The 72,089-nt window shown below is 37.1% G+C and overlaps 3 protein-coding genes and 1 long non-coding RNA gene across 4 annotated transcripts; 2 read left to right on the top strand and 2 right to left on the bottom strand.

The window, feature by feature from the left end:
- The first annotated feature begins 6,313 nt into the window (after window positions 1-6,313).
- LOC121243611 (UDP-glycosyltransferase 89B2-like) lies at window positions 6,314-7,848 on the top strand. The gene has a single exon (XM_041141736.1). The coding sequence runs from the start codon at window positions 6,318-6,320 to the stop codon at window positions 7,794-7,796; it is 1,479 nt and encodes a 492-aa protein (XP_040997670.1). The 5' UTR covers window positions 6,314-6,317; the 3' UTR covers window positions 7,797-7,848.
- Window positions 7,849-24,676: 16,828 nt separating this feature from the next.
- On the top strand, window positions 24,677-26,002 carry LOC121242275 (protein FAR-RED ELONGATED HYPOCOTYL 3-like). Its single transcript, XM_041140164.1, has 4 exons — window positions 24,677-25,376; window positions 25,470-25,657; window positions 25,774-25,860; window positions 25,970-26,002. The coding sequence occupies exons 1-4, from the start codon at window positions 24,677-24,679 to the stop codon at window positions 26,000-26,002; spliced, it is 1,008 nt and encodes a 335-aa protein (XP_040996098.1).
- An 11,136-nt stretch (window positions 26,003-37,138) lies between these two features.
- LOC121243610 (UDP-glycosyltransferase 89B2) lies at window positions 37,139-38,966 on the bottom strand. The gene has a single exon (XM_041141735.1). It carries the CDS (start codon window positions 38,636-38,638, stop codon window positions 37,139-37,141), a length of 1,500 nt encoding a protein of 499 aa, XP_040997669.1. The 5' UTR covers window positions 38,639-38,966.
- Window positions 38,967-68,258: 29,292 nt separating this feature from the next.
- Window positions 68,259-69,252, bottom strand: LOC121243609. The gene is made up of 2 exons (XR_005936195.1): window positions 68,552-69,252; window positions 68,259-68,471 (listed from the first exon to the last, which is right to left on the bottom strand). It is a non-coding gene; the product is annotated as an uncharacterized LOC121243609 (long non-coding RNA).
- Window positions 69,253-72,089: the final 2,837 nt, after the last annotated feature.

Below are 72,089 nucleotides of genomic sequence, written 5' to 3'. Positions count from 1 at the left end.
AAGGCTTGTTTGTGTTTTTCAGCGGTACTCAACATCAAATATATGGAGTTCTATCTAGTAGGAACATCCAAGCAAATCATCCTCCCACTAATATTTTCCTTTACTGCACAAGCCTTAAACTTGGCAAACATCGACGGTGAAAACTTCACATATCTGACAGCATCTCTAATCCTTGTTACAAACTCATAAACATCTCTCAAGCCATCCATAATAATCAAATTCAATATATGGGCAGTACACCGCATGTGAAGAAACTCACCACCCAATATGGTACAATCACTATCCTTTATTCTCCTGCTCATGTAATCAACAGCAACATCATTAGAGGAGGCATTATCAACTGTGATAGTCAAGATCTTATTAATCTCTCAATCATGAAACCCACGTCTAACACCCTCCTAATAGTTTCACCCCTATGGTTAGGAATTTGGCAAAACTTTATTATTTTTTTGTGCAATTTCTAGTTGCAATCAATAAAATGTGCAGTAATACATATGTAGTTCATATTTTGCACCGATGTCCAGGTATCGGTGGTTAGAGAGATTCTTTGACCATCCAACAATTTTTTTAGCTGTATCTTCTCTTTGTTAGACAACTTAATACAATCTCTTTTTAAAGTGATTCGAGATGATGAAGTAAATTGAGACTCTAAATCAGCCACATACTCAATAAACCCTTCGTTCTCCACAAGCCTAAAAGGCAATTCACACCTAATAAAAAACTTAGCGGTTGACACCCTAAGTTTTTCTACATCATACTTTACTAGACTTTATGGGTTACACATTCTTCCCTCTACATCCCTCTTAACACTAGATGACTGAATGTTTCCAACTCCTTTAAATCTAAGAGGAAGTTTTACATGCATTCTAGAGGTGGTGTATCATAGATGAAGTGTCATACTTATAGTGGCAACTGTATAGCTTAGCGCAATAATTGCACTGAGCTTTTGGTTTATTGTGGTTACTAGGTTGCACTTTAATAAAGTGTTCCCAAACCACCGATTGGTTACTAGGTGTTTTTTTTTTTATTATTGCTTGGGTAAAGGTGGGATGGAATGGGTAGGTTGTTGTGTATATGTAGATGAAAGGGTTGAAATCCTCCCATGCTCCTCTACATCCACTGAAATAGACAAGGAGTCACCACCAACCCCTTGGGTTGTACCGACATTACAACTCACAGAATCTTCTTTCATCTATTATTGAGTAATAAAAACTCTCAAACACAATATAATAAGTAATCAAACACTAATAATCAAATATAATAAAATATAACAGAGAGAGAGATAAGAATTATATAATATATAATTCTTATTTATTACAAAGCTAAAATTCTTATTTACAATATTATTAATGTTGTAAGGGTACTTTTATTTGGTTGTAACAGATACCCGGTGTGCCAAAAAAAAAAAAAACAGAGAGAGAGAGAGAGATATAGAGGAAGAGAAACCAAATTTTAAGAGCATCAACTAATTAACAAGTCCATATCTGGTTATTATTTTTTCATTTTAATTGATTTGATTTATTGGTTTGTCTCGTGCAAGAAGTTTCCAATTTCTGGTTTGCAGTTCAGTTGCTTTGAGGTTTATATATGACTCTCATTTTTTGATTCAGTTTGTATAATGTTTTCGAGTTGAGAACTTACCGAAAAAAAAAAATTTTTAACAAGTTCAGTATATATTGTCGAATGTGTATATTTTGTTATTAATTGGTTAATATATATTCTTCTATTTTTTACTCTTAAGAATAGTTACTATGTCCGTATTATATATTTGGTACAATTTCTATTCTATTGGATTTTTTTTTTTTCTTGGTTCCTTTTTTTACGTTTTTCATTTTTTCAACAAAATTGAGTTTTTGTCTTATTTGTTCTAACTTGTTGGTTCCCTCTTTGCAGGAAATTTGAAGTACTTTATTTGAGAAATTATGTTGTTTTGAGGTTTGTATAAGTTCCGGTTGGGTTTTCACCTTTGTATGTTTTGGTTAGTAGCTTTTTGGTTTGGGGTTCAAATTGCTATCGACTAATGTATATATCTACCAGTTTTATTTTTTCGGTTTGTATATTTTGGGTTGCATTTATTTGAACAGGGGGTGTTCAAAAATCGTATTTTTGGATTGTATGTATGTCTTGCAGTTTTTATCACAGTTCGTGTATTTTTGGTTGGTAGTTTTTTATTTGGAGTCCAAACTGTTTGAGAGTTTGTATCTATTTCAGTTTTGTATATTTTGGTAGGAATTATTTCAACATCTATGTTGAAAATTTATAATTACTTTCCTTTGTATGGTAAGTACCCTTCTGTTTTTAGGCTTTTAGTTTGAAAAATTTATTGCAACATCTACAAAAAAACCCAAAACATATTATTATAATTAAAACAAAAAACACCATGGATATTCCTTTTGTCTCTAGAAAATAACACATACAGAAATAAATTTTTTTGTCCTGGAAACATTTTGCATTGTAGAATTTATCCAATTTATTTTTTTTATCATTTATTTCCTTTTTTCTGGGCACAAGAGGAATGTTCTTGGTGTTTTTTGTTTTGGTTTATGAATAAATATAGATAGAAGCTACTATTGGAAACATCCATTTTGCACATATGATGTGGCATCATCTAGACCACACATCTCCCAAATGAGTGTTAGGAACAATCAATTAGAATCAACTATACAGTGAGTGCAAAGTGTGTACTACTACAATGACTTCTCTCTAGCATTACTTTTGGTTTATTGGTGTAGTTTTCTTGCTTCCTTTTTTCAGCTATGTTGTGAAATGGTTATTGAGGAGGAGGAGCAAAATGTGATAGGATCCTTTTAGTAGAAACCGTGTTCCATTAAATACGGTACACCAGAAAAGTAAGTACAAGTTAGCTAGGGCCAGGCAAACAGCCATTTCCCAAGTTGGGTATTCCCCTAACAATTACAACCAAACCCAAAAATTTAATAAAAGTCCAATACTCTACTCAACAACAAATAAAAGATATACAAAACAACATAAATCCAAAAGAAAAAATAGAGGGTTAGAGCCCACAAGTCACGAAAACCAACACCCATTAATTCCGATTATCAACAAATACATAATCTATAAACAACCCAAACCATTATCAACTAAATGATTACCCCATCCATTCCTTACGCACAGAATCATAGTTACAGGGAGAGAGAGAGAGAGTACTCAAACAAGTGAACAACGTCCTAGAGAGAAAGGCCGACGGCGACAAGGATGCAGCGACAGGGATGCAGCAACCAAGATGCGGCGACGATGATGGGGTCACGGCTCACAGGGTCAAGGTGATGGAGGCAAGGGCTTAGGGTTTCTGTGTTTTCTCTAGCCGCAGAGTAATGAGAGAGAGAGAGAGAGAGAGAGAGAGAGGGGGGAGGGGGATGTGTATAACCGGGTATCAAAACGGTGCTACCGATTATTATTAAAAACAAAAAGATCCAAGTACCGAGTTGGTCTAGGTTGAAACCGGAATCCGATTTTTCGAGTTTCGGACCGGGCCTGAGAAAAAATCTGGCCCGGATGAACAATCCTAATGGAAAGGAGAGGGAGGCTACGCGTGGGGGCAATTGGAGATAGCTAGCTTGCTCGCCGGCGTGAGGGGATGCCAATGGTGGTGGCGATGAGGCCAGGAGGCATGCAGCGGTGCCGAGCTGGGCCATGGAAGAATAGGGCGAGAGAGGGGGAAGGCGTACATTGTATGCGTGAGGGAGAGGGAGGAGAGAGAGGGGGGAGGGAAAAGTGAGGAAGAAAGAGAGAGGGTTTGGGCATTCAATCTAGTCCCTTCGTCTTGAGATCCTCAAAACGATCTAACGTGGAGGATTAAAACACTGATTTAAAAATACGTAAACATTAACTTAATTAAAAGTATTAAGAAGAATTAAGATAGAATATTATTTAAACTAAACTTTAGTTTATAAAATAATATTCTTTCATCATTAATAAAATGATGAAATCTTATTTAATATCTTTAAAGAATAAAATCATTTAATTCAATTAAAACTTTCAACATAATTTAAATCTTATAATATTTTAAATAAAGAAAATCATTTTAATAATTAATATTAAAATAATTTCTGACAATTATAATATTTTTAGAGCTCTTCAAAATATTATAATTGTCGTATTTAAAATTAAGTTTAGTTCAATAATATTGAAAATATTTATATTTTCAATGCATTTAAAACACTGAGCATATTTTAAAAATTATATAGTATATTTGAAAACAAGTCATCGAAATTCGGCATGCATGACGAAACTCGTAGTCATTATAGAGAAGGGACGGACTGTTGCATAATTTTCGCCCTCAGAATTTACTAACGTCACAAAGAAGAAGTCTTACGTCAGATAAAAAAAAGAACATACCTCAAAAAGAATGAGCGGAGTGTTACACAAAAACAATTCAAACACCCATTGCACACAGTCAATAAACCATCCCGAGCAGTCATAAATCACTTCTATTCACCACATACATCAATCCAAAACACCACACTTTAACATAAATAATTAAAATAACTAAACTTAAAATCACATAAAATTTCTATTTTTTCTGAGCGATGAATAAAAGAGAAAAAGAGAGTAACGTGGCTTACTAGCGTTGGATTCTTTGACAAAAAAAAAAAAACCTACAAACACGAGGGAGGCACTGCTCGGTGGAGGGGAAATACACTGAAAATAAAATGTGTGTGGTTAAAGTATGTGCGTGACTGGGTTAAAAAAGTAGAGTTTATGAGAGCTAGAGCGTGTGCGGGAGTAAGATTCTATGAGAAAAGGAAATATCGTGGGGAGTGCACGAAGGGCAGAGGAAATAAGAGGGCCTGGGTGCACATAAATAAAGGGAGAAAAAATGAGAGTGAGATCGAATAGTGAAATGGAGATTTACCAACGTTAGAAGTGCTGGTGAGAGGGCTCGACGGCCACCCAAAAATCTTTGATCAGATGCAACCACCTAAAGCTTCAAATCTACCCAAAAAAAGAAAAAACAGGGTTAGTGAGAGAGAGAGAGAGAGAGAGAGGCTACCCTTGGTTTACTCCAGAAATTGAAATCTGGGTGCACGAAAATCACTGAAAATCGCAAGAGAGAAAGGATACGAAAGGTCTGCAGTTTAGAGAGAGAGATCGGTTGGGAGGTTTGGAAATGAGGAAGGAACGAAACAAAAACTACACAGGCATGGAAAAAAAAAATCGTGGCAGTTACGGAGAGAAGAAGAAAAAAAAAAAAAGGAAAAAGTCACTTACATAAACGACCGACAGTGTCTGGGATTTCAGTTTATGAAATGCCGTGGGCTTGGGCCAGGCCTTAAGGCCGATTGTTACAGAGCAAGTATGATGAAAGAAGTCAAGGTGGGGTAAGGTCTGAATAAAAAAGAGTAAGGTTGTATTTAGATGTTAAATTGAGTTGAGTTGAGATGATAAAATATTATTATAATATTATTTTTTAATATTATTATTATTTTAAGATTTAAAAAAATTAAATTATTTATTATATTTTATATTAGAATTTAAAAAAATTATAATAATAAATTGAGATAAATTAAAAAGAATTTTACTTTCAAACGAAGCTTAGTGAAAACGTTGACACTTCAGATAGGTGAGGGTTAGGTTAGGTTAGGTTAGGTTAGGTTTTGAATGTTTGAAAGTTAGGTGGTAGGATTAGGGTTTTTTGAGGACCAATTTCAGCGAGGGTCGGTGAGGAAAGCTACACAGAAGGGAACTCATCCGGAGAGAGGGGTTCAGCACTTTTATTACAGCAGACTTATCACGTGGCCGAAAGTTTTAAATTCAGCTACTTTAAGCGGTCATAAAAGGAACACGTGCTGGCTCATTATTTTTTGTGCAAAGTAACTCTATTGAGTTAGTACTTTTTTAAATTTTAATATAAAATATAATAAATAATTTAATTTTTTTTTAAATTTAAAATAATAATAATATTAAAAAATAATATTTAATTTAATTTTTATTTTTTATTTTAATTCAAATCAATTCAACCCAAAGAGTGGCCTGTTTAACATGATCGATAGATGAAATATGTATTTTTATTTTTTTCTTATTTTTCTTTTCATATTTTTTTATATATTTAAATATTTTTTTAAAAATAGATTGGCTGCAACTGCAAAGAGTCAAAGACCTCAGTCGTGACGCAAAGCAAGTTATAACATAAACAATAAAAGAAAATAATTTATACATAATATTTTATATAATTATATTTTAAATAAAAAATATATTTATAAAAAATCTTATAAAAATAACATAATTTTATAAAATTATCCTATTTTATAATATTATTATATCATTACTCATTAATAAAACCATTAAGTAGTAAAATGCTATCACTGTCCCCATATATACAAACAAATGCATATGGATATAAATATTCCGGCCATTGCCCAGTAAAGAACACGGAAGAACCACACCAAAGTTTCTTAACCATGTCCACAGGCGTGCACATAGTGGCTTATCCCTACCCAACCCCAGGCCATATTATACCTCTGCTCGACCTCACTCACCGCCTGCTAACCCGCGGCCTCACTGTCACCGTTTTCGTCACCCCCTCTCACCTTCCTTACTTCGCACACCCGTCTTCTCTCAAACACTTGATTCTTCCTGCCCCTGATATTACGTCTCCTCCGCAGAAGAGGATCGTTGCTACCATGCGCGCTTTGCGTGACCTTCACTATCCTATCCTCCTCCAATGGTTCCGATCTCATTCCTCGCCCCCTGTTGCCATTATCTCGGATTTCTTTCTCGGTTGGACCCAGGACCTAGCGTGCGAGCTCGGTATTCCTCGGGTCGTCTTCTCACCTTCCGGTGCCTTTACGTTGTCGGTTTCATTCTCTCTTACTCGCGATCCAAGGGAAAACGATGATCCGGAGGATATCAACTTCCAGGTTTCGTTCCCGAAACTCCCGAATTCCCCAGCTTATCCATGGTGGCAGATCCCCGGACTTTATAGAAGCTATAAAGGAGACCCAGATACAGAATTTTATAGAAATAACATGCGAGCCAATTCGATGAGTTGGGGAATGGTGTTTAATTCGTTCGTCGATCTGGAGCGCGTTTACTTTACGCATCTGAAGAAAGAACTCGGAAATGATCGGGTGTGGGCCGTAGGACCCTTATTGCCTCTGGAACACCACGAATCCATTGTTAGGGGTAAAGCAAGTTCTGTGCAGTTCCATCATCTCAAGATGTGGTTGGATGCTCGTTCGGACAACTCGATTGTCTATGTTTGCTTCGGGAGTAGTGTGGCATTGACAAGTAGGCAAATGGATGTGCTGGCTGCTGCGTTGGAACAGAGTGGCGTCCAGTTTGTTTTGTGCGTGAGGGTGCCTCATGAAGACGAGCAGCAGCATTCGAATGCTGATCATGGCGTCATTCCCGATGGGTTCGAAGATCGCGTGGCGGGCAGAGGGTTTGTGATAAGGGGATGGGCACCACAGGTATCCATACTGGGCCACCGAGCCGTGGGTGCGTTCGTGACTCACTGCGGGTGGAACTCGGTGCTAGAGGGGATTGCCGCTGGAGTTGTGATGTTGACATGGCCAATGGGTGCGGACCAGTACACGAATGCCAAGTTGTTGGTGGAGCAGTTAGGGGTTGCAATCAGAGCTTGTGAGGGCACTCAGAGCATTCCCGAATCAGCCGAGTTGGCTCGGCTGTTGGCCATGTCGGTTGAAGAGGGTAGGCCAGAGAGGGTCCTGGCCAAGGAGCTGAGTGCCGCATCCCTATGTGCAGTCAAAGGAGGTAGTTCCGATATAAATTTAGATGACTTCATCCAACAATTAGCTGATCTTGGGAAGTGATCAGAGCCAACACTTACAATTCTTTTGTACCCGTAGGCAGTGATATCGGTTCGGTCGGTTTTTTAGGCATGCATATTGGTAGACCGAACAAAACCGATTCATGAATATTCAAATCGAAATGATCGTTTTTTTTTTTTTAATATAGCCGATTCGGTCGGTCAATCAATTTTGATTGATCTAGTCGGATTCAATTCGGTTTTATGCATCGTTAATATTTTTTCCTTTTAATTACTCCATATTGCTGTATGTTATATGAATGGGTGCTGCCAGCTTTGACCACTGGATATGCCTATTAGTATAAAATATACATTTTAAATTTTTTTTTTATATATTTTTTAAACATTTTTACATATTTTCAAAAAATAAAAAATAAAAGTATATTAATACACTAAAGACACTTCTTTAATTATTAAGTAAAAAAAAAAGTAAATACATGAACAGTCAAAATGAAGAGACACAAACTCATAGTTCATACTATCATTTTCCTGTATGAATTAAATTTTATACTTGAATTATTAAATATTTTGTTACAATATTTAGGAATGGGCATCGTGGCTCCACCTCTTGCCACTCCGCCACCCCAGCCTTTCCTAGGCGACGCTAACAACCTAGCCTGCCCATGGGGATGGAGGCCTCCACCCACAGGGGAAATAGGAGGTAGGGGGCATGCTCGGCCCAACCCCGCCTCTCGAACTGGGATTATGCATAGCCCAAAACATATATATATATATATAATTTATATATATATAAAGATTAAATATAAATTGAAAAATGCTCATTTGTGCCAAGATTAGTTGTTTTAAAATTCATTTTGTTCTTGTTAAGAATATGACTGATAATGTGATTCTAAGTATGCCTTTTATATCTCTTTATATCCTTGTCTTACTAAATTTGATGGCATTACTACTAACTCTTTTGGGCAGAAAGTAAAGTTCGAGGTTACATCAAAGTTTGATATTGATACTGATAAAAAAATATCAAGTGGAGAAGAAAGTTCATGTTTTACTAGTTGCCTGTTAGGGATAGGAACATGTGAAATTTGCTTATCTTTTCTACTTATCATGATTCTGCAGAAATTCAAGAGTAAAAAAGTCTGAGATGGCATTTTGAGAAACCTTAATATATTTAATATCAAAATAAATAAATAAAACATTTAAAATAGCTTGTTATCGGGCATAAATATGTTTTGAACCAATATTCTCAACATTTTTTTCTAATATTCTCAACACTTAAAATAGCTTGTCATCGGGCATAAATAGCTTGTCATTGGAGTAGCATGAGTTTGGGCTATGTGATCATGTGATTTTTCATCGGCTTGATGTGACTAAGGGTGCAAATCGATCGGTCCGATCCTATTCCATCATTTTTTTATCGAATTGGACCGAACACCCATACGGACTGGATTGGGGTTTGTCCTGCCTAATGATTTTTTTATTTTTTTAAATCAATTAATAAAAGAAATTTATTTAAAATATTAAATTAAAATTAAATGACTTATTAATGTGTATTATGTAACTAACTCAATAAAAAAAGATTTTATATGGTCAACAATAATAAATAGATGAAAATTAAATTATTAATTTATATAATTACTATATAATTAGCTAATTGATATTATATTTTAGTTAATTGATAGAATATTAACAAGTGTTAATAACATATTTAAAATTTTATATAATAGTGATAGGTTAGATGAAAATTACATAATAAATTGTAAAATTATTATATAAATAATATATATATAATATATTTTTTATTTTTATTTTTATTTTTCATTCGGTCCGGTCCGAGATGGAAAAACCCTACACTGGGACCAGACCGAAACTTTTTAGTCCTCTAAAACATAGACCGAGACCAACCTATCTTCGTCTCAGTCTGGTCCAGTCCATTCGGTTTTTCCGGTCCGAACCAACCGTTTATCACCCATAAATGTGAGTGATTGCGATACACTCAACCTCCAGAACTCTCAATTTAAAAAAAATCTTCCAATGCTCTCAAAAATGAAAAATGTTACTCTCACTGACAGTGGGTCTCGATTGGATCCTCACAATTTTTTTATTAGTGATTAAAAAAGTATTTTTTAATAATATTATGATTTTTCTTTAAAAATAATGTTTAAAGATATAAAAAAATTAATGAAAAAAATTTAAAAAAAATCAACGACAGTTGTATCCTGACAATTTTTTTTCACTTAGTGATTAAGTAAGTATTTTTTAATGATATTGTGAACTTTTCTTAAATATTTAAAAATATAAAAAATGAATGAAAAAAATTAAAAAATAAATGAAATAAAATAAAACTTTTTTGTCCTTATCGGGACTCGTCTCGTGCTACACCCTCAAAAATGCTTTCTTGAAAGAATAATGCTACTATATCATTCAATTTTGCCCTCTCATTTTGACCGTTCATATATCTATCTTTTTTTCTTTTACTTACTGATTAAGGAAATAACTATTAGTATATTGATATTTTTTTATTTTCTAAAGATAATAAAAAATATTAAAAAAAATATAGATTAAAAAAATTAAAAAATAAAATTTTACTCAGACAAAGGTCACTGCTGGACGGCACCCTAGCAGTACTATTCTGAAAACACTAACTACAATAATTTAATTGCGATGTTTGGAAGTATGTTAACATCTCTTGAGATGTGAAAAATACTAAACACTGAACTTAAAGGTTAATGAGGTAGGGGTGGGTAGCGGGGCCCCACACCCGTCTGCCCAACCACCGCATGGGCGGGGCGGGCATCCGTGCTGCAGATGCAGGGGCAGTTGGCCCTACCCGCATCTAAGGCCTCCAGCGGAGGCGGGGACTTGAAGAGGCCCAACCCCGCTCCGGGCTTCCCTCTCTGGGTTTCCCTCGCCCCACTTATATATATTAATATATATATATAAATTATTATGTAGTATTTATATATAAGAAAAAACCCCAGGCATGAAACGAGGTAGTCACACTTTGTTGATTCATGCCTGAGTTAATTTTTTTAACTTAATAATAGATGACCAACGACGTCGTTTGGTCATCTGTTAAGACCCCCCTCATCGGAGGGGCATGATCCGCTCTCCATTGCGGGAGGGGTAGAACAGCCTTCCGCCTAGTTTTCCCCTTTGATCCCAAGGGAATTACGTCGTTCGGACAGTTTGTAACTAGACCTGCACCCACCTGTTGACGCTCACAAGGAAGGTAAGTCTTCGTTTTCGGTTCACCGAGGGCTGACCCACACTTCGTCGCGGAATGGACAAGGCAACTTTTTGGCTCCCTTTGGTATCCCACGGGGGAGGTAATTTATTCGGTCAGCGATGTGACTGGTTCGCTCTTCACTGCGATGGAGGTCGAGGTAAGCTATTTAGGTTGTCAGGGGGCAAGACCCACTCTCGATCGTCGAAGGGATAAAGTGGCCTTCAACCTAGCCCTTCCCTTTGACCCGCAAGAGGTATGTTACACAAGCAATTTGAGATTGGACCTGCTCTCACCCGGTGACATCGCAGGGAAGGTAAACATTAATCAGTTGATGACTTTGTCGTTGCAGATTTCGCTAATCGTAGATTGTCTTGTTGGCATTTTGTTGATAGTACGAAAGTCTGAAGTAGGCATGTTGTACTATTCTAGAAAATCATGTTTTTCATTAAATAACAAGAATTTACAAATTTAAAAAGGCATACTACAAAATAAGGGGGGACAAAGTTTTTGGTTGGGGAGCTTTCGTTCATTCTGCCTTTTGGGGCAATGCACCCTCTCACTCCCCTTCGAGCCCAGTAGGACGAGTTGTAGACGAAGGCCTGCCAAGGCTCTCCAAGCAGTGCATGGCCTATTCTTTCCCAAGGACGCCGTCTAAGGTAAGCCCACCATCCTTCTGCTTCAGCTCTTGGACGTAGCATTCTCTTGCCAAGCCCTATTCGCCTCGGATTTCTCCCACTCCTTGGGAATTGAGAATTTCATCTTGAGGTGACGTGACAGCCCGCAAGCTGTTGAGGGCAGGTCTTCCAATGATGGCATTGTACGACGATAGGGTCCTCACCACCAGAAAGTCAAGCATGATGGGGCTGTGCAGGGGTTGCTGTCGGTGAGGACTGACAGAGTGATGGCTCCCACAGCCTGAACCATACTCCCAAAGAAACCTTTCAATGGCATGGCGGCCGAGTGCAGCTGAGTAGCATCTATTCCCATTCTCGTTAAGGCCTCCCAGAAAAAGGATGTCCGCAAAACTCTCGTTGTCAATGAGGATTATGCGGGTGGTGAAGTTGACAACCAACATAGTCACCACTAGCGCGTCGTCGTGGGGGTACAGGACCCCCTCGTTGTTGGCTTCTATGAAGGAGATGACAGAGGTAGATTCACCCATTCGATGCTTGGCAGAATGGTACTCAGCCTAATACACCTCGTGGTACCGTGCCTGCATGGCGTGTGCTCTTCTACCTGAGGAGGAAACACCCCCACCCAAAAATCCTCCTGCTATGGTTCGGATCTCTCAGAGTGGAGGTTCCCCCGTGATGGTAAGTGAGGACGATCTTGCTGTTGCCCCCGCGCCAGTGGTCGCCGCCGGGGTTGTCTTCCCTCCTGGGCCGGTCGACCTGGTCACTGCTCCTTTCACCCGACCTTCCCCTTCTTTCTTGCTCCAATTTTTAGACGAGGGTAATGCTGCCTCATCTCCTCCATATATTCCCTCCTCCCTTGCTGCAAGAAGCAATCGTCGGTGTTATGCGAGGTGGACCTGTGATATGTGCAGTAGCGGCATGCTATACCCCGGTCATCCTCTCATCGGGAGGCGGGAGTGTCGATCTCATGGATGGTAATTGTAGGTCAGTCAAACCAAGGTCTCAGTCCCCTTGTCGGGACTTCCTCCAACCTCTTGTCTTGGGATCTCTTCTCTGGCTTTTCGTGGGTCTTAGCCTTAGTCAGGACCTTTGCCTTCTTCTCTGCTCGCTCCAGCTCCCTCCTTCTTGGCTCCGTCAGGGCCTGAAGAGTGTTCTCTGCATTGATGAAGTTGTCGACCTGATCCATCAACTCCCGCAAAGTCACGGGAGTCCTCCTTGCAAGTACGACCATAAATTGGGATCGCGGCCAAACCCCTCCTAGAAGAGCGGCCAAGGTTATCTTCTCGTCCTGATCGTCAATGGTCATGTGCTCCATGTTGAACCAAGCTAGCTAGGACTTTAGGTTTTCGTCCTGCCCCTGTTGATGGTAAGGAGGTACACTGCCTCCTCCGACTCAACATGAATTGAGTTAGAAACAATCTAGCTAGCTCGCCAAAACTGTTTACGAATCCAGGTGCTAGAGACCCGAACCATAGGGGTGCCGGCCCCTTCAAGGTAAGGGGGAATGCTCTACATGCCACCTCACCCAGGAAGCCATGCAGCTTCATATGAGCCCTGAAGGTTTCCAGGTGCTTAAGAGGGTCCCTCCCTCCATCATACATTTCCATGGCCTGGACCCTGAACTTTCGTGGTAAGGGCATAGCCATCACCTCCTTTGTGTAGGGTATACCAGTGCTTATGAGCAGTTGGCCCGCTGATGACGACGTGCCCACCTTCCTGCATGTTCTTCTGCTCCTCCTCCCTATTTGGTCCAGCCTGTATGTTTTGGGACTTCATATGCTCATTATCGTCGGATTCTACTTCCTCAGCCTGCACCTGCTGAGGTTTTCAGAGTTCCTCGTTTTCTTTACGGAGCGTTTGCATCTCATCGTGCTTCCATGGCTTCCCCCGTGTCTCTCTTGAGCTGTCCGGAACGGGTTGTCGTAAGCATGAAATACACAAAAGATCTACATGGATCCCACGGACGGTACCACTATTAACGTCATGTTTCGCACACCTTTAGGTTAAGCTCCGACATCTCAGGTATTCAAAAATTGACCTACAAAAGATATGCAGGAAGACAATTAGGAGAGGGCAGCCTTGGAGCTAGGAGTCTTCGATGCCAAGTTAGTAAATTTTATTGGAAGTTTGTAAATAAGTGAAAGAGTCTAGGGATCAAAGACCTTTTCTTGTACCTGAGACTTACTATTTATATCGTACGTCTAAGGGGACAGCTCGTGCATGCCTCCATGGAGTCTATGTCTTTAATGCAACGTGACTTTGCGACGACATCACTAATGTGGCGTGTAGCTCTGGTGGTGGGGACATAAATACTGCGTAATTCTCTGATTTCCCTCTCCTGGCTAGTATCCTTGGTGGTCTGTTGATGTCCTTCCTATCAAAGGATCGAGGGTTCCCCGTAACTCAAGAGGTTTCCAGATCGATGAGTCTCATCCCCTGCAGCACTCTCCCTCATGCTGGTTGCGTCCAAAGGAGCCCCTACCCATGGGCCGAGTTGGAGACTTTGTTCGTTCTGGGCTGGGTCTTCGGTCCTAGTTCTCTTAGTTGTTATACTCGGGCATGCTGGGTTAGAGGGGGGACAATCTCCTTACAATACCCTTACATCTCATTCACTATTGTTTTACTATTTAACCTTTTTTTTTTTTTTTTGCTATTTAAATATGGATTAAAAATCATAAAACAAGACCTTCTTGCATAATCTAAAAGAAAATAAATTTAATCAATTAATATAATCATGTAAATTAAATAAAAATAAATTTAAATTTATAAAAATTGACCTTCTTTTACCATTTATAAAATTGAATTTATTTTTAATTAAATTATATGACTATTTATTTTTTTCTATATTACGTAAGAAGGTCATGTTTTGAGATTTTTGATCTAGATTCAGGGAGAGAGAGAGAGAGAAAAAAAAAACCGAGTAGTAAAGCAATAATAAAGGAAGTGTAATGATATTATCACCTTTGATCAAAATTGCCTAATAGAAGTAGTTAAAAATAGATCAAAACGAAACTAGAGTCTTTTTTTTTTTTTTTTTATTAGAAGAAGAATAATCTTTATTCAACTTGCTATATCAAATGATGGATACAAGGAGGGACTTCCTCCAAAATAATGCTATCCTCAGAGAGTTTGAGTGCATCATTTGCCAAACAATGAGCTAAATTATTAAGACTTCTAGGTACAAAAACAACTTTCCAATGCTGCAACTTTTGTAGCATGATTTGTATATCTTTGACTATGATGCCAACAGAGCTCCAGCTATCATTCCTTCCATTGATGTTGTTTACTACACTCTCAGCTTCCCCCTAAAAAATCACGTTGTCCAGCCTCATATGCACACTTAGAATCACAGCTTTTAAAGCAGCAGTTGCCTCTGCCATCTTTGCATCTGGGAATAAGTATCTATTGGGTTGTAATGTTGCCTTCACCTTTCCTTCATGGTCCCTGATTATGATCCCTATTGACGTCGTATTTCGTGGGCCTGGGCAACTCCACGCAGGCAGTGTACAGCGATCACCTACACAGTAACCAAATGGGGGACCTCGGATCCATTGATGCTCCGATGCTTAAGACAGTGATGATGAAGGAGATGATAAACAGTAATCAAGACGAGAGTGTATGGTGATAGTGATGGATTACCTTGTTTGTTGCTGGTAGTGTCTTATTTATAGTTACCGACTTGGTCTCCACGATAGTAGGGTGTTGCATAGTAGAAGATAATATGCTTGTGTTGTCAATTCGCCGAGCTACTCCTGTGCCGTCACTTAGTCGAGCTATGAAGTGCTCAAGATTGCTATGCATTGCTCTGGCCTTGGGCCACATTGGATGCGGCACGCCTTCTACTCTAGGCCGCATTGACTGCCGCATGCTTTCTGCTCTGGGCCGCATTGAATGCGGCATGCCTTCTCATTAATGTTAGGTGTAAACCGTCGCAACTCTTTTCGTCTGGTACTAAGTGCTAGGTTCCTTCCCTCTCAAGCCTCGCCCGCATTTCCTGTCCTGCTTCCCGTTGCAAACAAGATTCGACCCAGGCCTGGGTAAGATCCATGTGTTACTATCTGTCCCAGCCCATATTGTGCACCTGAGCCCTAATCCAGCCCATGTCTCCAGCCCAGTTCAATCTAGACCTCATATCTAGGTTGTAACCTGGACCCTACTCTTGGCCTAATGTAAGGGATTTTCCCCCTTCACAGTACCCCACAAATTTTTAGCACACTCGTGGGCTGGAAATTGTAAGAATTCTTTTTTCTTCTTCTTCTTTTTTTTTTCTTTGAAGATCTCTGACTTGGACATGTAGAAGGCGAATGGTTACTTGCCCGTTTACTATTGATACGAACTAATATCCACATTTACTGGGATGTGAATTGGTCTCTGGCGTTATCGAGCTCAAATAATCATTTACGCCGTCCTTATTAATTAAAGCTGCTTTCTTGCGTGCCAACATTGCCTGAGATTGGTTCATCACGCATGAGGCAGGTAAACATCATTCCGTATCCCATAACCGAGGCGTCCCTTCGAATTTTGTACCACCATATCGAATATCTAGCTGTTCCATCATGCCATTCCTATTTATTTCTTCTTCCTCATTCTTTCCTCTCTTTCCTCTTCGTCTTGTCCTCCTCCTTTTGTTTCTCGGAAGCCCTAAAAGACACTCTAAGCCTTCCGTCTACTTTTACTATGACTAAACGAGGTGCAAACGATCCCTAATTCAATTATTTCACTGGGAAACGGTGGACGTCAGTCATGACTAATAACAAACTTCGTACGTTCTGCAGAGAGTTTCCTGTTCCTGCGAGAACTGCTCTTGAAATCCCTTAACCTCGTGTTACGATGGTGGATGAGGATGGCCTGTCGACAAAGGTGACTATGAGGATATGAGGGCTGTAGATGTCAGAGAGTCAGAAGAAGAAGGAGAAGTGTTCACGCAAAGGAAACCTGTCATCTCATGGCAGGTTGGCATGTGCAATAAATGGACGAGCAAACATATAAAAGGAAATGCCCAGACAACATAAAGAGGGGACGATCAACAGATGGATAATAGAGAAAAAAGATATATTGAGTTCAGTAGCCTCTCGAGGAAGAGCTCCAACCTTGTCTGTATAGTGAGATATGAAGATCCATGCATGGGCCCCCAACTTGGTAAATATTTGCACGGACTTTCCTCAACTTGGAAACCATGCACAGGGCCCCTAGCTCCGTAAATATTTGCACGGACTTTCCTCAACTCAAAAACCATTGTACATGAAGCTCCTACTTGGAAGCCATCACACGGCAACATCTGTCATGTACGGGAAGCACATGGCGAACTAGACCAGTCGCACAAACAAAATCAATAAAATTGCACAAATTTGCATGAGACTTTACCATACTACTTAGATCGGTTTTTCTGCTCGGCTCAGTTTTGCTGCTCTGCTCAATTTTTTCTACTCGGCTCGGTTCTGCTGCTCTGCTCCATTGCTCAACTCCGTTGTTCTGCTTTGCTCTGCTCCTCCAGCTGGTTCTCCCTAGAAGGCACTCCTAGCGGTTTATCTTTCTTAAAACTTATGTGAATTTTGTTTTACTAATGCAATTATTTTTTTTTTTGGTGTGGAAATCAACAAAATCTCCATTAACGGAATCTCCATCAAACAGAATCTCCATTAACGGAATTAACAACAGCGGAATCTCTATCAACAAAACCTCCATCAACGGAATCCCCATCAACAAGAATTTCCATCAGCAGGAATCTCCATCAATGGAATCTCCATCAACAAAATCGAGTCACTAGACTCTCGCGAGCACCATGCTCGCACTTTATGCGGTCGAGTCCATCTCTGGCCCAGTTCGAGCTCCACGCTCGAAAGGCATTATTAGGCTCAGCCCAATAATGAGGAAATAGGAGCAGAAAGAAAAATTGAGGAAATAGGAGCAGAAAGAAAAGCTAAGGAAATAGGAGCAGAAAGAGAAACTGAGGAAATAGAAGCATAAACAAAAGTTGAGGAAATAGGAGTAGAAAGAAAAGCTGTGGAAATAGGAGCAGAAAGAGAAACTGAGGAAGTAAGAGCAGAAAGAAAAGCTGAGGAAATGGGAGCAGAAAGAGAAACTGAGGAAATAGGAGCAGAAAGAAAAACTAAGGAAATAAGAGCAGAAAGAAAAGCTGAGGAAATATGAGCAAAAAGAAAAACTGAGAAAATAGGAGCAAAAAGAAAACTGAGAAAATAGGAAACGCAATAAAACCGAGTCACTAGACTATCATGAGCATCGCGCTCACCTTCAAACATATCCACCTAGGAAATAAATCCTCATAAAGAAAAACTTTTAAAATTTACAGCCCACAAGTGTGCTAAAAATTAGCAGGGTTTTATGATGGGAAAAAATGCCCATAGTCCATAAATTGGGCCCAGCCCACCAAGCCATCACTAAGGACAAAAAGAGAGGTAAGGAAGAGATAAGATGGTGACAAGAGAGATATGAGGCCTGTAAATGTCAAAGGGAGGCAAGAGGCAGACAAGAAAGATATGAGGGTTGTAGATGTCATAGGGTCAGAAGAAAAAGGAGAAGTGTTCACGCAAGGTAGACCTGCCATCTCATGGCAGGCTGGCATGTGCAATAAATGGACAGGTAAATATATAAAAAGAGAGATCCAGACAACATGAAGAGGAGACGATCAACAGACGGATCAATAGAGAAAAAGAATATATTGAGTTCAATAGCCTCTCGAGGAAGAGCTCCAACCTTCTCTGTACAATGAGATATGAGGATCCATGAGTTATTGTAAACAAATATATTATAGTGGAGAATTCCCTCTCCAAACCTCCATGGATGTAGGCATGTTGCCGAACCATGTAAATCTTGGTGTCCATCTCTTTTTATTTTCCATGCACTTATTTTTCATTCACCGCTATGGACGTACGAACCACTATCGTACAGTCACATTGGAGCACTGTCGAAGGCTCCACATAATTCACATCGAAGCACTGCCAACATAGATTTGTCCAGGCCTGCGAAACATGACGTCAACAATCCCTATTCCAACTCTACCATTTATTATCCCTTCTCGTTCCAACGAAACTAGAGTCTTGAGGTGAAACTTATGAAATTTTTGCCAGACGTATAGTAAATACCTAATCATGCGGCTTCCTAAATTTCTTAAAATATCTGTGTCGATGAACCTCGAACAATGCCTGTTCAACCAGGTCGGATTTTTCCAGACCCGATTCGGAATCTGGTTCCTGTTTTGAATTTCGGCTTGGTACAAATTTGGACTGGAATCCAGGTTGCAAAACTTGGATACACTCGATCCTAATACCGGATTTTAAATTCAGAAAATACGAATCCCTTTTTTTTCCAGTTTAAATATCTTTTAATACCAATATTATTTATGTTAAAATAATATTAAATTTGCTGAAGTTTGATGTTTATGTCTGATCTGGGTAGTGGGCAGATGAAGGAGTTTTCTCTCAACGGATCAACATGGTAGGAGGCATTGCGTGCTTATCTGAGTTATCTCTGCCTTCTTCCGGAAAGCTAATGTCATTGTTGATGGAGAAATCAAACAACAGCTACCATATGTATTGTGTTGTCTTCGTCTCGTCAGACAACAGTGTAGGATTTGAAATTTTGAAGCTCTTGCGCTAAATATCTTCATCTCGTCAGTGTAGGTATGGGCACATTGGCCCTTGGACAGAGAGTTTGAGTCAAACGTTTTCACTTGGACTATAGAAATGACCTAGAGATAAAGCTGTACGTCTGAAACAAAAGGATTCAAAACGTTGAATTTTAAAAAAAATAAAAAAAATAGTTCAACCCACAATTCGGAATCCGGTTTTTGAAAACAATTCTGCTATGCACAGTCATCTTATGCAAATGCTGTGCAGTCGGCTCGATTAATTAAATAATAATAATTATTTAGAAAAAAAGTTAAAAAAATAAGGATGAAAACAAAATCGAAAAAGTGGAAACCCATTTCGCTCCCGCTTTTGAGATGAAAATCATTCTGAGCTGCGCGTGTCTGGGGTGGGTAGTGGGTACTGCGTTGGGTGGGTCAACCGAAGGCTGGTCTGGTGGGCTTGGTGTGGGTCAGCTTCGTGGGCTTGGTTTCGGTCAGCTTCGTGGGCTTCATTTGGGTCAGCTTCGTGGGTGTGGCACCCTCGACCCCCACGTGTTATTTTTGTAGAATTCGTGACACCGGGATGTTGACCACACTGATCACGCACCCCAACGACCAATGCTCAGAGTGTGTACAATATACAATAAGTGTACAAAATAATATTCTCAGTGGAGAAATGAAAAGGTCTTTCTTTATTATGTACCAGAATTTGTTCAAAAACAGTAAAATTACTTTACAAGGATTATACAGTCATCTAACAGATAAATTAAAAATAGAAAATAACATAAGAGAAACAAATCCCATAACGCTGAACAATATCTCAGCAACTCAAACCTCCGGCGGAGCTGATCCCTCGAGTTCATACTCGGGCTCTGCGTCAGACTCTATGACACCATAAGACAAAATCATAGGGTAAAACACCACAATGAGATTATGACATCTCAACAAGTAATTAATCAAAATAACATTCAGGAGATTTAAAACATATTAATAAATTCACGTGTCCCCATAAGGACAAATATGCAGAATAACAACCCACATCCCTTTTTCCCAAAAATACAGTTTTAATAGTCATACCAAAAATCTCATTTTTGGCCCCGATCATAATTGTTACAAAATTATGCATGCACCACGACCTCCTCTATGGACCGTCTGCACACCCTGGCTCTCATCGTCACATCACGGGTAACGTCCGTGCATAAGACTTCGTAACGAGCGATGCCCAATTCGGCGCCCAGCGCGTACATGGCCAAGCATCCTCTAACCTCGCCAGCCAAAAGGTCTCAGAATCGGTACGAAAGCGTTACCTTCTCTTCCGTTCCCGTCATCGCCCTGTGACAACTCAAGGGACGTCACGTCAGTCTATTACGCTCTCGAGTGACCAAAGAATCTCCACTGAAATAATGCCCCATCTCGGCTTGGGGTCGTGATACACACGCACCCACATATTCAGTCTCATTTACAAACAGACAGCGTGATATCAATAACACAATTTATTAAAGACGATAAATATGCATTACAACAGTTTATTTGAATATATTTAAATAACTCATTATAATTTCTCAATAATTACAAAAATACAGTTTACAACTAACTACATGCGTAATCCCGTCCTCCAATCCGGCCCAAGGCCCAATTCCAACAACTCCAATTAACAATTACAACCCAACACTTCAGTGGCCCAAGGCCTAATTTCGAATCAAACCAACAGATCAAATAAACAACAGTTTATAATGTCAAATTAAATCACTCGAGTCGCGATAAAAATTACATACACAAGAAGTTAGGAAATTCTAAAAGATCACTCGAAAGGGCGTTTCTCAAGGTGGCAGCACAACAGCAGCACACGGCAATTTCCAACAATTTACTAAAACAAACCGATTGAATTTCCACAAATTTAAGAACAAAACAAAGCACGGCCAAAGCCTCAAAGCTTTTGGATTCAAAAACAAAATCCCAGTTTTAAAACTCAAACACCAAAATGAAATAGCTTGAATGAGAGAAAGAGAAAGAGGATCTCGGCAAGTTTTATTGCAGAAGTCATGGCCTATTTATAGGCCAAGTATGGCAGTTGGAGGGGCCGCGTGTCACACGGGTGGAAGAATGGTGAAATCGACAGCACAAGCTATGGAGGAGAGGTGGCATTTCGCACGGACGTGTGGCACGACAGCTGACAGCGCACCCCGGAATCCACTGCCGCACAACACCGAGTAGCCCAAGCAAGGAGGAGGTGGTGGCAGCGGGTGAAAATGCATGACTAAAGGGCTGCATGGCGTGGGCAGTAGCTAGACAGCGAGTTTCGGAGCCTCCACCGAAACGACACGGAGCTGAAAAGTGGAAGGAGGAGGTGGAAGCTTGCAGGAGAAATGAGTGACTAAGGTTCGATTGGCATCAGTAGCTGCTGCGTGGAGGAAGAAGCTCGAAGGAAGAAGAAGAATGTAGAAGAAAGAAGAAGAAAATAAGGAGGAAGAAGGACTACAGTGCGGCGCAAAGGAGAAAAGGGGATGGAGCCCTAGACTCCATCAAAACGGTGCCGTTCGACTAAGGGTAGGGGCTGGGTTACACGCACGGGCTGGGCACAAATCTCACAGGTTAGGTTGCTGGGCTGGGCTTCGGGCTCAAACACAACACACACACATGGGCTGGGTTGGGTCTTAAGAGGGTTGGGCTTCAGGTTTCACACAACACGGCCCAAAAACAAACACTACAATAAACAAGCCCAAAAATAAAACACAACAAATTTAAAAGCCCAAACTGAAAATATACCAACATAAAAATTAAAATTTTCATAAATAAAATATTTATAAAATAACACAAACAACATAATTAAAATAACACATTTAATTAAAATATACGAAATTAAAAACACAAGTAAAATTTAGAGATCTCACAGTGGGCTTCGTTTGGGTCAACTTCGTGGGCTTCGTTGGGGTCAGCTTCGTGGGCCAGCATCAGTTCGGGTCAGTATCGTGGGCTAGCACCAGTTCGGGTCAGCTTTGTGGGGCAACAGTTTAGGTCAGCTTCGTGGGTCAGCCTCGTCTCCATACCATTGCCACCAAAAGGTACCATCAAGACACGATGTTTGCTTCAATCTGCAATAAAAAATGTTTTAACATTTGCACACATGTTAGAGAAAATAAGTTTGGAAAACAAGTTAAACTGCAAGTTTGGATGTTTGTTGGCTGAAAATATATGTCGAGTCACATGTATCAGTTTTTTTTTTTTTCGAGTCAGTTCCACAAGTTTGGATGTTTGTATGATCTATTTCTGGTTTGTTGGTTGAAGATATCAATTTTCTGGTTTGTAGATATGTAGATCATCAAAACAGCAGCTCCCAAATTAGTTTTTTATTTTCCTACACATACAAAACAAGTAATTGTGATAATTAATTACGTAATAATATTAAAAATATTGAAAATTGATGTTGGTAAAGTTTGATCAGTGTGGTCCTTTTGAGGGATGTCATGCTTGCCCCTTTGAATATATTGCATGGGTTGGTTAGCATCAATTGTCTGACATTGTAAATCTTATTTGAATTTTTATCAAATTTTGATCAGTTTTTTTTTCTTGGAAGAAGTATGTACAATATTAGTCTTCACTCGTGGTCGATTGAATCAAATGTCCTAAAAACTTATTAAAGACTGATCTTGGATATTGAAGAACTTGAACAAGGCATGGGAAAAGGAGAAGAACACTCATCTCAACTAACACCATCTAGCTCAAATCCATCAAACTTAGTATGTTATTTCATAATTTAAAAACTTATTGCAACTGAATATTTAACATCCTAATTATTATTATTATTATTATTATTATATTAGGACATCCCTCAAACTGGTGTACTAAATTATCCAAATTACATGCATGGTTATTTTGGACCAATGTCTGCATGTTCACCAGATTTTCTGCCATATTCAGATGGTAACAAAAATCCAAGCAACATTCAGGTGGTTTTTCAACTTCGTTGTTGTCTTTTAGTTATAACGTAATTATTTTTTAAGCAGTTGAAAAGTTTTAATTTTTTTTTGTTTTCAGCAAAATATTGGTTACCCATTTCAATATGGGATGGGACCTCTGAGACCAGTTATCGCTACAAGCTCCGCAACGAGCGCAAGAGTTAGTGAAAAAAATAGACCCGATTGTTTGGAAACTGAATCTCCATGTTCTTCAACTAAAGTTGATGAAGAAATTATATTGGATAGACCAGATGAACGGGAAACTGATGATAGCGCTATTGGTACACCACGGGTAGTGCCATCATTGGATGGTGATGATATCATTGAGGAGCCAAAGTCAGGGATGGAGTTTAATTCGTTTGAAAATTTGTTGAGCTATTATAAACGGTATGCAAAGAAATGCGGGTTTGGGGTAATGACACAAAGGAGTGAGAGGTCGGAGGATCAAAATGTCAGATATGTCACCATTGGTTGTGCAAGGGGAGGGAAGGCCCGGAATAAAAGTTCGAATGTTGCCAACCCACGTCCGCGGGAAAAACGGACTGTAAGGCAAGAATTAATGCCTTAAGAGTTGAGGGAAAGATGCGGATAACAACTGTCCATAATACACATAATCACGGCCTCAGCCCAATGAAATCTTGCTTTTTTCGATGTAACACAGAAGTGAGTGAGACCATTAAAAGAGTCCTAGACACAAACGACTTAGCTGGCATCCGATTGAATAAGAGTTATGGTTCTCTTGTCGTTGGCGCAAGTGGCTTCAAGAACCTCCCATTTTTAAAAAATGATTGTCATAATTACATCGACAAAGCACGACATCTCCGACTTGGCGCAGGTGGTGCTAGAGTACTTTGGGATTATTTTATGAGGATGCAATACAAGAATAACTGATTTTTTGCATTGATGGATTTAGGCGATGATGGCAGATTAAAGAATGTTTTTTGGGCAGATCTACGTAGTCGGGCAGCCTACCAGTATTTTGGTGATGTAGGTACATTCGACACCGCATACCTGACGAATATGTATGGGATGCCCTTTGCACCATTTGTTGGTGTAAATCACCACGGGCAATCGATTCTTTTGGGAGCTGGGTTGATTTCCAGTGAGGACACAGAGACATTTACATGGCTATTCCAAACCTGGTTGCAGTGTATGGACGGTATAGCTCCAAAGGCTATTATTACTAATCAAGACAGAGCAATAAAAAATACAATTGCTACCATCTTTCCAGAAACTCAACATAGATTATGCCTGTGGCATATACTAAAGAAAGTCCATGAGAAGCTTGGGTCGTATGCTGCATACAGAAGTGGGCTGAAAACTCAACTGATGAAATGTATGTATGACACACAAACTATTGAGGAGTTTGAGAAATGTTGGGCCGGGTTTATTAACACATACGACTTACATGAGAATGTGTGATTGAAAAGTTTATACGTGGAGCATGAGTATTGGGTATCGGTGTTCCTAAAAGAGTACTTTTGGGCTGGAATGAGTACAACTCAGCGCAGCGAGAGTATGAATGTTTTTTTTGGCGGTTATGTTCATTCGAAGACAAACTTGAAGGAGTTTGTCGACCTATTTGACAGTGTGCTGAGGAAGAAAATTGAGAATGAAAATCATGCGGAATTCCAGTCACTTAGTCAGGTCATTCCCTGCATATCTAGATCTCCAATTGAAAAGAAATTCCAAGAGCTGTACACTAACGCTAAATTTAGGGAAGTTCAGCAGCAAGTAATTGGTGTGCTCGATTTGGATCCATCTCTACTTACATCGGATGATGTAATGAAGAGTTATTTGGTAGAAGATGAAGTTCGTATTGAGGAGTTCCCTAAACCGGTGACATATTCAGTGGACTTTAATGAGGAAGACTGCAATGCTAAGTGTTCATGTAGGTTATTTCAGATGAGAGGGATACTATGTAGGCATATTTTGGCCGTATTCAAGTCTAACGGTATAAAATCATTGCCAAACCGGTACATTCTAGACCGACGGAGAAAGGACATCAAGAGGAGATACACGTTCATTCGCAGTAGCTATGACGCTGGGGATCAAAGGCCAAATGGTAATAGATATTCAATTCTTTTGAATATGTGTTATGGGATGATAACTTATGTGGCGGATTCTAATGAGCAATTCGAAGATGCAAAGAAGAGGATACAGGAGATGACTGAATGTTATCGCGACCAGACACGCAACTTATCTCAAACCCAAACAGGTTTGAAGGCGATGAATTTTAAAATAAGTTAATCTGGTTTAGTTCGTTATAACTACTTAATTTCGACATTTTAAAATCTTTTGCCCATAACAGGTTCGAATGCTGGTTTGATGACAGAGGACAAAACTACAGTTGGTAGTTCACAACAAATGAAGAGTCCACTTGTTGTTAGAGGGAAAGGAAGACCCCCATCTCTGAGGCGACCATCCAGGATGGAGACGGACATGCGAAAGGTTAAAGCCAAACAAAAGAAAGCACAAGTCATAGGGAAATGCAAACAGGTGAATGTTTTAACATTGGGAGAATAATAAATAAATAAAAATAAGTGTAAATGTGTATTACATTTATAATGTTAATTCGCAAAGAAAGAATAATTTACTACTTACTTTATTATTAGCGAGAAGGAGATATACCAATAGTGGGCACGCACAGGAATTTATTTGGGCCATCAGAAGTGGATATCACCAATCCTGGACAAGTGCAGGTATTACTTTTTGTCTTAGGTTTTATCAACCAAACAATGATTTCATCTCCATCATTATTGGTCAATATTTTTATTGTGATCAATATGTCCTGCCTTTAATATTTAACAGGATTACAAAATTTTCCTTGGTTCCCAGCAATAACATTAATATAAAAAAACCAAACAAAAACAAGTATATAAACCTGTTCAGTCGATTGTAAAATTTCTATTCAATTCTCATGGAAGGCCAAAACACGTATACAATTAGACATAAATGCAAATTTAGACTAATTATACAAATCTAATAACTAATAACTAAGTAACTTACATCGCACATCTAATAACTAACTTACATCACACAGAAGTACAAATTTAGACTACTTATAAAAACATAAACCACTACCTTGTCAATAAATAACAGCAAAAAATTAAAAAAAGACCAAAATACACCCGGGATAGCATGCGTAAACGCCTTAAGACAGATTCTCTTTCAAGAAGCACCAACTCCATCTCTCTCTTCTTAATTTCATCTACTATCTTACGGAGCTCAGTTACTTGGATTTCGACTTCGAAGAGTCTCTTCTCGAGCTCTTCCTCCTTCCTTGACAGTTCATTTGCATATTCTTGTAGCTCTATATCAGCCCACTTAAAATATTTACAGTATGGTTATCCCTGATAAGTGACAATAAAAATTTAAAAATTGTTAGATGTACGTAACAGTATATGAATCTTTAAACATGTTACATTATTTGGGTTGTAGTTACCTTTGTATTGTACTTTGGACACCCTAAGAAGGGTCGTCCGGGATTTGCCTTAGTATTTGACTATCTCAATATAGCTTGAACCTCACAGAAGTACAAGGGAGGAGCGAAAGTACGTTTGCCAACGGATAAAGAAGACAGTGATGACGACAACATTCTAACGTCAACCATAATCACAATGGAAAGACACACATATCAAAAGACACACATGTCAAGAGAATTACAATTAATTTTTTTCAGAATAATAATAATAACTTGCAAAGATTAAGAAACCCCTTTCCAGGCCAGAATTAAACATCATTGGCAGTCAATAGAGGGCAATAAAAAAATCTCATTCTCTTATGAGATTACAAATATGAAGGAAACAAATAAGCAATCGAACATGTAATCTTATCTCCATTCAATCAAAAGGTATCATTCCAATTAAGTGCAACTAGATTAGGCTTCCCACATCCAAAGATTAATTTTGAAACAAATAAGCAATCGAACATGTAATCATATCTCCATTCAATCAAAAGGTATCATTCCAATTAAGTGCAATTGGATTAGGCTTCCCACATCCAAAGATAAATTTTTTTCAGAATAATAATAATAATAATAACAACAACTTACAATTAATCTTTTTTTTTTATAGGATCATGACACTTTACTTGATACTCATTATATGATGGGTATGGGACTTGAGGTAATTGGAGTTTTGTGCAAGAGTCTTCTTATTACATTGGCAGGGGGACCAATTTGAAGTAATTAATGTAGACATTAAGTTCATGAATTCATACAATTCCAAAGTTGCCATTTAGAAATTATTTTATTTTTATTGTTTTTGGGGCATAGACAGCTGATTTATAATAGTGATGGGTCATCTCTGTTGTGATTTATTTGGTCATACAGATTATACCTCAGCCTAGTAATTCCTCTTTCTTTAAATTAACCATACTACTCCTTCATTACAGAAGATTAAATAAGAATTATAAACCCAATTTTTTTTTACTGTCAAATCCGACACATTCACTAGTCCAATCATGATCCAAGCATTCAAAAGGAATACAATGCACGTATACCGGATGGCACAACCCATTCACTAGTCCAAGCATGATCACCAGAAAAAAAAAAAAAAAAAAAAAACTCCAAACCAAAATAGTTGAAAAGCTAAAGAAAAGCAACTAACAAAATAAGGAAAAAATGCATAATACAAAAAGAAATGTACTTGCCTTCCACCTGGACCGGACATGGGCGACTGTCTTCCTTGTGCCTTGATGAAGGAAAGGGGCTAGGGTTAGGGTTTTGGGTTGAGGGTTAGGGTTAGGGTTAGGGTTTCGGGATGAGGGAAAGGGGCTGGTTAGGGTTCGGATTAGATTTAGGGTTAGGGTTTCGGGATGAATGGAAATGGGCTGGGTTAGGGTTACGGTTACGGTTTTGGATTAGGTCTACTAGGTCATCTTCGAGGGAGGTGAGAAGTCGAGATGAAGGGAAATGGAAGGCCTTTGCATTTCGAAACACAGAGAGGCTTCGGGCTTCGGGCTTCGCTGGAGAGAATGTAAACGGCTTCGGGGTCTTCGCTGGAGAGAACGTAAACGGCTTCAGGGGCTTTGCATTTCGAAACACAGAGAGGAAGGAAGGGGTTCGCGACAAAGGGGGAGAGGGGTCTTTGGGGAAGGAGAAACACAGAACATTCCAGAAATTGGACAGAAGGAGGGAGGGCTGGGGGGAAATGGGTCAAACACAATAAAAGTAAAAACATCGTCGTTTTACTTTTCCACGTCAACAACCGACTGCAAGCTGTTTACATACGCGACTGTAAGTAGCATTTTTGTTTTGGAAAACCCAGAATCATCCAAGTTTCGGCCGAATCTAACCTGGGCTAATTTGGTCTGAGTTTCGGTCCGGTTATGCCCTAGAACATTAGGTATTGAGCCTTATGGTGCATGGTCTAAACTCTAGACCCATTTCGAATAAATTAAATGAGTAATTATATACCCACAATATATTTTTACAACACATTTCACAATAATATTCGAAGATAAATATATTTTTGTAAGGTATTATTACTTTTATAAAGTGTTTTATAAAATTATCCCTCATTCAACAAATTGTTGTAAAATGTATTATAGAAAATATTATTTACAAATCATTTTTCAAATTAAGCTGTGCTCACGCAGAGAGCATAGGAGTTTCATGCATGTATGTATGGTTCGGACAGCCCTCGTCAAAACCCCTAGCTCAACTCGAGGGCATTCATTGTACGATGTCCTATGCGATACGTTGTTGGAAAAAAGCGGTAACGATTAAAAAAAATTTTAAATTCATCTCAACTCATTTAATTATTATAATTTTTTTTAATTATTATATAAAATATAATAAATAGTTTAACTTTTTTAAATTTTAAAATAATAATAATATTAAAAAATAATATTTTAACAATATTTTAATCAATTTTTAAAATTTTATCTTTCATCTCAACTTATCTCATCTCAACTCACTATCAAAACCACTCATAACTTTTCTAATGTGTTCAAAATACTATATAGCCGAAAATATAAAAAGAATTAGACCTCGTTTGTATGCTGAAATTAGATAAGATGAAAAATCTATGAATAGTAATGAAATTATTTGACTTAAAATGTTTTATAGGATTTTGAAAAAATATAAAGAAAAAGTTGAATAAAAAAATTATAAAGTTAAAATATTGATGAAATATAATTTTTGTCTTGAAATTAGAAAAAGATGAATTTTTTTTTCAAAAAACTACTTTGCCCACCAATTTTTTTTAATGAAGTTAAAATTTTATTAAAATACATAATATTATATTATTATTTTAATTTTAGGATAAATACTAAATATACTTCATATATTAAATAATAATTTAATTAATTTTTATTTAAAATTATTGTTTCTCAACTATTTTTTATCAATTTAATTATTTAACAAATATACTCAACTAAAGGAAAAAAAAAGAAAAAAAAAAAAGGAAGAATGGGAATTGAACAGTAGAACTTTAGAACAGTAGAACTTGGAGAATATCTTTAGACTAAAAAATTATGAGTCGGGCTACTCTGTCGCCCAGAGTATCCCGCTCAAGTTGACTGCTTGTTACTTTTTAATTTTTATTTTTATTTTTCTTTTCATTTTTTTAATATATTTAAATATTTTTAAAAAATATCTCAATTCATTTAAAATCACTTTCTTAATCATTAAGTAAAAAATAAACATAAAAAAATATCCCAATACAATTTGAGAGTTAAAGTAATTTTTTTAAAAATTATTTTAGAGATGAAAACTCTAAATTTAGAGAATAATTTGATTTTATTGTAATTCAAAAGTAAAATTTTAAAGTTTTGAATATTCCAATACAAATGACTTAAATAAAATGAGTCTGAACAGATGAAGGCGTTTTCTCTCAGCGACTCAACATGGCAGGAGGCATTGCGTACTTATCTCTGTCTTCATCCAAAAAGCTAGTGTCGTTGTTGATGAGGAAATCAAACGGCAGCTGCCATCTGTATTGGGTAGACTCACTTGGTTTGGATAGTGAAAATATTTAAAAAATATTAAAAATATTTATAAATAATAATAATAAAATATTAAACAGTAATAAAAATTAAGTAAAAAGTAATGAATAGTAAAAAATAGATAAAAAATAATAATAAAGTAAAGAATAATAGTGAGAATACTTAAGATATTTTGAAACCCGAATTTGAATCCGAATGAGTGTTCCAATGGTTTTTTTTTTATTAAGTAATTAAGAAAGTGATTTTTAATAATATTGTAAATTTTTTATTTTTTAAAAAAATATTTATAATGATAAAAAAATACATGAAAATAAAAAATAAAAAGATAAAATGCACTATTCGATAGCCTCTTTCTGGCCACTTTTTCGGTGCTTCTAGCAGAACTCTGCACTCAATATCCTCGTCTCATCAGTGTACGCATGGGCACATCTTGGGTTTGAGAGAGTTTGAGTCAAACATTTTCACTTGGAAACTCCTCTCTTTTTCCTTCCCCCCCCCCCCCCCCCAACCCTTCTTGCTCGTAGTGAACTATTTCTCAAGACCATTGATCCCACCTATGATTTCTATGTTGGGAAGAGCTTTAAACTTTTATGTTTGAAGTTCATCTTCTATCGAGAAATTCTAGGTTGATGATTTATTGTCCAAGATCACAGTAATAGTGGACGACTCAAGGAAAGTGGCGTTGCTCGGAGATGGAATTCATTTTGTGTATATGGCAGCAAGGTTAATGGAACATAAGGGTGTGAGGATTAAGAGGGTTGACAAGACAAGCTTCAGCGTTAAGATTTGTGCAGATGGTCTACTTTTGGGGATTGGAAGAAAATGTTTTTTTGGTCCACTGAGATAAGTCCAAATTTAATTCAGATGCAGCTTCAAGCGTTGGGATGTGGATTCTAGACAATGACTCATCGTGCATGGCTATTATTTGTCACAGGTTATAGCATTTGTTTGTCACAGGCTTACTTGACTCATCGTGCATGGCTGTTGTTTGTCACATGACCTGCTACCTAGGAGATAAAGCTATACGTCTGAAACAAAAAGATTCAAAACATTGAAATAAAAAAATAAAAAAAGGGTTCAAGCCAAATCTTGATATCCGGATTTTAAAAAATCTATATTCATCCGGATTATGGCCTGGATCTAACTTGAATTAATTCAGTCTAGGTTTCGGTCTGAATTTGAAACTCAAATTCCGATTCAAATATGTCTGGATTACCAGATTGAAACTTGAATGAACAGTCCTATACCTAACTCCTGCATAAACGGCACTATTCATCTTTAACTTGGACATGCATCTCTAGAACATTAGGGATGAGCCTTATGGTGCATGGTCTAGACTCTAGAGAGGCTCATTTCCTATAAATTAAATGAGTAATCATATGTACACAACTTATTTTTACAATACATTTCACAACAGTATTCTAAGATAAATGTATTTTTGTAAAATATTGCTATTTTTATAAAGTGTTTTATAAAATTATCCATCATTTAACAAATTGTTGTAAAATATATTGTAGAAAATTTTGTGTATAAATCATTTTTCAAATTAAACTGTGCTCACGCAGAGAGCAAAGGACTTTCATGCATGCATGTATGGTTCGATCAGAACTCTTCAAAACCCCTAGCTCAACTCGAGGGCACTCATTGTATGATGTCCTATGCAATACATTGTTGGAACAGAGCGATGATACCTAGTTTGGATAATCTCATAATATCTTATTACTATTTATTATTTTATCATTACCTTTCAATTATTTTTTATTACTATTCGTTTTCTATCGTTACATTTTTATTATTATTCACAGAATATTTGAAAATACTTCATTACCCAAACGCAACCGTCCCGATACAAAAAAATTTTAAACTCATCTAATCGTTATAATTTTTTCAAATTTTTACATAAAATATAATAAACAATTCAACTTTTTCAAATTTCAAAATAATAATAATATTAAAAATAATATTCTAATAATATTTTAATCAATTTTTAAAATTTTAATTTTTATCTCAATTCATCTTATAATACCTAGAGCCTAAGCCCAAACCAGAAGGGAGATCAATCCCACAACGATGTCGTATTGGTATTTCCCTGACTGCAGCTTTCTTGCCAAACCGTTTCTTCTTTTTTTTTTCTTCTTTGCTTTCCCTCCAGTTTCTTCACTTCCGAAAATCCCTCCACCTCAAATCCAATTTTCTCCACGTCTCTGCGGTTTGCTTTTCTTTTCTTTTTCTTTTCCATCACATACTCAGACTCTCACTCACCCACGACGTCACTCGTTCGTTTCACTACCAGATCATCAAGTTATCCTCCAACCCCACAAGCCCTCCTCTATTTTGCTAGACCGAAACGCAGAGCACAGGCCTTCCTCCATAGTGAACCCCAGCGCTGCCATCACTAGCCTACTCAGCTTGAAGCAAGAACAACCAGAGGACGCCAGTTGCACGCCTAGGTTCGTCGTGACCACCCCTAGGTAAGCCCACACCGATTTCCCCCCACTATTGAGCTCTGCCTCCGTGCTCTCTCTCTCTCTCTCATCGTTCTCTCTCTCTCTTGCTCATCTCGCTCTCTTTCTCTCAGTGCATCGCTGTCAGGACAGCCACCTTCTACCACAACCCAACTTCGCCGTGACCTTTTTCCCCCACAGTGCTTCTGCCTCTTAGTTTTCCTTGGGTAAGTGCTGATGTCGCACTCACGTATTGGTCCTCTGTTTTTTTGTTGTAGTTTACTTAAAATGGAAATATCTTTGTGTCTCGATTAACCTAATAGATGAGATGTACTATTACTATTTTGCCCCTTAGTATGATGTTTCCAGATATGTTATTTCGGATGTTTAGGTTAATGAATTTATATTTTAATGAGTTGATTATGTATATTGGGTTTGAAATCATGAGTTTTATATTACGTGCAGGTTATATTTTTATTTGGACATAGACGTTTGGATTTATAGTACTAAGTCAGTATAATTATAAGTTAATCATGTTTTAGCTTTTATATATTAAACTCACTTTGTATAAGTTTTGTTTTAAATACAGATTAAATAAATATTAGAAATATATTATTAGTATTAATATTTTTTTTAGAAATACATAGTAGTGCAAGATTTTTATTTTGAACTCTTTAAAGAGAAACTAATTAGTCTATTTTTATTAAATGAAATATTTGCTCTCCTACTTTAATCAGTTTTTTTTTAATAAGTCTTTAAACCACAAATGTATTTTATGGCATAATTGTATTTATTATTAATATTATTATGCAATTTTAGAAATATTCTGAGTTTAATAGTTATGTAGATATTGAGGAATTCAGGAAGTGGTGGTATGTTAGAATTAAAAGAAATTTTAAGTTTTTGAGGAATTAAAATAGGTACTTCAGGTATAATATGCGATTATCTATTCATTGGAGATTTATTTAAGTTATATGAATTTTTATAGGTTTTTATAGGTGATGATTGACAATTATTCAGTATTGTTGTGAAGAATTTCTGAAAAGCTAAGAAGTCTAGGTAAGCGGGGTTTATATATTAGTTTTGCACAAAAGAAATAAAATGAGGTTAACTTTAAAAATATGCATGTTTGTTTTTTAAAAGAAATCTGAAAACACCTAAGATGTTTGTTCTGCATATACATAAATTCTATATAAGAGAAAGTATTTTCTGTTATGATTGGTGTAGACATAAGCTAATTTTGTACATTTTGTTTTCTCAACTCTGCAAAAAGAGCGAATATGAAAATCTAAAGGTTTTGCTTTGATTAAATGAAGAAGCTTTGTTTAAGTTTTTCTTAACCATGTGAAATAATCTGAAATTGTTCAGTATTCGATTTTGATATGATGTGGCATTTGAAAATCGTAGCATAAATTTCTAATTCTGTATCTGAATATGATCTGGTTTCGATGTTGTTCTGTTCTGTTCTGTTTCTATTAAGGCTCAACCACGGGTATAATGGTGGTTTAGAACCCTATTACAGGGTGAAACATGATATACGACCCAACCACGTGTATAATGGTGGTTTATAACCCTACCACGGGGGTTAAACATGGTATCTATTCCGATGCAATGCTTTGATATGATATGAAAATGATGTCTTAATTTATGATATGCCGAAAGATTTTTTATCAAGAAAGTTTTTCTGAAAGTTTCGCTCTGATGTTTTATAACAAGTTTTGTTTATGCATTCTGAAAGTAAATATGTTGTTTCTGCATTCTGAAAGTAAATGCTTTGTTCTGCATACTGAACTTTATAAATGCTAATGTTTACATGCTAGTATAAGTTCTCTGCTTATTGAGTTGTTGACAACTCACTCCTTATCTCCACAATATTTTTCAGATATTTTGACGGTTCACCTGATGATCAAGATTATGAGGCATTGGGTGAGATGATTTTAAGTATAGTTGATTAAGTATAGAAAGTTTTCATGAGTATTGTTGATTTTATTAAGAAATTTTTTTGTGTTATGATGACTTAGCATTTTGAAAAATTGGTTATATTGAGGAAATTAGATTGAATCAAAATTTCTATATGATATTGGGAATTTGGAGTCTCTTATTATATTGTTGAAATGTGAGTTTAAGTTATAGGAAGTAACTCTCCGACCTGTGCGGGACCGGGGCATTACACATCTCATATCAACTCATTATCCAAACCGCTCCTAACTTTTCTAATGTGTTCAAAATACCATATAGCCTAAAATATAAAAAGAATTAGACCTCGTTTGGATGTTGAAATGAGAGAAGATAAAAAAATCTGTGAATAGTAATGAAATTATTTGACTTAAAATGTTTTATAGCATTTTGGAAAAAGATAAAGAAAAAGTTGAATAAAAAAAATTATGAAGTTAAAATATTGGTAGAATATATTTTTTAATATAGTTTTTGTTTTGAAATTGGAAAAATATGATTTTTTTTTTTTTTTTATGTTGTGTTTGAAAATTTGGGAAAGTTGTAATAATTAGATGAAAAAATTAAAAATTTGAAATTAAAAAATATTTATATTTGAGTGATGTTTGGATATTGATATGATATGAGATTGATTGAGAAAATCTCAACATACAAACTGACCTTAAAAAACAAATTACTAAGTTAATTTTAGGAAAAGTCTATTTGACCCTTATCTACTACCTTCTGTTAGGACCGATATTACAAATCCCTACAGACCTACGGACACTTGTGGCTCTCTGTGACAACATTGACAATGGTTAATGTAAATGATCCGTTTTACACTACCAACTATACGAATGACATGTAACGAATAAAGAGGTGGCACTGGTTGCCCTAGTGATACTCCGATGCCAAAGTTAGTATAGTAATATGCGAGTAAGTGTATAAAGTAACAAATAAACCAAGTGAATTGTTTGTTACCTCCTGTAGACTATTTATAGAGGTTATTTTCTTAGAGTAATAGAGTCAAATTAGCCTTGTGAAACATTTTTCCTTTTAAGAGTCTAAGTCTATCTCTTATTAGGAGTCTGAATCTATCTCTTATTAGGAATCTGAGTTACTTCTTGATTTTATCTCTTAGCTAAAACTGTGAAGGCCCAAATATCCTTTCCAGCTAGCAAGTCTAAAATTTGATTAAAAGTTGAGATTTTGTTTAAAGTCAAAGTTATTGAAAATATTAATACACATTAGACTATCTATCCCAAAGTCAAAATAATAATATAATATTATATATTTTAATAATTTTTTTTAATTTTTTTTTATATTTTGTAAATACACTCCATATATTAATTAATTATTTAATTTTTATTTAAAATTATGTTCTTACAACTATTTTTTTCTCAACTTAATTATTTAACAAATATATAGAATTTACATATTTTAAGATTATATCCAATATTAGTTTTTGAGATGTAATCTGGACCTAACTCTATCACATACTTTTTGCAACTAAAAGTGATAAAGAAAGAAATTAAATAATTCCCCCACTACTTGCTACACAGGGTGGAGTCATTTCACCAGCTTCTATCAAAGTTTAAAATACAATTAGGGACGGTGATTTCAACATGGCAGTTAGAGATGTGAAAATAGAGTTGGGTTATTCTGCCGTTTAGAGTAATGCACTTATTTTTTTTACTAGTTACTTTTATAATTTTTTTTTCTTTTAATTTATAATTTATAATACATTTAAATATATTCAAGTAGAACGGTAAAGATTGGCAGGTAAAGTAACTTTTTCTATAAAAATAATATTCTATCTTTATTTTAATGAATATCTTTTCATCATCTCTTTATTTTAAACCACGATAAAATTAATAATTCGAGATGTGATGCAACTTTTATCTCCCAAGTTCCCAACCCCTCCAGAAAAATTTAGGCCTAGTTTGGATTGAGAAACCTCTTAATCCATCTCATTCTCATCATTATAATTTTTAAAAATTTTCATAAAAAATATAATAAAAAATTTAAAATTTTCAAATCTCAAATAATAATAATATTAAAAAATAATATTTTAATAATATTTTATTCAACTGTTAATTTTATTCTTAACTTATCCATCTCAACTCACTGTCCAAATCTAACCTTAGATGAGTTAACTAATTTTTACGAAATAAAAACTTTTTGTGACATTTTTTTAAAGTTTTAATTGACTTGAACTCGATTCATTTATTAAATGAATAATTTATAAATACAAAATTATGATACATTATTAAACGATATGAATTATATAAAATTCGATTCAATTTGTCTAACGTCGACTTACTTCAATTTATAATTTCTTATAAGAAATATGCTTATATTTATAATAAAAAGAGAATGCTACTTATTAGATTCTCAAATCTCATCTCACTATTATCACAATCGGTGAAATGTAACACTTTTATCACTCTTCGATTATTTTTTTATTTTCTTTTTAAAAAAATTGATGGTTGATAATATAACTCATTATAATGCGACGAAAGCACGACAAAAGTATAACATATAAAAATTTTCTAATGAAACTATTTTTAATATTTAAAAAAGATTGAATCAACTGTTCATAAAAATAAAATTTAATTCGATAAAAGGTTGAACCTCATTCGAATAAAAACCGTTAGTCGATCAAACTTGACTCATTTTCCTCGTTACCGGAGAATTTAAAGGTATTGCGAGGTGATACCAACGTGGCCAATGTACTATGCATCGACTGCAACCCCACAATCGAACTCCCACCTTCTTTGATGGCCTCCATTGCAGCCCTGCCCAACTCAGCAACTCGTTCCCTTATCACCCGATTCTCACTAATCGAGTCAGCCAAAACTCGGGCCAGCTCATCCGAATCCGGCACAACTCGTGAACCGTCACCCACCCTTGTTGCCACCTTCAACTCCTCCACCAAAAGGGTAGCATTCGAAAACTGGTCAGCACTCATTGGCCAAGCCAGCAATGGCACCCCGGCCACTATGCCCTCGAGAGTTGAGTTCCAACCACAGTGAGTCAGGAATGCACCGACAGCCCGATGACTCAGTATTGGGACTTGTGGGGCCCACCCTCGTATCACCAGACCTTTCCCAGCCGCACGATCTTCAAATCCTGGTGGGACCGTGCTGTCCACGTGTCCATTTATAGGCTCCTTCACCGCCCAAATAAAATGGACCCCACTCTTCTCTAATCCGAAAGCCAGCTTTTCCATGATATCCGTGGGCAACCTAGCTTGACTCCCAAAGCACACGTACACAACCTCGTGATCATCACGGGTGTCAAGCCACGACGATATCTGTTCCACTTTCACAGAGCTGGACCCACCCCTCTGCTTGGACCCACAGATTTCTTCATCATCTTGAAATTGATGTAAGGGTCCCACTGCCCACACCCGATCATGCCCCATCTCCTTTTTCAGATGTTCCAAATAAACTCGTTCCAACTCGTCGAACGAGTTGATAACGAGTCCCCAACTCTCCATGTCAGCAAGAAATCCATCTTTGATGAACTCTGAGTCCGGATCTACTTTATTTTCAACGAAACTCCGATAAACGGGAGAGAGCTGCCACCAATGGTATTTCGGTGAACCCGGGATCTTGGGAAACGAGACGATCTCGTCTTGACCATCTTCTTCACGGGAATTCTGTTTCTGCCTCATCGGTAGGTACCGCCAGAGAGAGTAAATGACAGACAAGGCCATGGCACCGGACGGTGAGAAAACGAGGCGACGAATACCCAGCTCGCACGCGAGGCGGTGGGTCCAGCCCAAGAACATGTCGGAGATGATAGCCACGGGTGGCGAAGGGTGGGACCTGAACCATCGGAGCAAGGGCTCGTGGAGCTGGGCCAACGAGAGCATCATTGCACGGAAGGAGTTGGGGGGCAGGTCCTTGACGTTCTCTACGCCCGGCGGTATTGCGGGGTGCGAAGGAAAGGGGAGGACGAGGGTGTTGATGGAAGGGTGGGCTGAGAGAAGAGGTTCAAGGAGAGGAAGGTTGCTTGGAGTGACGAGAATGGTGATGGTAACGCCTCGGATGGCGAGCTGGTGGGTAAGGTCGAGGAGAGGAATCATGTGGCCCTGTGCTGGGTATGGGAAGACTAGGAGATGAGCGTCGGTCTCCGACATTGACATGGCGCTGTTTGTTTTTCGATTATTCCGACGTAGACACAAACATATATAGGATTGGAATATGGTTATTCAAAAGAAAAAGGATGTATTCAAAAAGTGATCAGACAGAGAATCGATGGTTGAGGAGGAATTTACTTGAAGAGCTAATAAAGAAGAAGAAAGAAAGGTCAAGAACCTTAATTTCATGTGCGGTTCGTCAGCTGCCTCTTGGCAGACAATATACCAAATGCATTTATGGCCTAACGTATGTATTCCTTTTTGGAGTTTGTGAGGACTATTTTTCTGAGCATTTTTGGTAATCAAGGAAATAAATATAGGGAAGATAAATATGGCTAGCTTGGGCTGAGAAAGAAAATAGATTCAATCAGCAAGTTTGTCAATGGCGGTACTTAGATTAATGGTTTTGCTATTTTAAGAAGAAATACTTAACAAATTAATATAAGGGAAAGGGAATATATAGCCGTAGAATTCTTGCAGGTTTCGGGCATTGCATGAGGTTGATGCCGGGGGGCCAATATATATCATTCATGGATGAAAGTGAAAAACTGACTCAAAAATGATAGTGGTATACAAGGATCCACGGACATTACACAGAAGAAAGACAAAGACTTTCTTTTACTGCAATCACATATTGATTGAAATATGATGTCTTAATTTGAATCCTTCCGTAAGTGTAGCATCATTCATATTGATTAAAGATGTTCCCTAAAAGACAAAAGATTCGTTGAAGTGATTGTCATGATCTATCTTCTCTTTTTTCCCGAATAAGATACTCATATTAAAGAATCAAGATTACAAAAATAAAGCACAATTATATGTTGGTCGAAAACTTACTCCCATTTTACGTAGAAGTTTGAAGTGATACTCAAACGTATTCGTATCAGCAACCCATTTTGCTAGCAAGTGTGCATGTCCTTGTTGATTAGGCTCCAGGGCCGGCTCTTCTATTAGGCAAGTTATGCAATTGCTTAAAGCCCTTAATGGAAGAAGGCCTCCAAAAAATATATATATAAAAAGTAGAAATTTTCTTTTAAAAAAATATATACTCAATAAAATTTTTTAATTAATTCAATGAGAATGAGAATATAAATAAGATCAAATAGATATTATATTATTATTAGTTTTTAAAACTATCACATATAATAATTATTTTACCTATTCTCCTTCTAAGAATATATTTCTTTTTTGTCATTATTAGTTTAATATATAATTAATGTGAAAATTATAAATAGCAAAATTTAATTTTCCAGTGTTCATAAAAGGTTTTTGTATAATTCTTTAAAGAGGTAAGGGCCTCTTTTTTTTCAAATGTGTAAGTTGCTTATAGAACTTTATTGACAATAATGATTATAATTGTGTCTAAAAGTCTAAAGTACTTGTAAAACTAAATTTAATAAAATTCTCTCTAAATCAAAAATTTTCTAATAAAGACTAAAGTCAATTATTAATTGAAAATGTGATATAAAATCTTAATCAATAATTTTACTTTACAAAATAATAACAATTATTTTTAAATAAAAATAAATATAATATAATATGAGGCCTCACTTAGAATTTTAGCCTTAGGTCTCGGAATGTATTGAGCCGGCCCTGTGATTAGCAAGTCTGGGGTCTAGCTGAAGCTCTTGTGGTTACACAAATTAATGTTCCTTGCTGTCCTCTGTCTATCCTTTCAAACTCCAGTTGTTCTCTTCATCATTATATTCCACTGCTTGGTGTACTTCTATGGAGTCTCCTTCAAATATCTGCAGTTGATCAATCCCAATTTTTACACTAATTTATATGAGGAGTTGGTTTGGATTTTTTTCCATCCATATTGGTGTGTATAATCCCTAGACACTGCTGCTATAAACGAGTGCTTGGCTCTAGCTAAAAGCCGCATCATAATTAATTTTGCATCTATCCATCTCTCCAAGAATCCAATACCTTCCTCTTTCTATATTCTCCGCTTTTCTAGCATCTATATATTCTTCCAAACAACATTTTACCTTCTTGGTCATATCCATTGTCAGAAGAATAATTGAGAATAACTGAAATCCATATATTGTATTGAAGGACAGTGTCCCTTTTATAGAGTTTACAAGAATATTTCAGTTACAAGAAAGCTAATAAGATAATGACAAGTGTACAGTCTAAAATATTCTAAGAATTCTATAAAACTAATTTATCTAGGTTAATATGTCACCTCGAGTCCAATGGGGTTTCAACAATAGTGAGACTCGTTCTAAACCTAAAAAATGTATCAGAAACCAAGGGCTTTGTCAGCACATCAGCCAACTGATCTTTGGAATTGCAGTGGGCAACTGTTAGACTCTTGGCAGCAACCCGATCACAAACAAAGTGATAATCAATGTCCATATACTTCGTCTTGGAGTAATAGACAGGGTTGGCTGAAAAGTATGTTGCTCCAATGTTATCACACCACAAAATTGGAGATTTAGGAAGGAATAGACCCAACTCCCGAATCAATTTTTGCAACCAAATTAATTCTGCAACAGTGAATGCAAGTGAGTTGTACTTTGCTTCTGTACTTGATCTTGCAACTATCTTTTGCTTCTTGGAACTCCAAGAAATAAGATGATTTCTCAAGTAAACATAGGAACCTGATGTGGACCTTCTGTCATCTGAGCATCTTGCCCAATATGCATCTGAGTATGCTTGAAGAGTGAAGGATGAGGAGAATTTGAACATCAAACCATAATTAATTGTGGCCTTAAGGTACCTCAGAATTCTCTTAACAGCAGACCAATGAGACTGTTTTGGGAAATGCATGAAGTGACATACTTTGTTACTGAGAATGATATGTCAGGTTTAGTAAAAGACAAATATTGTAAAGCACCAACTATACTTCTAAACAAAGTAGTATCATCAAAGGAGGGAGTATCAAACTGTGATAGTTTGAGAGAAGCAGACATAGGAGAGGTGATTGGTTTAGCATGTATCATGTTGCTTCTGACAAGTAAGTCTTTAATGTACTTACATTGGGAAAGAAAAATGCCAGAGTTAGAGTAGTCAATTTCGAGACTAAGGAGATAGGAAAGTTTTCCCAGATCCTTGACAGGAAATGCAAGACCCAAATCAGTGATAAAGTTGTCAATGGCACTAGGTTTGGATGATGTCAGAACAAAATCATCAACATAAATCAACAAGAACATGTGTAAATCACCATGATTCAATATGAACAGAGACGGATCAGATTGAGAAGCAGAGAAGCCATAACCAGTTAACCAAGAGCTTAATTGTGCAAACCAAGCCCTCGGGGCCTGCTTCAAACCATAAATTGCTTTATGAAGCTTGCAAACATGATGTGGAAAATTTTGATCAATAAAGCCCTGAGGCTGTTGCATGTAAACTGTATCAGACAAGGATCCATGCAAAAAAGCATTCTGTATATCCAATTGGCACAGAGGCCATCCACAAGTCACAGCAATTGAAAGATCCAAACGTAGGGTAGTCGGTTTGACTACCGGACTAAAAGTATCTTGGTAATCAAGGCTAGGCTACTGGTGGTAGCCTTTAGCTACCAACCTGGCCTTTCTACGTTCAAAGGTTCCATCAAAGTTAAATTTGGTTTTAAAAACCCAACGACAACCAAGAACATTATATGAGGGATCAGAGGGTACCAAACTCCAGGTTTTGTTGTGAAGAAGTGCCTTATGCTCTTGAGACATTGCATCTCGCCATTTTGAAAATTTGGATGCAACTGAGAAGCCTGAAGGATCATCTGGTACCGTAGCCATGGAGAGGAAGCAGTGCCATGGTAGAAAGGGAATAGTGCCATCTATGGAAGTATGAGGACAAGAGGAGTTTGTTTTGCTTCGAGGGATGATGGGAGACCGTGGTGGTTGAAGAGTAGAAGAAGAGGAATCATTTACAGGAGTGGGAAATGAGGAATAACCGAGAAGGGTAGGGTTAGAAGAAGATGGAAGCAGCGGCGCAGGAGATGAAGAAGTTTCTGGAGAATTAGGGTTAGATGATTTTAACGAGGAAGGGTTGGGTAAGGGAGTGGACGGTAATGGGCCAGTTGGATTAATGGGAATGAATGGGCTAGGTGAAGTATTGGTGGGGAATGGATCAGGGGAGGGAAGAGAGTGTAGTATTGGGTTAGGGCCTGGACCAAGGATGGATTGAGGGAAGAGAGGTAAGTGAGCAGAGGGCATGGGTTGGGCCAGAGGCATAGAGTTAATGGGCTCCAAAAAGGGAAATTCATTTTCATGAAATTTCACATCTCTTGAAATATATAGTCTGTTGGACTTACGATCCAAACACTTATATCCTTTGTGATGTGGACTATAGCCCAAGAACAAACATGGAGTAGACCGAAAGAGGAGTTTATTTTTATTGTATGGTTTGAGATTGGGAAAACATTTGCAACCAAGAACCTTGAGGAAGTTGTAATCTGGGTCATGATTGAAAACAATTGAGTAGGGAGATTTATTGTTAAGAATTTTTGTGGGTACGACTGTTTCAAAAGCATCAGACCGATATGATTTAGGAAGAGAAGCATGGGCTAGCAAGGCAAGCCCAGTTTCGACAATATGTCGGTGCTTTCTTTCAACTATACCATTTTGTTGATGCGTATGGGGACAAGAAAGTCTATGAGAGATGCCAAGTTTTTGACAAATTGATGTGAGAGGTTGAAACTCACCTCCACCATCCGTTTGCATTGTAATTAATTTGACATTGAATAGTCGCTCAACGTGAGATAGGAACAAGTGGAAAATATGTTGAACATCAGATTTTAGCTTAAGCGGATAAAACCATGTGTAACGAGTGAAGTGATCCACAAATGAGGCATAATATTTAAAACCAAGCCTTGAATTAACAGGAGCTGGGCCCCAAAGATCCACATTGACTACTTGTAAGGGCCTTGTGTAAACGGCCCGACTGGAATCAAAAGCCAACTGATGGCATTTAGCCAAGGGGCACTCAAAACAATTAAAAGACTTTTTGTTGGAAACAAATGACAAACAGTTGGAATGTAAAATTTTAAAGACAAGCTCAAGCGATGGGTGACCCAGACGCCTATGCCAATTTGAAACAGAGGTCCTTTCACCAAGAGCAGCAGAAGGATAAGCTTGAAGAGATGAAGATGACCTCGGAGATGGAGGGAAGACGTATAGACCGTTACGAGTTGGACCTATGAGGAGGATTTTCTGGGTCCGAGTGTCCTTCACAGAGAAATGAGTGGAGTGAAACTCAAAGAAACAATTATTATCGATACAAAATTAAAGAACTGAGACTAGATTTTTGGTGATGTTAGGTACATGAAGTAGATTGCATAAACGAAAATTAAAGGAGTTTAAATGAAAGGAAGAGTCACCGAAATTCTGAATTGGAAGACATGATCCATCTCCAACACAGATTGCTTCAGGTCCATGATACGGCTCAGATGACAGGTTCAAGTTGCTCAAGTCGCTGGTTATGTGATGGGTGGAAGTTGAGTCAGGGTACCAGGTTGAATCAAAGAAGGTGTTTGGGTTGTTGGAAGAGGTATAATTTGCAGAAAAGGATTGGGGTGGGTCGTATTGATAAGAGTGGTCAAATCTATGGTAGCATTGGAGGGCAACGTGACCTGTTTTCTGGCATACTTGACAGGTAGGGCGAGGCCCACTAAGTGCTTGATGGGTGTTCCCTGAGGACTGAGAGAACTGTCTCCCACCACAAACATGATGACGACCTCGCCCGCGGCCTTGTCTTCCACCACAAGAGGGAGCACGACCGCGTGTATCCCGATAGGAAGTGAAATTTGCTGAAAGTTCATGAAGAATTTTTTAGGCATGGCTCATTCTGTTTTCTTAGGCAAGTAAGAGTTGATAGAGTTCATGGGAGGTTAGGGGTTCAGCATGAGTTGTAACAGAGGTTACGAAGCTTTCATAAGCAAGTCCTAAACCGGTAAGAAGATAAGTAACAAGGTCTTTTTCTCGGATAAGGGAGCCAGTTGCTGCAAGGGTGTCGGCAAGATTTCGAACTTTCCCAAAATAATCAGAGATAGTTTGATCTCCACGAGAAAGGTGAGTCAATTGGTATCTGATTTGGAAGTCTTTTGCCTATGATTGGGAAGTAAACATGGACATCAAGGAAAGCCATAAGGCTCGAGAGGTTTCAGCTGAGAGAACATGGCTACTAATGGAGTCGGAGAGGGAAGAAAAAAGTATACTAAGCACAAGTTGGTCTGTGCGTGTCCAGGAAAGAAACTTAGGGTTGGTCTGTTTGGTGGGAGATTCAGTGGTAATAGGTAAGAATTGAGAAGGGCAAGGCAGAGTTCCATCGATATATCCATAGAGATCTTGCCCTCTAAGGTATGCCGAAATCTGCACTTTCCATAACAAAAAATTTTCAGTTGTTAGCTTGGTAGTAACGACATGTGAGGAAGATGAAATAGAGGAGGCCATGGATCAAGAGGACTGCTAGTCGAGCAGCCCTGATACCATGTAAGAAGAATAATTGAGAATAATTGAAATCCATATATTGTATTGAGGGACAGTGTTCCTTTTATAGAGTTTACAAGAATATTTCAGTTTCAAGAAAGCTAATAAGATAATGACAAGTGTATAGTCTAGAATATTCTAAGAATTCTGTAAAACTAACTTATCTAGGTTAATATCCATGACATGTGGTTCTTTTTCATGATGTACTTTGTGGTTTCTACTGAACCATATATATAGTGTCCATGATGATTGCAGCAGTACATAGGGTGAGTTCTTGCTCTTTGTTAATTAGTTACCACCTGCAGTTCATCATGAGGTTTTATGACACAACTAATCCAATTTCTGATCATATCCATGGGCCTAGGAGACTCCCTCCAAGTCATTATGGTGAAATGCCATTTGATAAACGAGTGTTCATTTGTTTCTATTTCGCCCAACAAAGGGGAAGGAGGGCGAGCATCATCGTGGCTCATGAATTAATGTTACCACCTTAGCTATATTAGCTCTAGTTGGTATTGCATTCCAAGCAACCTTCCATGGAGACATCTTTAGTCTATATTGAAAAGAAAGGTATATGATATCTTGTCAACGATATTGGGTAAACATCTTTAGCCTGACAAGCATAAAAATGCTTGAACTGTTTTAATTTGAATTTTAGTTAGCGGAAACACTCAGCCAACTTATACACTTAAGTACACTTAAGTACATATATTAGAGGAATAAACTAATTACAAATATATAACTCAACATACATCCATATATAGATATTAAAACTTCCAATAAGTTCCTTGTACAACTTGAGCCAATAAGGGCTCATTAGTATCCAATACACATAACCTATATATATATATATATATATATATATATCTAGCTTTTTTTTCTTTTTCTTTTTTTTTTTTTTTTTTTTTGTAAAAGGAACGATTTCATTCATCTCAATTACATAGAAGGTATTTCATTACAGTTGGGAATAACAACCATTTCGGAAGTTTCCACCGTGAGTTCTAAAGCTTTCTTTGCAAGACAGTGGGCTAATTCATTTCCATTTCTTTTAACAAAGTTAAATTGCCAATGTACTACTTGAGCTAATAACATTCTGGTATCATCAAGCACCAGTCCCACGCTGTCCCATCTCTCTTTGTGCAGATTTATTGCTTGAACAACCTAAAGAGAGTCTCCTTCAAAGATCACAGATTCCAAGTTCATTTCGAATGCCAATTTGATAGCTTGATAGGCTCCTATTGCCTCAACCAGTAATGGTATCACACAACCAGCCTTAGCCACCTTTTTAGAAGCTATAATTCTACCTTCATGATCTCTTGCTACCAAGCCTATTCTCAGTTTATCTTGATCTTCCCACAATGCAGCATCCCAGTTTACCTTGATTATTCCCATAGGAGGTGGACTCCATATCACAGCTTGAATAGGATTCCTTCTAGTTGTTGAGTTAGAGTCAAGCTGAGCAGCCTTATATTCTTCCAGCTGTTGAGCCGCATTCTGGGATATTAGGTTAGGATGCAAGAAGGACACTTCAAATACACTTTTATTCCTCCTCTGCCAAATTCCCCTTGCAGTCGTAGCAAAAAGTTCCATTGTTTCTGTTTCACATTGGGCATTTAGCTGTTCAAAAATCTCCTTGAAGCTTACTGCCCTCAACGTACTTTTTTGCAGCATAATGGGCCCTTGGCACCACACATCCAATGCTGATTCACAGTTCCACAGCACATGAGCAACTGTTTCATCTTCTCTATAGCATATTGGGCATAATGGAGAGTCCACTATCTTCTTTTTGAAAAGGTTATTTTTTGTCGGTAGAGCTTCTAAGCATGCTCTCCACACAAAAATCTTAACAGCATTTGGAATCTTGTACTTCCAGTAGCAAGTCCACTCTTTAAAGTTTTGGTATCCTCGAGAAGACTGACCCCTCTGTTCTGCTATTAGTTCCTTCTGAAGGTGATATGCACTTGTCACTGTAAAGCCTCCATCCTTTGTGCCTAACCACATTAGCTTGTCTTTGCACCTGTAGAACTTACGGGAATTCTTTGGATTATGGCAGCATTTAAAGGACCTAGCATGCTAAATATCTTCTCTCTATCCCATTGCTTCGTGTTTTCATTAATGAGATCAGCAACTTTTGCTTCTTCATCTATAGTCTACCCTTGATAATGAATCATGAAAGAGGAAGGTTTAGGAAGCCACCTATCCTTCCAGATTTTTGTCTCCTTACCATCTCCAATTCTCCAAATAGATCCTTTAATTATGAGGTTTTTAGCAGCCAAAAGACTTCTCCATATGAGAGATGGTCTTGCACCCATCTTGGCCTGGCAGAAATTAGAGCTACTAAAATATTTGGTCTTAAGAACTTGTGAAGCCAATGAGTCAGGGTATTGAATTACCCTCCAGCCTTGCTTAGCCAACAATACTAAGTTGAAGCTCTCAAACTCTCTAAAACCCATTCCACCAGCTTCCTTAGCCTTTCCCATGAGATTCCAAGAAACCCAATGCAACTTTTTCTCCCTATCCTGTTGGCCCCACCAGAATTGGTGCATCACTTTATTAATTTCCTTTAACAAGGACTTTGGCAGCTTAAAAACACCCATGCAGTAGGTTGGAAAAGCTTGTTCAAGTCTAAAATATGCATAAACAAAATATTTAAAAGCTAACATTGTTTGGCAAAAGATTGTTACATTGTGACTTTTATAGACTTTTACATTTTTACACACAAAAACTACTCATCATGATCAACCTCATTTTTAATATCTCCTTCTACGATTGGATCAACCGCATTTTCGATAAAGTTTGGGGTTCTATTTAACCCGTACCATATATGGGCCTCCAAGGTGAGATTTACATCTCAAGATCCAAAAATAATATAAGTTGTTGATGTAATGTTTCAGCATGACAAGAGCCCATACGCTGGAATGGCCCACAATGATGGCTTAGGCATTGATATAGTGCTAGGATGCTCATACATGAATTAAATAATAAATGCATGTAAACTATAAATGAAAAGAGACATAGAGATTTACATGGTCTGACATGAAAGACTACATCCACATGTCAGCAAAATCTACTATATTTGATGATTGTACAATTCCTCATGGCCTCAAATAGCTCTCAATACAATGGAGAGAATAGGATTGAAGAAGATGATGACATTCTAGAGAGAGGGAGATAGAGAGAGCCCCGTGAGTTTGTAAAGACGTGTCAAGATTTGTAGAGATCCACTCTGTTGATAAAGATCTCCTTCCTACTACGGAGTATATGAGTCCTACATATTTTGTATCACTTTCACTTTTTGTACATCAGTCAACCCCTTTTAGCTTTGAAAAACGCTTCGATGCCCCTACATTTGCCTCCTGATGTGGACATGGCAAGACACATCAGCCAATATTATTAAAAAAAAAAAAAAAAAAAAAAGGAAGGAGAGGGAAACACGAAAATGGGAAACAACCCCCATTTGAAAGTGAACCCCCTCAAATTGGAACAATTCAATTGGTTCCGCCATTTGGGCAAAGTTTGCACATAGAAACAGACTAAACTGATTATGCTTCCAATCAAAGGATTTAAAGCGCAACAAAGAGGCTGTTCTTCATCGGTATGCTTTAACAAACAATTACATAATGCAATAGAGTTCTAATCTCGCCATTAGATGCATATTGCTTCAATTTACAAGGTATGGTTTAACAAATAATGGATTGAAAGACCATAAATGAATTCCTTTGATTCGACTTTAGAAGGTCAAGGCCATACCCTAGAGCAATTAGAGAAAGAAGCATGCTGAAGAAACATAGAGAGGTTGTTGTTGTAAAATTCTAAGAGGGATCGAAGAGCTTCGCCAGAAATAGAGCTTCACCGCTTGAGGGTGCCGGAAGTGGAAATGGACTCTCTGGATTTCTCTAGATTAGGGTTTCAAGTAGGGCTTCACTTTCAAATAGGGTTCTTTCCCATTTCCGTAATTTCGTGTTTCCCTCTTCTTCTTCTTTTTTTATAATATTGGTTGACATGCCTTGCCATGTGGCAAGACCATGTTAGGGGGCAAATGTAGGGCCACCGTAGCAACGTCCTTTAACTTTATCTATACCTTGTCCTATCTCTTTCGTTTATTCCTATCAACGGGCTTCCAATGGGCTAAACTCTAGTTTAGCTTATATCCAACAGAACCCAGCGATTCAACAAGAAGATCTTGAGTATCTACTATCTTCAATATAAAAGCCAACCATGCTACAGAAAGTCTACGAAAGTTGTAGAAAAAACAATTACGGGGACTTTCCTTCGGTTTTTCGTTGTTGTGAGATGCAATGAAGACCTCTAAAGGTGGACCTTGAGGAGACTTGTAAAATTCCTTGTAAGGGTCTCTAAGGATGGGTCTTTATAAATTTTGTTCGTGTAAGCATATGATTGATAATTGCCTATGAATGTTCATTGTTAGCAAAAAGCATTACAAAGCAAGTATTTTGTATTTGGTGATCCATTTTATTTTCATAAATGCTAGTGGATTTATTTCCCTCTAAGTTGATTTCAAGTGAGCATTCTTTCCTTGGTGTTAAAGTTAAAGTTTGTTAGTTGGAAGCCGCACTAAGTGGTCAGAGTGCTCGTCGACTCTATGAGTCTATATCAGGTAATTGTTGAGCCCATCGACTCATTCCCAAAGGCAACCCGCACAAGGAGATTATGGAGTTTGGATGTTCGATCTCGAAGAAAACTCGCTAGCTGAAATTATGACGAGAGTGTTAGCCCCAATTGCAGACACGTATGCTAACATAGCATGAGGATTGCTCAACCATTTTGTTTAGGTGCAATTGCTAACCCTGATCGCATGTGCGTGCATTAACGTTGGTTGCCTATATTGCAAGGAGTTTCATGGGAAAAATCTCCAAAGATATCCAAAGTGTATCGCTTATCAATCTTTGTGTTCCTGCTTATTCATTCATCGGGAGTCTAATGGAGATCCAAGGATTTTAATGGGGAAAATCTCCAAAAACCAAGCTTGTTAAATAAATTTCAAATAGTGAGTTTTGAGAGATGCAAACAAAGGCCATGTAGCTACTACTTTCGATTTTTGCTTCATAGAGACTATTCGATCACCGCTAAGTGATTTTTGCTAGGTAGAGGTTGTCCGTCTTGGGTGATCTCTACTTGAGATGGTTCATTGTTGGCTTTGGGCAACTAGTAGTTCCAATCATGGTTTGTGAAACAAACTTAGAAAGTGATTAGTATTACATATATAGTCTCAAAAGAGGAAAGCAACTTGAATATAAGAGTGCCAAACTATAGGGCCAGCTACGTAGTGCATGGTGACATGTCCATGCATGGTGGCTTTGAATGTGGTTACCCTATGTGTGGGGAACTGATCTTCCCTGTCATGGTGATGAGGGGTCTTAAGAGTCAAGTTAAGAAGGGGGGTGTGGAGAGGTACACAATGAATGGGAGACTTAACAACCCACAACAGGCAACTCACATTAGTGGGAAAGCTTTATATACGGACTCCTTAAAGTGAACCATGCATGGGTTGAATTATGGTGAAAGAATTGGTTGAGGAGCAAGTGGGTTTGCAGCTCACTTTACTCACAATTGTAACTTCAATAGAGTGTGTGTCGAGGGGGTGTGCCTTGCAACTATGGTAGGGAGCGACTTGGAGGGATGTCCCAAGCACAGTGGGATGTGCATGGTGGTTGGGTGAGGTGGTTGTTGGTGAGAAACCCATCATGGGGAGGTCAAAATTGCTTCAGATTGGTGACTACAACCTTGCATAAATGTGAGGCATGGCATGTGGCTCACTGAGTATGGCAAGCTTATCCCACCTCTGCCAGAGGTGAGATATGGTGGATGGCGGGCTTTGTGCCAATCGTGTGTCATGTAGTGTGTGTAACACTCGGGCACAAGGCCCAGGTCCAGATGAAGCCCAGCCCAGAAGACTCCAACACAAACGGTGTCGTTTTGGTGAGTCTCCTTCTTCCCTCTTTGTTTTCTTTCCTCCCTGATAGTTTTTCTTTCCTTTCCCAGCTGTTCTGTTTCTCAAAAACTCTCCATCTCGTGTGCCTCTTCCCACGTTCCTACAGTTTATTCTTGGTTTCTCACTTGAAAACTTCCCTCACTGCATTTTGAACTACTCAAACTCTCTCTCTTACACAGATTTTTGGTTCATCCTTGGCTGGTGCTGCGTGTTCCATGAGCCTCAAAATCTCGTCGTTGTTGGCTGGTTTCCACAACGGTGAGCCATCGTTCTCTCTCTCGTTCTCTGTTTCTCTTTGCCTCTTAGACAGTTTCGTGATTTTTCTTTGGGTAATGGCACTGTTTAGCTTCCTCGTGAGTCTCAAAATCTTAGTGCCATCGTTGAGTCCTTTCATTAGGAGTGCTATCGTCAAATAACTATCCCTCCCACTCACTGATCTCACTCTTAATTTTTTTTGTTCTATCCCATGTTATTGCACACACACAGAGACCCTCTTTTACGCTATTTTGCTTTGGTTTGTTATTATGCACACACCCACTCTATCTTGGTTTGCCATGCACACACTCAGACCCCTCAATCCTTCTTTGAGCAGACCACTATCTCTTTCACTAGAGATTTCAGTGAATTTTGGGCTTAGATTTTAGTGCGTTGCTTTGATTCGAGGTGGTGCGAAGATTTTGTGACTCTTTTAGGTAAGTCTCTTCCGAAGCTTTTGGTAGTATTTTTGGGTATTACATGGTTGGATTTTGAAATGTGGATAAAGTGTAGTTGATATGGTGGTAGTGTGGAGTTTTTAATTACTTGGCAGATAGGGAATAACAGTGATCAAGGGTGGAGTGGAATTTTTGTTGTTGGTTGTTTTCTTTTGATTAAATGCATGTCGTCAAGAGGTGAGCTGTATGAGTTGTGTTTGGTTGCTGCGTGGGATTTTTTATGGCTGTTGGGGTCTAAATGCTAATGGTTTGAGGATGGGACTGTTTGGGTATAATTTTATGTTAGTTATTGTGTTAAAAGGGACTGTTTTGGATTATTACTCAATAAATAGTAGCTTTCTAGATTCGTTTATTAAATGTTGGATATATGTTTTGTTTAGGTGGTGTTACTACTAGAGTTTCTGACTCAAGACATAGATAATACACGGAAGTTAGGTAAGCGGGGTTCATATACTAGTTTTGCATAAAAGAAATGAAATGAGATTGACATGGAAAATAGATATGTTTGTTTTTTTAGAAGAAATCTGAAAACGACCTCAGATGTTTATTCTGCATATGCATAAATTCTATATAAGAGAGTATTTTCTGTCATGACTGGTGTAGACATGAGTTAATTTTGTGCATTCTGTTTCTAAACTATGCAAAAGAGCAAATCTGAAAATCTAAAATTTTTTGCTATGAATAAATGAAAATATTTTGATTCTATTTAATTCAAACATGTGAAATGATCTAAACCTATTCAGTGTTTTGTTTTGATATGATGTTTCATCTGAAAACCTTGGCATAACGTTCTGATTCTGTATCTAAATGTGATTTGGTTCCAATGATGTTCCGTTTTGTTTCTGTTAAAGGCCAACCATGGGTATAAGGGTGGTTTATAACCCTACCACAAGGGTGAAACATGGTATACGGCCCAGCCACGGGTATAATGGTGGTTTATGACCCTACCACGGGGGTGAAACATGGTATACAGCCTAGCCACGGGTATAATGGTGGTTTATAACCCTACCACGGGGGTGAAATGTGGTATATAGCCCAGCCACGGGTATAATGGTGATTTATAACCCTACCACGAGGGTGAAACGTGGTATACAACCCAGCCACGGGTATAATGGTGGTTTATAATCCTATCACGGGGGTTAACATGGTATTTGTCCCGATGTGATATTATGAGATCATATGAATATAATGTTTCAGTTTGAATATGCCAAAGGATTTTCTTTTTTTGGGAGCAAGTTTGTTTTTCTGAAAATTTCACTATAATGTTTTGTACCAAGTTTTGTTTATGCTTTTTGAAAGTAAATATGTTGCTTCTGCATTCTGAAAACAAATGTTTTGTTCTACATACCGAACTTTATAAATGTTCATGTTTACATGCTAGTATATGCTCTCTGCTTGTTGGGTTGTTGATAATTCACCACTTAATCTTCATAATATTTTCAGATGACATTGATGGTTCAGCTGAGGATCAATATTAGAGTTTGTGGACAAGATTAGCCGTGGATAGTTGTTGGGTGTCTCGTGGTACTAGTGCTGCTGGTGGATTTTATTTATTTAGTAGGTTGTTTTCAATATTTTTTAGACGGATTATGGAGACTTATGTCAATTCTATTTTTTATTCTAGTTTGTTAATTGAGACATGAAGAGAAGTTGATATCTTTATTTGGGTTGTTGTATTGAGGATTTGGTATGTGAGTATGGTGGTTTATTAATTTGAAATATTTACGTTTGTTTTGGAGTTGTGGAAGTATATATTCATGGATTTGGAAATATATTAGTATTGTTGGAGTTGATTATCAGGTAACATGAGTTAACTCTCCAGACCCTCGGGGTTAGGGCGTTACAATGTGTGAGCTCCAAAGCTCACCCACGGTGATGCTTATGCTCACCTGTGCGGCAGGTCGGCGAGAAAACTCTCGTTGTCTCCTGTTTTGAGCTCCATAAGGCACCTGAGCCTAGTTCACACTGTGTGAGGCATGGCTGATGAGGAAGATTCTCGCCTAGCATGTGTCTGCACGCCTATCTTTTTGGCATCCCGGAGATGTGTGATCGGCGGGAACAGTCCCACCATCTCTGTTTGTGTACTCTAGTTGAAACCTGACACGGTGATTCAGTGGGGGAGTTAACTTTCGCCCACTATGGACTACCAGCGAGGTCTTCCCCGCCCGCTTTTGCCACTCTTGGATACGTGGATCCGGTGGGAAAACTCCCGCCATTGCTATTTGTTTACTCCAATGTAGCAGATGGGAGCTCGCCACTGGTGAGAATATAGAGGGCATACGTGCTTCCCCTTGTAAGCCCTTGGGTGCATGGTGGTGTGTTACACCATGCATCAATACCGCGTGCACTAGTTCAGTGCATGTGATGCACGCACGCTTTCTCTAGATCCTCTCTCTTTTTTTTTTCTTTTTCTTTTTAGTTTAGACAATCCCAGCCTAATTAAAATGTAGGTCAAAGATAGAAATAATAGTGAAACTTATGTATTTGCATAGAGGTTATCTCATAAATCAGAAGACCTTTTTATTTGGAGGGTGACAAATCCCAATCCCATAATTGGCGCCGTCTATGGGATACAATTTGTCACTCTAAATGAAAGGTCATCTTGCCCATCCTAAGACCTCCATCATATATGTCCCCTGCTTTTTCTCTAAATCTAAATTTTTATTCAATCACTACATCTTGACAATCACACTCAAACTATTTAACTATTAGCTTTACGTCCCTAACAAGACACTTGAACGTTCTCACTTGGTCACCCAAAACAATTCTAGGTCCATGGCTTTGCTTTATATTGTAGGACCATATGGTTGCTTAGCAATAATACATCATGCAATGCACCCAGGAATTAACAACTGAAAGGTTGACGAGCATGAAGCCTGCCAATCCTTTGCTTGTGGCAACAATTGGGCATGATGCCCTTCGCCAGTGCACCCCGCCAATACCAAGCTACCGACCATGGGCATAACCGAAACCAAAGATGAACACGGTTGTTTGGGGCAAGCTTAAGGCCAAAACCCAAGCTGGGCAAGCTCCACGTCTAGCCTGAATTCACCCACCATGGACAAATTCAAGAACAAAGGCCCAAGTTTGACAGAACTCGCCCACTTCCATGGACAAGCATCAGGCTTACCGTGCAGGCTTACCCACCCCCAAGTAGCAGTAATTGTTTGTTGGCGAGTATCGGAGCTCATCCACATTTCCCCAAGCTCGCCTGCCATGGGTGAGCTCACTATTCCATCTTCATGGTGAAGTGACCTGCTGGCTAGAACCAACATGGCGGGCTACATGTTTGCCATTATTAAGCACCCAGACATTAATGGGAATTAACTCGACTCTCACCTTAACCTGGGCACCTCGAGCCCTCATCGCACTCCAACAAAAAGATAGAGGAGGAAAAATTCCAACATCGGGGTCGAGCCACACTTGAGCACTATAAAAATTGAACGCTTACCAAATACAGTATCAAGCCACTTGCCCAAGTTTTAACGTTTCACACTCATGATTTGTTTCATTTATACCAACTAGTTTGATTTTTGGTGAAAATTTCTCGAGAGAGTTGGGCTCCCTGCTAGGCCACCCTAGAGTCAAGCACTCAGGCCCCCTCAAAATAGACAACCAAGGTGTTAGCTCATGCACATGCGATGGGCTAATACTCACGCAAGAAATTCAGATCGCCTTATAGGGCGATTGAGGCTAACACATGTTCATGCAAACAAGGTTAGCACTTGGGCCACAACCAATTGAGGTTAATGCATGCGCATGTGACCGGGACTAACACTTACACAAAAAATGGGGCTCCCCCGAATCAAGCACTTGTACCCCTAGAAAAATAGGTGACCGTTAATGTATGTGCATATGACTGGGGTTAATACTTGCACTTCAGCAAAGCAGTCAAGCGATCTCCCCTTAACTCAGCATGAAAAGTTAGCACACCTACACGACCAGGGTTAACTCTCTCCCCATAGCTGCTACCAACGAGTTACCTCTGAGAATAAGCCTCCAAGCTCCATAACCAACTCATGCAGGTTGCCTTTGGGAATGAGTCGACAGACTTGGCAACTACCTGAGATAGACCTAGGGATCAATTGGCAAATAAACTCTAACTTTATCTCCCAAACAACAACACCAATGTGAAAGCACCTCATAAGGGGAAGAAATCCACTAGGATCAACGGAAACAAAAACAATCACCAAGTACGAAATACGTACTCTTTGCTAACATTGAATAATCACACGCAATTATTAGACATACGCTCAATATTTAGACATATGCTCGGGCAAATAAACTTCCCAGAGGCCCTTGCATGAAACTCGAGTCTCCTTGAGGTCCACCCTTAGAGATACGTTGCATCGCACAACAAAAAATCACGAGCATGTCCCTAGAATTTATTTTCTACAGTTCTCGTAGACTTTTTTTATCTTTGCTTTTATAAAAATTCTCAAGACCTTCATGTTAGACAAGTCAACCTTAAGAATCTCAAGATTTTGTTGGATATAAAATGAACTAAGATCCAGCTCATTGGAAGCCTATTTCCTGGAATAAAATGAAGAGATAAAGCAAAAAGAGGTTGACTAACAAACAAAAAGGTAAAGGTGACATACAACAAGTTGGACTTAGCTACTCTATAGAATGAAGAATACCTCTATAAAAGTAGGGGATCTCTACAAATCTAGACACTTTTCTACACTCTCTTCAGATCCTCTCTCTCTCTCTCTCTCTCTCTCTCTCTCTCTCTCTCTCTTCTGATTTCAAGAAGGACAACGCCTTCTTCAACCTCTCTCAATCTTATTTTCTTTGTTGTATTTAAAGTTATGGGAGGCTATGAGAGATTATAAAATCACCAAACATAATAGAATTTACCATCAAATGACCATTGGACGTAAGCTTTTAAGCTGAATAATGTAAATCTATGTGTCTCTTTTTTTATTTATATTTTATATGCTTTAGTTATTATGTATAGACATCCAAGCACCATATTAACGCCAAAGCTAACATATTGGGCCATTCTACCTTATTGTTGAGCTCCATTGATCCCCCCCAGAAAATTATATCAACACAAGTGATTGCATTGGATTTTGTATTTCGCATATATTTAAGTATAAAATTTTAAATTATATAAAATAAGAATTAACATGAAGGAAGGACATACTTGTCAAAATGAATATAAAGCATAAACATGAAACAATCATTTAATAGCTCAAGCATATTCATTCATCATGAGCATTTCTATCTTAAAAACCATTCATTTTTCCATTTATTTGTCTTTCTTACTTTTACATTAAACAATATTTCTATGGCCCCCCATACTGTACATAAAGTGTCCTAGCTGTTGTCTTATCCGCCCAAGGTCCATACATTCCCACCGAATATTATTTTTATATGGTTCTCAGCCTGAGGTTTGTACACCCTGTTTGAGAGCATTATTACTATAATCTTCACCAGGGAGATGCAAAGCCCAAAGCTGGAGACTCATACGCCTCGCTCGAGGTTATTGATTATATGTCATCACATTAAGAGATACCACTAAACTTTTATTCACTACAAAGTAGTTAGGAGAGTTCAACTGAGATTCTCCTTCTCCTAGCATATAGTGTCATGATAAAGCATCTATTAGTTCAGTTCCATTATCAGTCATTCATTTCTCCAAAGTGTATATGCTCTTAATAAGTAAAATATTTCATATCTCAATATCACATTAAAAATCCCAAGATAGTCATGTAATGCCTGTCCTTGTGGTGGGACTTTAGAAAATAATTTTAGAAAACGAGACTGGAATTACTGAACTTTTTTAAAACTTTTCATTTCATTCTTAGGATATAAAATATTCTACAATTAAAATCTAAAAAAGAGTTTTGCAGCAGTATTCATTAAATTAAAAAACAAGTCTTTTTACAAAATATGATTTCATACATTTATTAAAAGCTTGCCAGGCTTCTGTCACCTCTTTCTTGGGCCGTGTCTGTCCTAACGCTTTGTCCTCATTTCATTTCTGGGTGGGGCACAAATAAAAACAAAATAAATTGAATACTCAGTAAGCACTACTTTATACTGTAAAAAAATATGAACATAGGTTTCACTCATACATTTCTCCTTCGTATACATACTTTACATAAAACATTTTCTTTCTTTGAAAATATTACAATGTGGGGTTTTTCTTCACAAATGTTTCTATTTCTCGTAAAACATTTCCCACCTTGTACATTCCTTTATAAAGAACTAAAACGTTTCATACATCTAATTACTATCATCACTTTTCATTTAGCCAGTATACACTGTTATGGCTTTTGTGTTGGGATTAGCGGTCTTTTGGACCCGATTCCTCCTATGGCCACAAATTGAGAATCCCTCAGTCAGGGGCAAAAATTGCGTGCACTACCAGTACTACTTACCCAATATTGCAATCTGTCCAATCCATTGATACCATCATTCATTCAATCATGGCCATTACGTAGCTTTATACATTAAAACACTCATTTCCTTTCATTCCTTTTCTTTTCATTCATTTCCTTTCAGTCCTTTCCTTTTCATTCATCAATCCATTTCATCTCATAAAATATCATTTCATAACATAAAGCATAAACATCATCATTTCATTTCATAGAACATAAAGGCAATAAGTACTACATATAACATCCATTCGCATGCATACAACTATTTTTGGGGTGCATAAAAAAGGGCTGCCAAAGAAGGTCATTACATACATATACTTTAAAATATTAATACCTTAGCATACCTTCATAAAACATTGTTTCATTTCTAAAAAAATATTTTCCTTTTCTTTCATTGACAAAGATAACATTTTTCTTATAAAAGCATTTCATTTCAGTTTTCTAAAGAAAACATTTCATTTTCATTTTCATAACATTTAGAAAACTCTAGAAGAGTATGAACATAATACTTACTTGGACTCCATGCCATTTTCATTTCATACGGTCCATTCATGTGTGTGTCATATGGCAACCTACATGCATACATAAACTTAATGTCATTTTTCGATCCATTTACATAAGAACATTAAACTTAGAACTTGCATAATAAAACTACTCCTTATTCTTAGCGCATTCTCTTCCAAATGGCCTTAACCTACCATTGGTTTTTTACTTAAACTTCCTCCACTTAGACTAGTCCTTGTCCAAATAATTTCCATCAACTATTTACTCGTATACTTCTTCATGACCTTCCTAATTGTACAAACTTACACCTCTTGGTATTCGTAATATCTATTTGATTTCACTTATACAAATCATCATTCAATCATTGAAGCATAACCATTGTCATAAATCCTAAGCCTAGCCTATGAACCTAAAAGCCTAACTTCATTTCCAACTAACAAAATGAACTCCTATGCTTCACTTTAACATCCAAAGCATCACTCAACAAACCTACAACTTAATCCCGCTTCACCATGAAATCCAAACTACAATATGATACCATTCTTCAAACAATACTCTTCCTCCATACATACACAATCCAACAACTTAAGTCTCATTCACTTCCTCTCATATACACATATAACACAATTCAAAATAAGTGTATATATACAATCCACCAAACACACATGTACCCTACCCGTTTTATCACCTAAGATTAACATACAATCCATCTAAGTATCCACTTATTCATACAAGCTCCATGCATACATAAAACATTCAAGGTACACAAATATTTCCAATACATGCACCCAATCAATTTACATATGTACCTTACCATCTTTATCACAAAAGATCAAAATACAATCCATTCAAAGTATTCTTTTTACAAGCTTCATCCATACTCCATACATTTAATATACACAAATCTGTCCATTTAAAAACCAACATCCTCATCATGCTTTACAAACTCGCTACAACTCCATAATTTAATCTCAACACTTCTAAACAACCCATCTCCATCCCAACTCCATATATTCACATCAATCATCTCAATTATAATTCAATTAGGTAGCATAATCCAAACTCAAGCATAATTATGTAATTACAACTCATTCCATGCTCAAACATCAACACAAGTGAAGCCAAAGATTAAACATTAAATCTGTCCAAATGCATACCATCCACTCCCTTGTAATCCAAACCAACACATCTAATACATGAAATCTGTCCATACAATTTATACACCTACACCATACATTCACAAAGCTTTACAAGCTTCATACACATATCACACATTCAATACAAGCTTCTTTACTCAACCCTATACATCACTCTTCATAATTTATCATAGTCAACACATTAAATATACAAATTTTGTCCAAAGAAAACCCAACATTAATATCATGCTTTTTAAACTTCAGTACAACTCCATTTAATCCCAACACTTTAAGACATGCCATCGCAATCCAAACTTCATACATTAACGTCAAACATCTCAATACAATGCATTTAGGTAGCATAATCCACAATCAAGCATAACCATGCAATTACAAGTCACTCTCATACTCAACATCCAATGCAAGTGAACACAAAGGTTAAATACTAAATATGTCCATACATTCAATCGACACAAAGATACACATGCTCCATCCATCTATCACATGAGCTCAACACAACTCCATCACACAACCAAATAGTCATATAAACTTCACATTACATTCAATGTGCATAAAACCAATCCACCCAACCTTCACAAACACTTTACTCAATTTATAAGCCTCTTGGTAATACATACATATTCCTAAATTACCATCCAATACAAACACACCATCCATAACGAGTTCCCTATCAATACATCACTTCCTCATAGTTTATTGAAACCAACATGTTCAATATATAAAATCTATCCATATCATTTATGCACCAACTCAAACATAATCACTAAGCTAAGCAAGCCTCATTCATACAATATATTCAATGTCAAAAACCTGTCCAAGCACTAATACCAACACACAAATGGTCTTTCATGCTTCATACATCAACTCAAACGTAATCACTAAGTTGTGCAAGCCTCATTCATACAATACATTCAATGTACAAAAATCTGTCCAGCCACTATTACCAACATACAAATGGTCTTTCAAGCTTCATACACCAACAACATTCCCAATAATTCACATGGCATCCAACCATTTCTCAAACTACAGAACCATCCCCTCACTTCACACAACATACAACCACTTTACAACTACACATTTACTCACATAAGCATATCAATCCAACACAATGACAATACACAAAGATTAATAAGCTTCATTCATGGCTCCATACAACCCAATCTTCACATCACTTTTCTTAGTACATTGAAACCAACATATTCAATATATAAATCTACTCATATCATTTTTACACCAACCCCAAACACAATCATAAAAATTTATAAGCTTCATTCATGGCTCAACACAACTCCAACCAAGTATAACATGACTTGCCTATGTCTAAGCATTCAAATACAACATCATTTAATCAAGTGTGCTTAGTAATCTAAGAGACAGGAAAATAGGGGTTATACCAAAAAACTAGGGGCAAAGAATGTCTCGAATGCCTGTTAGTGGTGAGGCTGACCATAGGCTTGAGACAAGAAAAGTAGTTGCTACCATGCGAAATGGGGGTTGCAGAGGCATGGAGGAGGCAACCCGTGAGGTGGTTCACAATGGTGTTTAAAAATGGGGTTCATGGCTCTTGAATTTTGGTTATTTGGAATAGGGGTTGGGTGGTCATGCGTGGGAAGGAAGGGCAAAAGGGGTTGGGTGGTGCTAGGTGTAGGGAAAAGTGGCTGGGGGTGATACTGTCAACGTGGGAGGAGGCGTGAGATGAGGGAGAAACCGAGGTGTATTTGTTATGATGCTGAACATTAAAAGTTTAACCAAATTAGTATCCAACAGTCTTAGGGCTTTTGGATCAATGGTTAAACCTTTAACTCTCAGGATCATAACATTTTACCATACTTCCGAATCCAACATCCACGGCGGCCACGGCATCCCACTCTATCGACACTGACCCAGTGGTAGCCCTTTCTCTTTTGGTGGCGTCACTCATCTACAGTATTCAATGACTTAACACTATGTTCATACAAACTACCAAGACATTTTAATCCAACCTATAGGTTGCCCCCTCCGTGATTTGAACCCGTAACGTGGTCTCTGCTCTAATACCAATTGTTAAAAACTCAACCATTGATCTAAAAGCCCTAGGATTGTTGAATATTAATTTGGTTAAACATTTAACCCTCAGGATCATAACAATATTGAGATTGGGAGAGGGAGAAACCGAAAAGGTGGAAGTAAGAAAGCTTCTCACACAGCTAAGAAGAAATCGACACTAATGACTGGGGGTAGTAGCAGTGCACGACGTCACTAGGTTGTTTACTAAGAGAGAAACAAAGAGTAAGACACGGAGAGACAGAGAGAGAAAGATAAATACGAAGAGGAACAGAGTCTAAGGAGTTTACCAGCCCAGTCTTAGTGATGGACAACAACGACGGAGGTTAGGGGTGGCGCCGCTAGCAACGGCTCGACTGGTTTGCTAGGAGGCATGCAGAGGGCTCACGGAAGGGAGACGACGTGGGGGAAGGGAGAGGGGAGGAAACTTAGGGTTTTGGGCAATCCAATCCGAGTCCTACACGTGTCTTACCTTTAATCTAAGGGTGGAAATAATATATGGAGAAATAATAGAGGAAGAAATAGAGAAAATAGAGGAGAAAGTACACTAAATTCTAAAATTGAATTTTTTATTCTTGATTTAAAAATAATATTCTTCACCATGAAATAAAATGATGAGTTTTAGTAAATATTTCTAAGAGAAATAAATCTATCTAAAAAAATAGAGTTTTTAGAGTTTTTAACAAAATTTAAATGATGCATATTAAATACTATTTCTAAAGAAATAATATCTTTTAAATAAAAATAGTTTTCTAAAACTATATTATTTTTAGGACTCCAAACATTAAAGAGGCTGACTTAAAAATTTAAACTTGGTCCAATTTCACATAAAATAGTCCATTTAAATAGTTTGAAATTTTAAAATATTTGGAGGATTTTAAAATACATGGTTCAATATAAAAATCATCCGCTAAATGAAAATGAGAATTCAAGATTTAAAATGATTAGACGAGGCTCGTAGCCAACTCGAGAGGAAAAATGAGAGGTTCAAAGTCATATACTTCAATCATACCTAATAAATTTAAGCTGAGATTTCTACCTACAGAGCGTCTTTAGCTTTTAATTGAGTTCTTCAATTTTCTTGGTATCCGACTAATTAGTGTAAAAGTTATTAGCATACAGTTTAAATTTTTGAAAATTTTTTTTAACATTCTAATTCATAAATATTTCAATTTTACCCTAACTTTTGTGTTTAATTATGGTTTTGTTATTAACTTTTCATTATTTACATTTTGGCCCCAAAATTTAGTAAAATTACATTTCAACCCCCATTTTCACCATTTTTCTCACATGTCATTTTCTTTATATTTCTTGCCTATTCTTCTAAATATTTTCATCATACTATTTTTAACACCTAAAAGGCCCTAAGGACCAACTATATGTCAAAACCCTATATTCTCTCTCCTCCATATTTCAACATCAAATCTTCATCAAATCAACTCCATAAACTTAAAGTAACATACTTTCATCATCATTTGAAACATATAACACAATTTGACTCAAACATTCAACATTACAACTAAGATTGTTCATTCAGACCCGATTTTTTCTCGACTCGATTATCCAGGTTTGGGTTTCCTGTCCGAGTCAAGACCCGGGCCAAAAACCACAGCACCCAAAGCCGGTCCTACCTTGGCCAGTTACAAGTATGATACTTGGGTACCGGACTTTATAAGAAAAAATTAAACTAGTATCAAAACAACATCGTTTAAATTGACCAAAATGACGTCGTTTTAAGTATTCTGCAACATGTTTAGTTCACCTTCGGCCAAGTTAGTTTCGCATGACTTATTAATGCTGAATTTAGTCTACTAATGTTTAATTTTAAGTACTTATTATTTTCATTATTACTAAGAATATGTTATACATACATATACATATATATATTGTCATTATGTTCTCAGTGCTCCACTTTAATCTCATTCATATCAATAAATTTAGATTTTTATCTAAATTTAAAAATCTAAAACGTCATTTATATCTATCTTGTTGTGGATATCTTTTTCTAATGAGCAGTGCTACTTTGGCGCTCATATCTGCCCACTACAAGTTACCTCGAGGCCAAAATCAGATTTTCATTTTTTTTCAATTTTTTTATTCATATTTTTTTATCATTTTAAAACATTTTTAAAAAGTATAAATAAAAATATCAATATACTAATAGTCAATTCCTTAACTATTAAGTAAAGAAAATTAAAATAAAATAAAATACATAAGGTGTCAAAATAAGGTGTCAAAGAACGCAGTTGCCGATCTATCAGCCTACCGAACGCGGCGTCCAAAGGATCTACGCGTCTCCTACACGTGCCGATTGACGTTCGCGTGTGGCCGCCACGCGCCTCCATGCAGTTTCTTTTTCTGGTGCCACACGTGGCGCCGCTAGATCCAGCGCCTCCGACACCTCCACGATCGTCTACCCGGTTTCTTCCTCAACTGGTGCGTGTCCTGCACGCACTCCTACAAGCTCTTTGTGCAGTGTTTTCTCTATTTTTGCAGTGTTTTCTTGGTATTTGTAATTTGTTTCTCTGCTTGTATTGATTAATAAAAGAAATAGATTATTGAACTTAGTGTCTATAGCAGCAAAGTCTCATTCCTCCTTTGGGAGGAGTCAGAGAGATAGTAATCCTCCTCTTTGGGAGGATGGAGGTTGATAGTACTTCTCTTCTTTTGGAAGAATGGTTGTGTAGTTCTGTTTTTACATAGCATTTTTCTCTGTTAGAAGAGAATTTATAAAAGTTAAAACAATATCCGTCACAAATAAATTTGTGTGTGGGTGCCCTAGAGTAGATTCGTAGTTTTGCTTGTAATCTAAATTTTTTCCTGTATTGATAAGTCACAACTATAATTTCGGTTTCATTGAATGAAATGCAGTCAATTTCCATTCAAAAAAAAAAAAAAGGTGTCAAAGTAGCATTATTCTTTTCTAATAAGCCATTGTGACTGCTCGGACTTGGAGGGTCTAATCTTGAGATAATGGGGACGACTAGATCTGATTATGGCCCTTTGTACTAACAGCTTGGACTTGGAGGTGACTCAGTGGCCTTGGTAGCAATTAGGGCCCCGTTTGGTTGATAGATTCAATTGAGATCAACTCAGTTTAGTCTAATTTTAAGTTACGTCTAACATCCAAACACCCAACTCTCAAATTAATAAACTCATTTCAACTCAAAACCTTTTTACATGTAAGACCCATAACGTTTTTGAATTCAACTCTTCTTTATACGCGAGACCCACAACATTTTTCAACTTCCTATAAATATGTCTAAACTTATCTTAACATTCAAACACATTTAAACTCATCTTAGGTGGATCCCACAAAACTCACTCCACTATCTCAACTTACTACTATTCATAAAGAGCTCAACTCAGCTTAATATACAAACGCATCCTAAGTGATGGTGCTAATAATTGTCTTCTACCCTTCAAAATAAAAAGACGATAAATAAATATAAAATAATCGGGTACCCTCAGAACCACGTAGGTCCCAGATCGTGGTCCTATTGTGCTTATATATAATGTGTGGAATTGATAAATCTACTTATCAACTCCACACATTTTATATAATATTTTTTTTATTTTCCCCTTATCATAAATATGTAGTATATGAATGATGAGTAAAAAAATTTAATTAATTTAATGCAAATAAAATATAAAAAAAATTAAATAAATAAAATGAGTTGTGTAGAATGGTGTGTAGCATCCTCTCAATGTTAATATGCTTTTAAATGATAAAATAAGTGTAAGGGATAAAATATAACAAACCCATGGTATTTTCTAAACTCAGCCCAACATGGGGAACTCATCAGGAGAGAAGAAAGAGAGAGAATGAGGAGACAAAAGGCTGAGAAGGGTGTCAAGGTGTTATGAGGAAAAGAGGGAAGTGGACATAAATGAGAGGTGATGTGACATAAAGCAAAGGAAGTGACTCAAAACAAAGGGGGTAGGAGATAAAAGGCAAGGGCACATACGACTTCGGAGACTTTTGGCCAAGCTTCTCCTGGAAGGCTTCTTCAACCTCACGAAAGGAGTTCCAGGGACGATATCTCTACCAAAAGACAGACCTTCAAAATTTATTATATAGTGAGGATGAGAAATCATGTGAGACTATAAAACAAGCTTATTATAGTGGATTCTCCCCTCCCCGAACCCCGGTGGATGTAGGTCTAGTACCGAACCACATAAATCTATGCGTCTTATTCTCTATATTTTTCCTATATTTATTTACCGTTCACCGCCTTGGATGTGTGCCGAACACCGTACAGTGACATCGGACCACTGGCAAGGGCTCCACACAATACCGATCCAGGCCCAGGCCCAGAACAACCTCAACAGGGTCGAGAATGGATCTTTATCCCCTTTCGAATTGTTGCGCTACTTTTTGGCGTTAACAATGAGTAACATCTTTTTTTTTTTTTTTTTTGGGAATGCTATAATTATTTTTGCTAAATATTATTTTTCGAGTAGTCGGAAATATTCTAATACAAAACTAAAACCAGACAACAATCATATGCTTATTTGTTTTTTATTATTTCATAAAATGAAAGAGTGACGAGTATCTATCTCTTTTTATGTTTTAGTTAAAACATTGATCAATTTAAATATGTACAAAAATTATTAAATCATGCTTACAATTCGGTTTATTTATGCGAAAAAGCAATTCAGGTTCTCTTACTATTTTGTAAATTCATAAAAGAAATGTGAGTAAGAGTGATTAGGTGAATGTTAGATTATAAATTTATATATGCTACACCATGTAATAAGAAAAGTTATGCACTCTTTGAAAAGTGGGATCTACCATTAAAAAAAATACTTTTTATATATATCTCAAATTTCCTCATTTAAAAAACCAATGAATGAGACTTGCACGCCTGACTGCAAATATCATTTATCCACCTAATTATGCCAATCATAACCTACTAAGGTTGGCACTGAGAATTAATATCTCATAATATCTAACTAATATTTATATGACATCAAATGTTATAATCTTACAAAATGCTAAACCTCTATTTGCATAAAAAAAATAAAGATAGGGTTGTAAATTATAATTGTAACAATATCTTCTTAAAGAAAGAGACTATTTGATAGGGGAACAAAATATGAGTAATACTATATACCACACTCACATCCTACTTTCATCTAACTATATAAGATGTAGCATATTTATCATCATTTAATGATAAATAATCATCAAATAAAAGATCATCTAATGGTGATAAATGTGTCATTCCTTACATAGTGGAATGAAAATAGGATGAGTGTAGTGTACAGAATTTTTCACAAAATATTGATCTAAATAACCAAAAAAAAAGTGTTAAAAATAAACAAGACTTAGTAAAAGAGTTCAACTGATCGTGATATATGGCGGTGTTTAAAAATGTATGGTCAATGGTCAATTCATAGAATAATTTTTAATAATGGATTAAAAAAATCGCCGTGATATCACTTTAGAGCATTAGTATTGGACTCAACAAATTTATATTTTGGCCAAAAGTTTATCTAGATTGCATAAAAACTCACTGTAGTAGGCTCAACAAAACTACAATACTTTTAACTTTGATAATTTTCACTAACCAAGTCTCTTGAGTCTAAGTTGCTGGCCAAATTGACATAAAAAAACTTCCTCTCCCGCATGTTATTCATTTCACACATACTCACAACTCTAGAAAATTCATCTTCATCTCAAAAGCACGAAGCGCCCAAATCCCAAACTCAACCATAGAAGACAGCCAGTCTCCATTAGTTATCATTTCAATGACGTGGCATCATCTTGCTAGTTCTGCAATATTATTATTAGGCATGTTCAACCGACCCGCCCCGCCCCGAAAGACACTATTCCGACTCGACCCGATTAACCGAACCAGCTATATTACCCAATTAACCGACCCGAAAAATTTCAAAAATTACCCGAATACCCGATTAACGATTTTTTTTTTTTTAAATGTTGATATTGATATTGTTGAGGATTGCCCACATAGTGTAAGCTAATTTCACAAGTTAAATGAGTAGGAAATGGTCATAAGCGATTTCAAATTAATTATTTATAGCTCATGGTGGGCTCCTCAATTGATTTCATGTGTTGATCTATGATAGTTGTAGTGTAGCTCGCTTCCAAATTAATCATGATAACATATGAACAAGAATAGTTTTGGTTAATCTTTTGGTGAAATACCTTCCTGATTTTGGTTCTACAAGTTAAATGAGTAAATATAACAACACTGTCAACACACTCAAAATGCTCCACTACTGGTGGATATCTTTGGCTTTCCTTTCGCAACCATTCGTTTTCCCCCTGATCCAGTTGTGTTTATGGAAGTTGAATGATTACCGAATTCAATCTCAGATTACCATTGAATGTGAATTATCATAGCTAAATACTTGAGATGAACAAAAAGCAGCCGCCCAACAAATCTCATCAATAATATGTGTATCATACAGAACTAGTATGGTATAAAATGATCATAATGGTATTCATCCTGAGTATCATTTCCAAACTTATGTACTTGGTCCTACATGGGCATAATCCCAGTTTACAAGACCAAAAACAACAAAAATTCCCATGTCACCTATGATGACAAGTCAGAATAGCATAAAAAAAATTCAAGTAATCTTCAATCGGTCTCATTCAAAATATTCATCATCATCTCTACATGAAAAAAAAATTATGTTAAAAATATAATTAATTGAAAGGACTATATGAAAATATTCTTCAAATATGAAACTTACCAGTATCTAACTTATAGCTTTCCGCATCTTCCATTACATCTTGGGAGTCATAATTAACGAAGGGTATCATCAACCAATTTTGTGTGCAAATAAGAGCTTCAACTGTTGTAGGGGCCAATGAGCTACGGAATTAATCTAAGACACGACCTTCAACGCTAAATGCAGACTCAGAAGCAATAGTACATATGGGAATAGCTAACACATCTCAAGCTATATTGGCAAGGATCGGAAAATTGATTGAATTCATCTTTCACCACATTAAAATATCAAAGTTGGGTGTCAATCCTTCAAGGCTCCCCATAAAATATTGATCCAACTCTGATTTGGACTCTACGACACCCCTTGATGCTTAATACTGTCGATACCTACTATAAATATCCTCCGCATTATAAGAGGTTGTGTTGCTTTGACTCTCATCAACACTTGAACCTACATTGGATTTTGAATATTGTTTAATCATCCGCTCAATCATCCTCCTTAATCTTGTAACAAATTCGGATGCTCGCTCATGTCCAAGAAAATCTGTAGACCAAAACTCCAAAACTTCCAACTTGGCATGCGGATCAAGCATGGCCGCAATAAATAAGATTTTGTTTACTTTCTCAAAATCCCTCCAATACTTGTCATATTTCAACAGCATCTTCTTAGACATAATTTTCAACATATCATCATCACCCATAGAAAATTTGATCAAATGGTTATAGATTATTTCTCTAATGAACAAATGTGAAGTTGCATAAGTTGAGCCTGAAATCCGCAAGGTGATAATCTAAAAAATATGCAAAAATTATACAAAAATCTTGACGATTTTCCAATCATCTAAAGTTGGTGATCATTCTCCAACCTCACATAAATGAGGACCAAATTGATTGTCTTCATCTTGCATCACCTCAAAAGCTGCATAATAATTGAGAGCCGCACTCAACACCAGATATGTTGAGTTCCACCTGATTGGAACATCAAGAGAAAGAAGCGCACCACCCAAGATATTTTGTCTCTCTGTGCATGACTTGACATTTTCAAGTCTTGCAGGGGAAGACTTCACATATTTCACCGCATTTCGAATATTCACAATTGATCTATCAATTTCTTTCAAGCCATCATGGACAATAAGATTCAAAATATGTGCACAACATCTTATGTGCATAAGGTCATTGTCTAGTTCCAAACAATCTCTAGTTTTGGTAATCTTCCTCAAATAATCAATGGCAGTAGTATTAGAGGATGCATTGTCTACTGTGATTGTAAATATCTTCTTTATGCCCCATCTAAGTATAGATGACTCGATCTCTCTTCCTATTGTTGTCCCTTTATGATTAGGAACTTTCATAAAGCCTATAATTCTTTTATGCAAAACCCAATCATCATCAATAAAATGGGATGTTATACACATATAGTTAAGATTCTGCACTGATGTCCACATGTCAGTAGTGATGCAAATCTTATAATTGGATGCCATGAGTATGTCCTTTAACTTGTCTTTTTCTGACAAGTACATTTTCATACAATCTCGCATAATAGTAATGCAAGAGGGGAGAGGAAATCTAGGCTCAACTGAAGCCACAAAGTCTTTAAATCCCTGTTTTTCTACAAATCTAAATGGTAGCTCATCCACAATTATCATCTTAGCTACCGCCAACCTTATTTTCTGCTCATTATACTTGGCAAGTCCAAAACTAGGACTGCTAGATGTACCATCCATCCCATCCCTCCTAGGTCCGGTCGTTTTTGATTGAGGGTTATCCCTTCCAATCTCAGTCTCAATAAAGGCCTTACATGTGTCAATATGGTATCTCAATGATGAAATACCTTGTTTTTTAGAATGACATAATAAAGTCTTATCACAATAATTGCATGCAGCTCTTTGGTCATTGGAATCCTCATTCTCAATCTTAGAAAAATGAAGTCATACATCCGATCTACTCCAAGATCTTTTGATAGGAGGGCAAACATGAGAATGAGTAGTTGTAGGGAAAGAGCTATACAAATGAATTACACCAGGGATTGATTCAGACCCTGAGGAAGGCACAGTAGCATTAGGCTCCATAACTACAATTTGAGATAAAGAAAGCATCATTAATATATATATTAAAAAAACCAGAATATATATATATATATATATATATATATGGTAGAGCTCTGTTAGGAGACATGAATAATGAAGATTAAAAAACCAGAATATCAACAAAATGGGAATAAGAACAGCCATGACAATTATATTAATCAAATCCTATATGCAGATCACTGATCTCTTGAACAACAGCCAAATATCATTTAGGTAAATTACAAAATCAAAGCCCAGTACCATCTAAATTCATACCTAAGACATGTGTACTAGACCTTATGAAATTGAAAACCTGCTGCCTAACTATGAGAAATACTGTCTAGACATTCCTCGTTGACTCTGTGGTGAAACTGAAGGGCCTAGACATCACAGTCTAAAAGACATTGTGAAAGTTGAAAGAAGCCCGATGGTACGAGCAAGTGTATATGAGCTATCAAGGAACAGGAAGGCCGATGGTTAAAGAAGCTATATATGATCTTTCTTTTTTCATTCTATTTTCTACTTATCAATGGTACAACAGGTACATTGCTGGTTGGGATGTGTTGCAGTTTGATTTGGAGATTGGAAAAAAAAGATAACTCTAAGGGATTTAATGAAGTCTAAAGCCAGCTATTATGTATTATACAGAAATATGGTTGTCAATCATATTTCGTATGACAAGATCTGTCTTTTCTGCAAAGATTGTTAATCGTTTTTGCAATTACTCTTTAAAAGATCTAGGCTTTAGGCTTTTAGCATGATGACAATCTTTTGTAGTTAATATGAAAATACAGAATGATCATGGATTTTTCATTTTCTTGTGGTGGGATTTTTCATATATTAATTATATATATATATATATATATATGTTTGGTAAAAGTTGTACATCAAATTCATAAGGAGGGTTTGGGAAAAGGGCAAGGAAAAAAGAAGTGGGAGGTGTTGTATATCCTGGTGGGCAATGAGTATTGACCCGTGGATTTAGTTTTGAGAATGTTTTACAAGGGGACCCAAGAAAACTGGATCTTAAGAGCAAACTTGGTTAATTAAAAAGAAACTGAAGTAACTATGACTACCAAAAGTGTCAATTCCATCCACTGCAGCAACAGAAAACTAGATCAAGAGGTAAAAGCCAAACAAACATTATACCACATGTAATTCACACCCATGACAAACTAATTTCTTCACATCCCTACAAGTACCAGTTCAAATTGAAACCAGATGCAACAAATTCAATCCCATTGTGATTAAATTCAAAACGCCATCTGTCCTCAACCCATTTATTTAGCACTACAGAGCCCTTGTGCTTTGACTCTCACACTTCTGAAAAATGTTTCAACATTTTGAGAACTACAGAGCCACATGTGTAGTTTTGAGAAAAAAAAATCTCAGGTGCAGAAATGATGATGATAAGCTAATCAACACAAAGGTGTAACAAGCCATGGCTAGAGGCGGTAACCAGGGAACCAACAACAACCATGGGAAGCAACTGAG

Source organism: Juglans microcarpa x Juglans regia, chromosome 8D (assembly GCF_004785595.1).
Source record: "Juglans microcarpa x Juglans regia isolate MS1-56 chromosome 8D, Jm3101_v1.0, whole genome shotgun sequence".
In the NCBI taxonomy this organism is placed as follows: domain Eukaryota; kingdom Viridiplantae; phylum Streptophyta; class Magnoliopsida; order Fagales; family Juglandaceae; genus Juglans; species Juglans microcarpa x Juglans regia.
The sequence above is the reverse complement of the archived record's forward strand: the minus strand, read 5'-3'. Positions and strand labels throughout refer to the sequence as shown.

Excerpts from the sequence above, each read along its gene's own strand:
- LOC121242275 (XM_041140164.1), top strand. The coding sequence starts at position 24,677 with ATGAATGTTTTTTTTGGCGGTTATGTTCATTCGAAGACAAACTTGAAG. Across the intron at positions 25,377-25,469 it reads CTTATCTCAAACCCAAACAG|GTTCGAATGCTGGTTTGATG; the intron begins GTTTGAAGGCGA and ends TGCCCATAACAG. Across the intron at positions 25,658-25,773 it reads TCATAGGGAAATGCAAACAG|CGAGAAGGAGATATACCAAT; the intron begins GTGAATGTTTTA and ends CTTTATTATTAG.
- LOC121243610 (XM_041141735.1), bottom strand. The coding sequence starts at position 38,638 with ATGTCAATGTCGGAGACCGACGCTCATCTCCTAGTCTTCCCATACCCA.
- LOC121243611 (XM_041141736.1), top strand. The coding sequence starts at position 6,318 with ATGCTATCACTGTCCCCATATATACAAACAAATGCATATGGATATAAA.